This window comes from Phyllostomus hastatus, unplaced genomic scaffold (assembly GCF_019186645.2).
Source record: "Phyllostomus hastatus isolate PE091 unplaced genomic scaffold, TTU_PhHast_1.1 phas_scaffold_501, whole genome shotgun sequence".
NCBI classification, from domain to species: Eukaryota; Metazoa; Chordata; class Mammalia; order Chiroptera; family Phyllostomidae; genus Phyllostomus; species Phyllostomus hastatus.
The window spans coordinates 23,546,849-23,602,058 of record NW_025334033.1 but is presented as its reverse complement, the minus strand read 5'-3'; the positions used below and the strand labels follow the sequence as shown (position 1 = coordinate 23,602,058).

General features: G+C 37.6%; 1 protein-coding gene across 6 annotated transcripts; it reads left to right on the top strand.

Moving 5' to 3' along the window:
- The first annotated feature begins 990 nt into the window (after window positions 1-990).
- Window positions 991-48,386, top strand: SLTM (SAFB like transcription modulator). Of its 6 annotated transcripts, none has more exons than XM_045822695.1 (22): window positions 991-1,285; window positions 2,246-2,333; window positions 12,724-12,788; window positions 14,524-14,565; window positions 15,442-15,639; window positions 16,514-16,561; window positions 23,253-23,280; window positions 24,664-25,078; window positions 25,683-25,732; window positions 28,429-28,547; window positions 30,594-30,743; window positions 30,972-31,075; window positions 31,174-31,340; window positions 31,826-31,911; window positions 32,143-32,306; window positions 34,649-34,829; window positions 35,563-35,687; window positions 36,518-36,688; window positions 38,990-39,304; window positions 39,414-39,555; window positions 45,759-45,919; window positions 47,715-48,386. In XM_045822695.1, exons 1-22 carry the CDS (start codon window positions 1,124-1,126, stop codon window positions 47,821-47,823), a joined length of 3,090 nt encoding a protein of 1,029 aa, XP_045678651.1. In that variant the 5' UTR covers window positions 991-1,123; the 3' UTR covers window positions 47,824-48,386. The 6 variants fall into 6 exon arrangements, with proteins under 6 accessions (XP_045678651.1, XP_045678649.1, XP_045678654.1 ...); XM_045822693.1 differs by having other exon boundaries at window positions 24,610-25,078; XM_045822698.1 differs by having other exon boundaries at window positions 992-1,285; window positions 24,838-25,078.
- Window positions 48,387-55,210: the final 6,824 nt, after the last annotated feature.

The following is a 55,210-nucleotide window of genomic DNA, read 5'->3' as shown; positions in this document are numbered from 1 at the left end:
AATTAGTCAATCAAAAAAAAAGCACTGTAAAGTGAGACAGACCTCATCAATTTAAATTTTAAAACCAAGAAAATGCCAGTATAGTTAATTATGTGTCATACTCAGTTTATGGAATTTATAGTCTTATTTCATAAATGCTTATGCTTTGGTGATTAAATAATACTGGCTAAAGTTACAAATAGGTACTCACTTTTGCACAGGCCAGTCGCCCATAAGAAGATTGTGGTTCCCGGGGTCCCGAAGTTTGGGGGGAGGGCAAAGCAGTGTACACGGTATATAAGAATGGTAATGATGTACTTATGAAACTCCTCATTCAGCAATCATTTCATGTTGAGCCATCACGTCCACCAGAGTGGATGGCCAGTTGAGGCCAGTGCACTGGAAAGTTGTCCTGTTCTTCAGTGAGCAGGGTAGCCCTAGGATAAACTATGCCTCCTTTGGGTGGAGGCATGGTTTCCCCTGAGATAGGTAGTGGGGCACGTCCCACAGGCCAGCCCTATTAATATTTTTACAACGTTTATAGCCCTTTACACTTTTTGTATTATTGTAACAGTCCTAGGATTTCTTTCCGGCCTTCTCTATGGAACTCGGCAAACCTAGTTCATTAATGCACACCAGCCACATTTTTTAGATTATGCAGAAGAACTGATAAAGTATTTCCCTGGAAGAGGTTCCTCAGTCTGTGTTGAGTAACCCGCGAACAGTCTATGCCGTGTGTCATGCAAACACACTGCTGTTGCACAAGATTGGAGACGCTGCCAGAAAATGGCTAAAGCAGCTGAGAGGGAACGGCAACGAAGCGGACGGACGTTGGTGTGGTTGGACGAGCCAGCTTGACCTTCCAACACGCGGAAGAGGACTCACCGCCCAGGTGGCCGCCCTCTAGGCGGAGGGAGCCCAGCCCCTGCCCTGGGACCCCTGCCAGTGCGCACGCGCGCCTGTCATCCGGGTGCCGGTCAGGGTTGCAGGTTGCGCTGGGGTGGTGGAAAGGGGGCGGAGCCAGCGGCTCATTGTGCACAGCGCTGAGAGGCTCGGGCTGTCGCCCAGGCTTAGGTCGAAGCTGGCGCTGCTGCCGCCGCCCTGCAGCTCACTTGCTGCCTCGGCAGCGCGCTGCTCTTCTAAAATGGCTGCCGCTACTGGTGCTGTGGCAGCCTCGCCTGCCTCGGGTCAGGCTGAATGTAAAAAGATCACCGATCTGCGGGTTATCGATCTTAAGTCCGAGCTGAAGCGGCGGAACTTAGACATCACTGGAGTCAAGACTGTACTCATCTCCCGACTCAAGCAGGTGAGGCCGGTGAGGTCTGGGAAGGAGAGCTTAGGCCGCGCCTTGGAGCCCCACCTTGCGCCGCAGCCCCAGCAGTTCGCAGCCGCCTGGGCACACGGGACAGTCGGTGAGAAGCCTCCGGGCGGGGCCCCCGCGCTTGCGGGGTGGACGAGGACCCTCCTGCAGCGCCCCCGCCCTCGTGGGCCGGGCAGGGCCTGCGACTCGCCCGCGAGCCGCCCGGGATCGACCGGTGCAGCCGAACGCTTCCCTACCTCCTCTGGGACGTCCCCACCAGGCTGCGAGGGCTGTGGCCGGCTGGCGCGGCCTCCCAAGGGCGATTGGGCGATCGTGTAGACCCGGGAGGCGCTCGGTCCCAAGCCTTTAGAGATGGTGAGCGCGTGCATTTCTTGTCCTCGGAGGGGGCTAGTTACTTTGGTGACTTCTGCTAAGTTACCGTTTAATTGTGCCCAACCGTTTCCTCCCCATCTTGGGGAGGGATTGGTAGTGGAAGTTGATGGGTGGGTAAGAGAAAGGGTTTGTTTTCCGCTGGAATTTCAGTGTTTGCATCAGCTCAATAATCTGCTTTTTCATCCCTGATTATCTTTCTGTTTATTTGAGCGTTGGAATTGTAGTAGAGGAGAAATAAGTTTGCATTATGGAAATCAGGAAATCTCCCTTTAGTTATTTATTATCTTAGCAAGCAACTTTTTGCAATTGAGAATATTTAGACTTTTGTTCAGTATAATTGAACTATCACACCTCGGTAGAATTTAAAACTCCATGTGATTTCGATAGCTAGTATTTCCTCCTGAAAGTTTCTCTTACTCGTGTAGTTTAATTGCTGCTTTTGAAGTCGGTTTATGAAATGACTGGCAATTGTAATGTCTTGAGGCTTGAGGTTTGCTGATTTTTTTTCATTTCGTTTTTATAAAATAAGTTTAGCTAGATTGTGTAGCATATTAACTTCTCTTTCTAATGTAGGCTATTGAAGAGGAAGGAGGCGATCCAGATAATATTGAATTAACTGTTTCAACTGATACTCCAAACAAGAAACCAACCAAAGGCAAAGGTTGTTACGAGTTATAAACATATTTTAAAATATATTTTGGTTATATAACTTGCCTCTGCTCTTGTGCTACTTGCCCTGTTTATATAGTGCTACTCTTTGCTATTTCCCTCTGGCACTCTGCCTTCATGGGTCAAGGAAGAAAAGTTCCTGTTGCCAGGCTCTGGGTGACTTGTAGCCCTTAAGATTGGCTGAAGCTGACCTGAAACTGAGACCAGTTCTTTTTCGCTTCCGAAAAAATTATGTCAAGTTTCATTAATGTTTCTTCGTTCATACTGTGAAGACCTAAAGAATAAAATACAGAATTAATACATATCTACCTTGCCCCACAATTGGCAGAGTATTGAAGGAATTCCTACCAAATCTTTCACTTTGGCTCTTTGCTGTTTTCTCTAGTATATTAAAATTCTATAACCTTTATGTTTAGTATTTTGTTTGAGTTGGTGAACTTAATTTGCATTTTTGCTATTACATTATACATTCTAATTTTCAGTGAAATTTTAAAAGATCTCACCAATCACACTAACAAAGTAAGGAAAATCCACGATTAGTTAGCTTTAAAAAAACTTTTAAGTTATAGGGATATCTTAAAGATTTTTATTTTATAATTTTTCAGCTAGGCCAGAATATATTTAAAATATGGTGATTTAGTGAATAGGTAAAAGTGGTTTTAAATAAACATTTTGGGACTTAGATATTTTTAGAAGGTTCTGGTAAGTGAAATCTTTTACTTGAATACATAATTACAACTTTTTTCAGCTGTTCCATAAGGACAGTGGCAGAGAGTAACTATGATGTGGGTGCCTGCATCCTAGATCCTGGTACCTAACTTTACTGCTTTAAGTGATTCAGTTGCTACTCTGTCTGCCATAGACCTGATTGTAACTAGAGTAAAATGACTAAATGGGTTTACGTTGAAAAGAAGGGAATATTAAAATTAGATTTTAAGCAATCTGTGTAGATACTAGGTCTAGGCAGATCTTGATGCCATCTCACTATTTGGGTCTTCATAGGTCTCTAAGAGTCCCGTATTTGTGCCAAAGGAAATTGAAAAGGGCTAAGAAGCGTTTTCTGGGTGGCATGGTGGGAATGGCAGAGGTGGAAATGGAGCTTAGAGAAGTAACAAATTACCCTGAAGATCTTGGCTTTAAATGTAACACCGACTCCATATGTAACACTTTGAGGGATACACATTTCCCTGTGTTTAGAGAAGCTTGTTCTGAGGAACCTCTGCTGGCAAGCCAGAGGCTATTTCAAAATGAAGGGTAAACAATTCAGAAATAAGTGCATCAGGAATTAAGTATGTTTCTTATAGTAATTTCTTAGAGTGATTTTGACTCATCACTTATGTAGCACATTGTAATAGTTTGGCAGATACTATGTATTAATCACAGTCTCAAATTATTTGAGCTGATTTTTGATGTTAATATCTAAAATAAACATCCTTTGATATATTCATTGTCACCTACTTTTAATTTCTCTGCATAGCCCATTTCAGTACCTTACCCTTAGAATAAATTTAGCTTATAAATAAAACTAATAAAACTAATACAATAAATCTTATAAAATTTTAAGTTTTTCAGTATAGCTATAAAATCAGTATGTTAATTTTTTCTTTCATAGAAATTATAAGGATACTTGAATTTTAATTTTTCCATAACTCTGATGTTAAGGTGTTTTGTGGCCTTCAGTTAATAGTTGTAACAGTCATTTGTCTCTAGCAGGCTACTACTGTACTCAGATTCTGTACTCAGATTTCTGAGATTCATTCTGGGACACGTATAGTCTTTGTCTCCTTGAATTCATTTATCATTGTTCTGAAAATTGTACGAGTTGCAAAGAACATAATGTAAATCCCAAACTATAAACTTAGTTTGAGTTAATTTACAATTAAGATGTTTGTAAGTAAAATTATTTTCAACTTTAAGAACTTTAAAAACAATTTTTAGAAATCAAATTTGAATAGGAAAACTTCTTAAAATATCAATGTTAATGGATTTTGAAAACCAAGGACTCAAGAAATTAAATATTAATGTGATGTCAGGTTTTCAGTCTAGTTGCCAAATTACTACATTAAGTACTGGTACTTTTTGCCAAATCTTATTTCACTTAGCAGTACCTACCTTGAACATAATGTCATCTTGGTCATAGCACTTTTCCTTCAATAGGTCTGTTCTCTTTTTTGTAAAGTTGGGACATTTTACTAATTTATCTGTAAAGTTCTTTTATAGTTCTGAAATTTAATAATTATGTATAGGTAAGAGCCAGAGGAAAAGTGCTTTCTGTTCAGCTAAACTAGGTATATAAGGAAAGAACAGGAAAACTTAAACCCTCAACTAGTATAGGATAGATTATTAGAAAAGGAAAAGAGCAAAGGAAGGGATTAATGACCTGGAGTCAGTCAGGCAGACATCAGCAAGACACATGTAGTAGCTTGTCAGGAAAAGAAATCTTTTGATAGAAGTTAAATGATGTTAAGAAAACAAGAGAGAAGCTTCATGAGTTTGGAAAAATTACTTAGGTGAAATATAAAGCACATTTTCTTATAAATGCTGCTTCACTATTTCTTTTAAAAATTTGTGTTAAAATGATTATGTTTGGACAGATAAAGGAAAAGGAATTTTCATTCTTAGTATGCTGTAGACTGTTAAAAAATGCAGTTTTATAAGCAACAAACTTATAAAGTTGATAATGCTGTGGGTTATAATACTTATGATCAACATTTATAAAACCTGTTTGCATACATTTAATTTGGTGAAACAGTTTGTACCTCAGTTTGTGTCCTGCCCCTCTGCCCTTTTTTAATAAAAGTTTATTTGAGCCAGACTGACAACATATGCCAGGCAGTGAGATCTCAAATACTCTGGGGTCCTCTTCTGAGTCCTATATTCTCTTTGCTGTGAGCTTTTAATAAGTAACCCAGAAGAAAGCTTCACCAGTGAGATTTATTATCATATTATTTGGGTGTGTGTTAAGAAAGCAGTTAAACAGGTAGAGCTAACTCATTAGCTTGTTTTAGAGATTATAGATTTAAAGTTTCTTTTGGCTCACCTGACAGTGTCATATTATATTCTTTTGGATTTTCAGACTTGAGAGTCACTTCTAAACTTTAGCTGAAGTTATTTTGTGTGGTTAATCAGTACCATATTCAGAATTGTATGGGGTCCAGCAGAAGTAAGTCTTGCCTGAGTGGGGTTGGTAGGATATGTGGATGCGTTGCCCTAGATGGACAATAATTTGAACATTTCACCTAAAATGTCATATGGTGTGCTTGAGTGTGTTATTTATTACAGAATAATGTGCTTATGATCCTGTAATAAAGGATTTTGTAATAAAAAAGGAGCATTATATGTGACAGACCCTGTATGTAATTCAGTACTAACTAATGTTGACACTCACTTGTAATAATACATGCAGGCTTAAAAAAAGATTAAAATTGCTATATAAAATCTGGTTTTTCCTCTATAGAAAAAGTATAATTTAGGGTAATAGGTTTATCTAAACATCTGTCTAATTTTGTGTGAACAGTACCACAGGCAATATAATTAATTACATGTGTACTGGGTAAAGCTTTCTAAAATTTATGTCAAATAATAATATAATCAACCACATAAGATGCATTTAATATAACACATTATCATAGTATACTGTAACTCTTGCCCTTTTTTGTTTTTTTTAACTGCATTATGTTTGGATGTTAAGGAAAATTTAATCAAAATGTGACATTGAGAAGGTCTTTGGGGACAGAATTGTCGGATATTTTTGGGGTGCCCACTAGACTAGATGCTTTGACCTAGTCTTTTATTGACACTAGTCTCTGTAATGCCTACCATAGTGCTTGGCGCATAATAGGTGCTCAGAAAAATATATGTTGCATGATTACTGAGGGCCATATGGCGGGTTTCTTCACAATTGCTTTTAAAAATAACTCTATTTGGCCTTATATAATTGCATATTTCTTTGTAGAAAGCCTGTATATCAGAGATTAGTAGTGTTTACTATTTCTCAGCAGCACTAGTGACTTCTCTTTAAACTTTGTTATTTGCAAAGTATATTTACTTTTAGAACATGTAAATCATTGTACTATCTTTTTATTCCTCACCAAGTTCTTGGCTGTAGTGGAAAGACTCATAACTTTTGCTGGAATATTGTTCAGCCTCAGAGGTTGTATATGTCATTTTTTTTTTAAGATTTTATTTTTTTTATTCTTTGAGACAGAGAAAGGGAGGGAGAGGGAGAGAAACATCAAAGTGTAAGAGAAATGTTGATTGTTACCTCTCACATGCATCCCCACTGGAGATTGGGCCACAACCAAGGCATGTGTCCTGACCGGGAATTGAACCAGCAACCTTTTGCTTTGCAGGACCACATGCGACCAACTGAACTATACCAGTCAGGGCATGTATGTCATTTTCATTTTACAAAATCAGACCATTTTACCTCAGCCATTAAAACACATATTTGCCTTGTGCAGTTGTATACAGTGAATTATATTTATCATGAAGCTGTTATCATTAAGCTATTGTATGAAATATGGTGTGTGTCAAGGTAGATAAGTTTTTTTATTACTTTTTGTTTTCAGGTAAAATTTTCTAGTACTTTAAGACATTGTGGTTCTTCCAAGTCATTCCTTGTTGAGGCATTCTGAATTAGGAGTAGAGGACTTCAGATTGTATGTCAAAAAACTATAAATTGTCCAGGAATTAGAGGAAAAGAAATCATTATTAGTTGATTGCATCAGAAAGCACTTTAATGAAGAAGTTGTGCAATGGCTTAGGTTTTAATTGTGGAATTTACTAATTCATTTAATCAACTGTACTATAGTTCTCACATTCTGCAATAAGGGGAACTCAGTGTTGTGCAGTTCCAGGAGTTAGCCTTGCATTACAGTCCTGCCACCCTGGATTAGTACTTTGCATCTCGCTCTACTGTGCTGTTTTCCAGATAATAAAAAGTGAAATGTTTTCATTTAAAAAATAAGGTAATACAGAGAAGTACAAAAAATGAAAATTGCCTTAATTCCACCACCCTGAATTTGTTGTATATGTACATGTGCATGTCTTACAGGTTTATGTTTAAGGACCTTTTTTTTCCTTTTCAACAACTAAAATGGGTTCACATAATATATAGTATTTTGTTAAAGGTAGGTAGAGTTTACATTTTCTCTAGTCTGGAGAATCTGAAAACAACTTTCCTCTAATCTTCTCACTCTAGCTTCTTCAGTTATTTATGCTCACACATCGTGGTTCTCAATCTACCTTAGAGTCATTTGTGTTTTTAAAAATACATATACCAGGCTCCTGCCTCCTCCCAGAAATTTGGTTTCAGTTGCTCCATTGGGGGTCCAGGCACGAGTAGTTTCTGAAAGTTCTCCAGGGATTCTCATGCAGATAGAGTTAAGAACCCCTGACTCTAGACTTGAGCTTGAAACTCAGCATCATTTCCATTCATTTCTGCCTGTTAGTTTGCAAATTATTTCGTATGTTTTACAGTTTTCAAAAATTGTTCACATTGCTTTATTTGATTCTTAACAGCAGTGCTGTTAAGCAGGAGTATTTTCTTTTCATTGATAGAATAGAAAAGTACATTTGTGTTGCCTTTTAAAATATCCTGTGTGTGTATTCACGTGTGTGTGTGTGTGTGTGTGTGTGTTTAGGTTAGCTGTCTTTAGATGACAAAACTAGAGATTTTTTAAAGCATACTTTTGTTTTTTTTTTTTTTCAGATTTATTATATGATGAGTGTGATTTGTCTTTGTAGTAGACTCAAATATAATACAGTGACCTGTTGGGTGACTGCTGTGTATAAGACGGTGTGCAGGGCCTTTCAGAAAAATGACTTCATTAGTAAAATATTGGTTTAATAAAGAGGCTGAAGCGCATATGTAAACAATTAACACAAGGCACAGTCTGTGATTATTTTAAGATATTGCACGCAGTTGAGGAGAGGTTGTTCCTGGACACATTAAATGTTCCTCAGTTTGGCTTAAACTCTGAATCTTCCCCCCATCTCCAATAGAAATTTTATGACTAAATATTTTCTACATTTCATAGTTTATGTAACTGTTGAAGGGGGAAAGTTACTCAAGCCATGTTTTTTTGGCAAAATTCTACTCAATTAAGGGGTTTTTGTTTTGTTTTGCTTTGCTTTGGAGATATTTTTGAACTTGAAAAGGAAAATCACAAACTTTTAAGGACCAATTTGCCTTTGGAGGAGGAAACCAATTTATAATCCAGAATCCTTTTTTTAAAAACTTAAAAAAATTTGTTTTTATTTTAGGGAGGGACAGGTTGGGGGGGAGAGAGAGAAGGAGAAGTGCAACAATTTGTTGTTCCATTTACAGGAGCGCTCATTGGTTCATTCTTCTATGTGTCCTGACTGGGGATTGAACCCACAACCTTGGCATATTGTGTTGACACTCGAACCAACCAAGCCACCTCTCTGGGGCCAATCCAGAATCCTTTAAGCACAGTTATGAAATACAAAAGTTCTGGAAACGAAGTTTTTTCTTAAGTTTGGTGGCAAAATTAAGGCTATTTATATTCTTGATTTATCCCATTTGGTGTGAATCTGCATCTATTTCATTGCACAAATATTTCTGTAAATGATTGAAAGACACTTCAGAAGCCCCTTGGAAGTTGAGATTAATTAATGGTGTATATATACCATTGTACTCTTCTAAAATCTGAAAATTCTTTGTCCCAAAGCATGTCTGGCCCCAGCAGTTTCCTTAAGGATTTGTGGACCTACACAGATTTAAGTTGCGTAGATAAGGAGATGTTTCTAGTGTCATCCTCCCGTGGTTGTATACATTTTTACCTTGCCATTTTACTTTAGACCCTAAAATCATGCAGACAAACTCCAGTGTATTTTATGTAATTTCAAAATACTGATATGGTACTGCTATGATAGTAAGGTGTGATAAGTTCATTTTGCTTCCTTTTTTATTTTAAGATTTTATTTATTTACTTTTAGAGAGGAGAAAGGCAGGGAGAGAAACAGCAATATGTGGTTGCCTCTTGTATGCTCCCAACTGGGGACCTGGCCCACAACCCAGGCATGTGCCCTGACTGGGAATCAAACTGGCGATCCCTTGATGTGCAGTCTAGCACTCAATCCACTGAGCCACACCAGCCAGGGCATTTTTGTTTTTAAGAATATCTTTACCGCTCAGTTTACTTTCTAGTTTTGTTCCTCAAGTATTAAAGTAGGGTGTAACTACATGAAACTTTGTCAGCTCCCTCATCCTGGTCGTGCTACTGTCCTTTGGACCAGTTCACATTTATTGCAGCACATGACAAATTCCTGGAAGGACAAAAGATTATTTGGTTAGAGCTTTCATAGCACAAGCTTAAATGGGAGATAGGGATTAAAATGGTTACTCACTACACAAAAATGTGCCTAATGTGTTTCTTGTTGGAATTTAAGGGGGATTTGGTTTTTCTTTTTTATTTCTCATCTGTGACATAAAAGCTAGGAATCCGTAGATGTACTTTGTACCATATAAAAGTTGGGAGTTTACAGTACATACTGACAGGATAGGGAGGCACACCAAGCCAAAGAGGCACGTCACCTCTTTGTTTTATTGAGTACTGAATAGAAATCCAGACCTTGTTTACTACTAGCATCTAGCTTTGGACTTAAAACTCTTGTCAGTCAGGAAATACATAATACCTGAGTATCTGCTTGTTACACTGCATAGTACCTAGGCTGTAGGCCGGATGGCGAACATCATAGCTTTTTAAAATATGATTTATATTTTTGTGTGGGGGAAGGGTGATACTTTTTTCATAAAAGAATTATTTCAGTATAGTTTTTAATTCCAGATGTGTAAAACAAGCCCAAAGTTACAGATTATGAAAGCAGTCCAAGCTATATTGTTTAGTGTGCCTGTCAGGTTATTACTGCAGTTTCATCACTGTATATATGCAAAACCTGTCCTTATGGTTTTTATGTTTCCAAGCTGATGACACATTAAATGTCTGGTGCTTTCCTGTGGTAGAGCTGTTGAAACAGCAAGGGTAGTGATTTTGGACCTTCTTGTGTACCTCTGCCTCTTGTTGCCTGTTTGTCATGGGGCAAATTATGTAATCTCTGTCAGTCTCACATTTAAAAATTTTATAGATGTGGCTTATAGGACCTCTGTGTACAGTAAATGATAACATTTTTTAACAACTGGCCTGTTTTAGTACTTGAAGATCTAATGGTTTTGTGAGTTTTGAGGAGTAGAAATAGGCCTGGGTTTAAATCAGAGCATTGCCTTTACTAGTTTTGTAATGTGGTAACTTTTCAGCATTAGTTTCCTGTTTTTGTGAAATAGGGATATAGTTTCAGATACGAGGATAAAATAAATGCATTACTGTACATAAAGCACTTATCCTGGCACCTGGACTATGGAAGCACGTTAAGCAATGGTAGTGACTACTGCTGTTTCTTTGCTGTTTTTGTTGCTGGAGCGTAATTTGATTTTCCTTTAAAGTAAACGAAAGCAAGTGCAATTCATCATGGAGCATGCATAGTGTATAGTGTATAGTTTGTCTTGCTGAGAGCTGCCATCTCAAAGATAATATCTTTAAAATGAGTTAATTAACCACTCCTTAGTAGAATAATGTCTTTTAAGTAGGTCATAGTAAGATGTAGTGGAAAGAATTTGGGACTGGAAATGAGAAGCCTTGGCTTCCATTCTGACAGCACCACTTACTAGCTTTGGGAAAGCTATTTAACCTCTCAGTCTCCCTTCTCTTTTGTAAAGTTGTGAGTACCTGTCCCATTACCATAGGGTGCTTGGAAAAATCAATTGAGCTTTTTAAAAAGTGCTTTGCAAATTATAAAGTAGTTTGTAATAGTAAGGAGTAAATAATCTGTGGGTTAGTTGGTGGTGCCTATTGAGGTTGGAGTGGGTAGAAAGGTTCCTATATTTTTAAAAAGCTTATTTCTCCCCAAAGGTAACATTTATAAGTTTCTATATTTGGAACTCTCTCTAAATGTGAATTTTAGTGCACTCTTTTACTCCTGGTACTGTACCCCCAACCCTTGGGGAAAGAGCATCTTCATAAAAATTTTCAATAAATTAATAAACACTTTCTGATGAACAGACTTTCTTAGTCGTCACTTTTATAGTGACTTCTAATTTATATTTTCCCTAAAATATGAACACCAACATTCCAAATAGGAAGCGAATGGTGTACTAAGCTCCACACTTTCTCTTTTGATTCACACACATCCTCAGGGGCAGGGGCAGGCCCTCTTTTACCTCAGTGGGTAAAAGAAAAATCCCCACTTTTTTAATCTTGTTTTTCACATACCTGGAAGAGGCTAGAGAAAGGGAGAGATCCTGACTTTTTAACATAGTTACTGCACTGCCAAGCCCTCTACCCTGAGGTCTCCACAGCTGGAGAATAGGTATGTGGCTGTTCTTTTTAGAGGATGGGATAAATTGGTCCAGGAAAGAATATTCATGCACACTTCAAAATAAGCGAATTAAGATTTTTTTTTTTAAATAGTGAGTTTCCAGGAGCTGTGCTTTTAACAGCATTTCTAATGGATTATTAAGTAGGTTTTTGTGGACTAGTTGGAAAACAAACTTTTAGTATTGGCTCTGTGGAAATTTTGTTTGTTTTTTTTTGGTATGAAGAACATTTTTAAAGTTTCAACCGTGAATTAAAAGTTGAAGATGAGGGTTGGGTTGAGGAGGCCTACGGTCTATCTGGAAGCTGTTAACAGTTTTCATTATGAAGTAATTTCTACTTGCCTAAATCAGTTAAGTCAATCATTATGTTAGGGGCCCAGAACTATTTGTATGTAGGTATTTGGAGAAATATGAAATAACCATACAGGCAGTCACTGTACTAAATGAATTTTTTCTCTAAGTGGTGAAACAAGATATACTTAAGAATATAAGGCAATATATAATCAATTGATGGATTGTAAGGTACAGATTAAGTGTGAGTTTTATTTCAGAGAAAGCTTGTTGAAGAGAACTTAGGGTAAGGCTTTGGTGGTGGGGGATATGACTCTTGAACTTAGCTATCAGACATCTGGTTGTATCTACAGTTAGTAGAACACCATTGAAAGGTTCTGCTACTTCTGGGAGATTTGATGCTAGGGAATTTGAGTAGTGGAAAGAAAAATGTATTATATATGTCAAGTCCGTTACGATGATGGGTTCATATGTAGGATTGATTATTTGCACAGTTTATTTTAGTGAAACAGCATGACATTGTTAAAGCTTTTCTTGTTTGGGGCAGCCGTGGGCAGGTAGCTTATAAGTAGTCAGCATTGGCTTTGTCAGATGATTGGGAGTAGAGACTGGTACTACGGGATGCACTTCTGGATGTTTTTTGCTCTTAAAGTAATTAAGTATTGGTTGTTAGCCCATTTTCCTTCTTTCACAGGTAAAAAACAGGAAGCAGATGAGTTGAGTGGAGATGCTTCTGTGGAAGATGATGCTTTTGTCAAGGTAAAGTGTTAATTACCCAGGTTAAGATGTTTACTTGGAGCCTAGCGTTTTGCATGATGAACTCATGCATTTTACTTGAACGTTACTGAAGTATATAGGTAAAATATAGAGACTTATGTAATATTGTCATTCTCATTAATTTTCATAGTTGAAAAACATAGTAAATAACTTTACCTTTCTTTAATGAGACTAAAGCTAAAACTAATGTTTGTCTGGATTTTTGAGTAAAAATCTGAGATAGGGGCCAGAGTAAGAGCTACAGAACAATTGATATGTTAGTTCCTTGACAAGGTACTGCCATGAAAGGTATTGATAATTTACTTTTCATCTGCCCGTTGCAATTAGCTTGTGTATACAATACACAGAATCTAGATTAATGTGTCCTTAAAATAGAGAGAAAATTGCTGTTGTGTTGCTACTTAGTAAAGATCAAATTAACAAAATGGTTTTGCGCTTTAAAGATAAATAATTCAGGTCTTTTGGCTAAAAAAAGAATGTATTTAAAACTGAGCAGCCAGAAAAATAATGTATGTAATCTTATTTGGGGTAGTGGCAGTTTTGTATACCAAGTATTTTTTACTCGTAGTTAAGGTTTTTTTGTTTTCAGTTGACTGAAGCGTGATCAGCTACTTACTGATTATTAGGTCCTAAGTAGTGTGGCATTTGTAGGAATTATTTCATGAGCAGTGTTCCTCTTAAGTTGTGTACACAGGTACCCCTATGTGTTTTGTTCCCTGTACATAGTTAATCCATATTGTCCTAACATCTCTGGAGCCCGCATGCTCCACCACAAAAAATGCTGAGTCCATTCACCTGCCCATCTCTCCTCCCATCTAGGTCCCTATGCTCCCCATGTTACACAGAGACCATACACATCACACTTTGTACTTTGCACTTTGAGGGCAGGCACAGGAAGAAAGAATTGTTTGGTTGAGGAGTTAACCCTGAAATCAGATAATTTTAGACAATATTTTCCCAGGCATCCATTAAAATTGAAGATTGCATGCCTGAAATCAGCTTGTGTTTGATCCTTGGAGAGTTCTTCAATCTCTGTATTGTTTTCCTTGTGGTATATTTTCCTTTAGGTTTGTTCCCTTATTCTTATTTTTCTCTAGCTGTCTTTGCTAGTGAGTACATGATTAAGCAAAAAGTATCCATAATCTGGAAAAAACATTATTACTTAGTAAAAAACCTTTTAATTTATAAATGTCTAACTTTCAGTTCTTCAGTTCATAAACATAGTCATTTGAAATGTTAACAAGGAGATATATAGTCCTATTCAGCATAATAGTGCTGTCTCTACTATGTGCTGCAAAGGATGCTTTTGTGTTACTATTAAATGAACTTGGGCATACCGTCTAGAAGAGCAAGAACTTTTTTAAAGATCCTATTTAAATATATGTTCAGTTTCTTTTTTATATATTTTTTTACTTTGTGAGTATCAGCATATGCAATATATTTGATAGACATTAAGTTAATATACTTTCCTTGTCTTCCAGAGTTGGTAATTTTGAGTTTGGAATTCCTAGCAGGGGTGGGTCAGTATAACCTATTGCCTAGATGGATGAGTAATACAGGGCTTGCTTCCATTTTTTAAGTGAGGAGAATGGTCAGTGTTAGGCACTTTAGCTGAATTTCTCTTGGTGACTAAACTTGATTTTTCCTTATTTGCACCCATTCCTCTATGACATACAATCACTACGCCTCTTTCAATCCCCTGTGCTCCCTCACTCAGATGTGGTGCGGCGGGTCATCAGAGAGAGGCCCTGCTCCCCAGGTAACTCCACATTCCAAAACTATCATATTTCTTTTCTCGCACGCCCCCTTAGAAATTTCTTTTCCCTCACTGCAGTTCAGCTATGAATGATTAGTAGCCATGTCCCTGCCGTTTCCTTTTTTAACTCAGAAACCTTTTCTTAAACCTGCTAGATTTACTATAAGAAAGGAGGAAGGAATGTTCACTGCTTTCAACCCTGTTTCTGTAGTTAAAGAGGAAATCAAGCAGATTGCTGCCTTTCTTTGTTTCTACTGGAGTTACCGTGTACCTATAAACTTTGAAAGGCAAACAGACATTCCCTCAGAGATGTAATCCCAACCAATGCTCCTCTGCCTAACTGGCATTGTGGCCTAGTAATAGATTTTAAAACGAATACATTTAAGTTAATTGTTTGCACACTTTTGAAGAACAGACATTTGTATCACATTTGGGATTCCTTATTATTAATTAGAAATAAACCTTATAACATATGACCTCTAGGGTCTTTGAAGTTAAGTAAAGTATGGCACATGGAGAAATCAAGTCATTTCTTTGAAGCCGTATCTTCTAGGACAGCTCCTAGGGTGTCAATTGGTAACTATTAAATAACTGGAACTTGAGAGCATCTCTAGTAGCAGTCCAATTCATGTGTAGTTTAGTACGAGAGATTCGGTAACTCAGATATGTGGTTTAGTGACCTTGGTATTAGACTCCCTCTATTTTTAAAGGCATAGTTAATATAATATGTAAAGTAAAATGGTTGAACTTTGACTTTGGGAATAATGTCAACATATGGTAAAATTTAAAACATGTAGAGATGTAAATTACCAAAAACGTTTGGTGGCTAGCCTGCACTACTTTGCCTCTAGTTGTACCAAATTTTCTTACCATTAAAAGGACTGTGAATTGGAGAGTCAAGAGGCACATGAACAAGATGGAAATGATGAACTAAAGGACTCTGAAGAGTTTGGTGAAAATGAAGAAGAAACTGTGCATTCCAAGGAGTCACTTTCTGCAGAAGAAAACAAGAGAGCTCATGAATTAATAGAGGCAGAAGCAATAGAAGATATAGAGAAAGAGGACATCGAAAGTCAGGTCTTTAGCCAGTATTTTTAAAACATGACTCAGATAAACTAAGTATTAAATAATAAGTATTTTTTTCTAGCTCACTGTGGAAATCTCAGAATTCTTAAAAAAATATATTTTAAAGTTATAGTTGCCCAGAATCCTGTCATCTAAGATGACCTTTTTGATTTTTATTTTTCATATATATATATAACTTAGTAGTTATCATGCTATTTATTCCATGTAAAATTCTATATATTTCCATATAATAGCTTCGTAATCTGTGTTTTACACTAATATCGAACTGCTTTCTCTGTGTCTAATAGCCACTCCTTTAACTTGGAACATTTAAGTTTTAAGTTGTTTTTTTTACCCCAGTATGAATGAGTGCACCAGTTTTGCTCTGACCTTGCCACCATTACCTGGTGATAATTTTTTTTTTCTACTTTAGTAAATATAAATAATTAATTTGCATTTTCTTTAGTTATTATCACAGGTGGGGTGATTACTTTTGAGAGTACAATTTAAAACATATAATTTTAAAATTCTTTGAATGAAGTAGATGATTTGTTCCGCTTCTCTGTATGTTAGTACAATGTTCCTTAAGTAGATCGGTGGGTTACGGAGTCCCTGCTGTCAGTGCTTAGTCCAGCCTAGAAACCTCTTCCACCTTGCCTAGTAAATGAAGGGCTCGAGAAAGAGAGTTTCCTAATTCTTTATCAGTGGGACAGATTTTATGTTGGCATAGAAAATATAGTCTGAATTGTTAAGCATCAACTTAGTACCAATGGGATCATAGACACTGTATGGAACACAAGGCGAGTGGTAATTGAGTATAGCATAAAAACATTCTCATGTTACCCAGACATTTTGTAAAGCAGCTATTGTATACCCTTTTACTTAGGAAATTGAAGCTCAAGAAGGTGAAGATGATACCTTTCTAACAGCCCAAGTAAGTTTACATCTAGTACTATGAATTTGATATTGTGGGTGGAAGGGTTTGGAAGAGGAATCTTATTTTGACTTCGTAATTCTCTAATTCATAAAGCTGCCTTAAATTTAATGCTAAGGTATTTATGTGGTATATGCAAGATACTTAAAATTGGCAGCCAAAATTTCTGTTGCCACGAAGGTATTTGGAAGTTATTATAACAAGTTTTCTACCATTTTCACAATAAAAATGAAAGCAGTCCATCTTTTCTAGAAAACAACTCTGATTACCACTCTTGCAGGAAGCCCACATTCTACTTGATTTTCTTCTGTCACTTTGATATAAAATAAATCATTTAAAAATGCTAACCCCATTTAAAGCCTTATTTAAATTGTTTTTTTAAGATTTTATTTATTTTTTATTTTTAGAGAGGGAAGGGAGAGCGAAAGAGAGAGAGAGAAACGTCAATGTGTGGTTGCTGGGGGCCGTGGCCTGCAACCCAGGCATGTGCCCTGACTGGGAATTGAACCTGCGATGCTTTGGTTCACAGCCCGCGCTCAATCCACTGAGCTACAGCAGCCAGGGCTGCCTTATTTAAATTTTTGTTAATTTAACACTCCTAGGATGGGGCTGGTATAAAAATAATAAAAATCTAGAAATTTACTTGGGGTATGTATCCTGTGTTGAAAATGACCACTCTTCTGCTGTGTGTTAAAGTCTGTTTTTGGTATATGTGATATATATAATGTACATTTTAAAGCATGACCTATAGATGCTGTAAACAGACATTTATAGCTCAGTTTCCACAGTGTTTTTTAAAGTATCCTTTGTCTTTTTCCTTATTATCTGTACTCAAGAGCCCCTTGTTCATGTATGCTGTTTATTGTTTATTTTGTTGATTTTTAGAGAGAGAGGAAGGGGAGAGAAAGAAACATTAGTTTGTTGTTCCACTTATGCGTTCATTTGTTGATTCTTGTATGTGTCCTGATGAGGGATTGAACCTGCAACCTTCGCATATTGGAACAATGCTCTAACCAACTGAGCTACCTAGCCTGGATCTTATGTATCCTCTCTAAATTATATACTTTCAAGTATAGATAGAGATTTTCTCTGTTTACCAGAATTAGGAAAAATAGTGATCAGTTCTGTTTTTTTCCTCACTGTAATATTTACTAGATGTGTCTATTGTGGGGTTTATATTTATGGTGCTTATTAGCTCATTGCCTCTGGTCATGCCTTCTTTCCTGCAGCTTTCTTGCCTTTGACATGCTGGTGAGCCACCAATGCTGGTGAGGCTATATATTGGCTCTCTGTGTTTATTGCGATGGGGAGGAACTACAGCTCTGGGAGAAATGTTTCTGATAATTTAGTTACCTGGGAAGGAAATGTTAGGCCTGTGAAAGTCTATAGACTTGTTCTCCACACTGTCTCCAAATATGTGCATTTCTGAGTGATAAAGAGTAGATGAGGGAGATTAACTCTCACTAGTAATACTAGCAACCTAGATTACTAATTTGCAAAAAGGTGGAGTTGGGCTCCTCATACTTTGGCAACTAGCTTTTTAAATTTCCATCAAGGGCCTGTCCTGTAGTTGTGCAGGTTGTGAGTTGTGTGAAGGCATCATGTCTAAGGCTCCCCACTCACATAATAGTCCATATATTTATTATGTCTTAAGGAATGGATGTCTTTTTCTAACCTCACAAATTTTCATGGGTTAGAGATGGCCCTGCTCCTGTTCTATCCTGATAATGAAAAAGTTATTTCTCATCAAGGGGCAAGTTTTACTTTATTGTATCAAAAGATAGAAGTTACATCTTCAGAGAAATTCTCCTGAAGTTATATGACATTTTTCCTCTTTTTCTAAATACTCTGTAGTGAAACATCTAGAAACATAAATGTTCCAAGATCCTATAATGTTCTACTGTTTCTAAGCATGCTTAGTGAATATGTGACTATTGTCTCTCTGTGTACATTAAAGAATACTACAATAGTGTGGGACCCTCACCCAGCTTCAGCTGTTACCAATTCATGGGTGGTCTTATTTCATTAACTGCTTCATTCACTTTCCCTTTCTGCATTAGTCAAACGAGTCCTGGACATCATATTTCGCTTAAAATTTCCCACTATGTATCTCTAGAAGAGAACTCTTATTTTTTTATATTATCTTAATGTAAAATTTTAATTTCATCAAATATAGTTAGTATTCAGATGTTTAATTGTCTTTAGTGTTTTTTTTTTAAAACAGGTTTTGTTTGAATCTGGAAACAAATAAGATCCATACATTATGATTGATTGAAATAACTATTCAGGTCTCTTTTAATCTTTAGATTTTTCCTTCCATCCCCCCCATATTATTATTTTATTTTTTATATTTTTAAAGGATTTTATTTATTTATTTTAGAGGGAAGGGAGGGAGAAAGAGAGGGAGAAAAACACCAATGTGTGGTTACCTCTCACACGCCCCACACTGGAGACCTTACCTGGTTCGCAACCCAGGCATGTATCTGATAGGGAGTCAAACCAGCAACCCTTTGGTTCACAGGTCGGGGCTCAATCCACTGAGCCACACCAGTCAGGGCTGCTTTTTCTTTTTAACAAGAATGTTTTTCTTTTATTCTTACAATTTAAAATATATTCAAAATGACATTTTTACAATAGCCAAAACCTGTAACCAAAAAGTCAGAACTATAGTTTTATAAGCTTAACAAAATGGCCACATTCTAATTTAAGTATATTGATTATTAACACTGGGGGGAAAAATACTTTGGCTCCTAGGTGTTGCTTTTTAAAAAATTTAATCTGCAACTTCTTGTGAGTCTATAATTATTTCAAAATAAAAAGTTAGAAAATTTGATTCAGTTTTATAATTATTTAAATTACTTGCATGGTTCCAAAGTCAAAGCTATGAGACAAGTTATGTCTAAAAGTCCCCCTAATCCATCCTTTAATGGTGATTTTAAAAGTCATAATTTATCCTTCTATTATTTACCTTTAAAAATATAAGCAGATTGTCAGTGTATTTATGTAGAGATGTATTTATTTAAAGCCAGTCTTCAGGCTTTGACTTGAAGCTTAAATCTTTTGTCTTTAGACTTTAGCCTCTAGGCAGTTTGTCACACTAGGTAGAATTTGGTATGAATTATACTTTAATTAGTTAACTGACAAAATTGTGGTTTTGAGCAGGTTCTCTTAGTCAATTTCTATGTATATAAAATAAACATTATAATTCCTACCTGTTAGATTGATATGAGGATTAATTAGTCAGATCCTGGCACATACACAGTACACGTGTGTTTAGCGTTTATTTGTACTATTGTTTTACTACCTTTAAGACACCAGTTACTTGGGAATTTTCTGGAAATTTTTCTCAAAAATATTTATATTTGCTAATGCTTTAATTCTCAAAAACTTCCTCTAGTCTCAGTCTCTTCCGTCTTCTATGATCACACCATGAATGTTCTTTTCTCTGTTTGCCTTTGCCCCTAATGTTTTACTAACTGGAAGGGCCTTTCCTTTTTTTTGAGAAGTCTATATGTTTCTCAAAGCCAGATTTATCTCCATCTCCTCCATAAACCTTACTCTATTATCTCTCTTATGTAATGTTTTACCTTTTACAAAGAACTTTTTACGTCCATTATCTTATTTCATTCTATATTTCCCATTTAGGTCATATGGTATCTCTGTTTTATATGTGAACTTCACCTAGATAGATGACAATAGCACAGAGTAAAACTGTTGCAGTGGTAAAGACAGAATAAATACCTAGGTCTCATATGGCTCCTCTGGCATTTTTTCCACTAACTCACCGCACACTAGTAAATGTGGCTTCGTGAGCGCTGTCGTACACCACCTCTGTAGTGCTGCAGTCAGGCTCTCCACATGTGCAGCAGTGAGCGGTTAGTTCCATCCCTTCACTTCAAAATAGTGGTATCCCCACTACATTTATTCAGTACATTTATTCAACGACTGTTTATTGAGTGCTTATTATGTGCCAGATATTGTGTTTCCCATGATCGTTAGCAGATTGCCATATAGATACGGTTATTTTGAAGGTTTGTTTTAAATTAGCCAGGCTGACTGCAGTGTTTACAGACAAATCCAGGGAAGCCCTCCAGAAGTGGTCTTCTTACTTAGCATATAGAACGCACATGCATCACAAGGTTAACCTGGGGGAAGGTAATGGAGTGGGTACATAGCAAACACTTTGTTAACTGAAAAATAAGTCTTAGCCTTGCCTTCATCTCTTAGTAATCACTGCTTCTCCCAGGACAAATAAAAAGATATAGAGAAGCTTTGGGTTTGTGTCATGTCTGTGCACATATATCATTTAGACAGGAAACTGTTCCCACTTTCTTACTTGTGTTTCTTGCTTTGTTTTCTTATTGCAAGGGTTTTTTAGAGTTATTTTTGACTCATGGCTTACCCTTGGTAGCGCTATGTTTACTGCATGTAACTGCACAGTAAAATAAATGTGCAGTGATAGCTGGCTCATCTTTTCTGCTAGGCCTAGTTGTTTTTGCTTCACCCCTGTGGTAATTGATTTTATGTTCTAGGAGCTGGGTAAGAGTCTTCTCCTAGGGACATTTAAGTACATGCAATACAGCACTGTTTTTGAGAAACTAAAGTTATGAAATCCTTCAGAAAACATGTTGAATAATTAGAATATCTAAAATCCCTTCAGCCAAGTAAGGCAAACCTTACAAGTTAGTTTAGCAGCTAGAAATAATTGGTAGGCACTATAGCAGAAAGGGGTTTTTTAACCCCACATTATTTAAACTTTATTTTATAGAACAGCAAATAATTTGGCCATTTTTTTCCTTGAACCTCTCAGTATTTCATCTTTAAAAGATTAACTTGGAAGTGTGCTGATGGCATCACAGGCAGGCAAAGGAGAGGCAAGTCACATTCCCGAAGTCCATTTGTTCCCCTTTTATGTAGAAGTTAAGGAATTGCAGTTTATCCCTTCAATATCAATCTCTAAAGTCAAGGTGAACTTGTAAGAAAAAGATTTACCAATAATTGCAGCATAGCTCATCCTGCCAATCACTCCGCCCAAGTTAGGCATTTTTCTTTCCTTTCCAAGTATTGCAGATTAGAAATACAATGATTACAACTAAATTCAGTGCACTTCGTTTAAATAAAATAATATAGTACAACAATTGAGATTATTAGAACACAATATAATAGACTTATGTAATAAAATAGGATTTGCATTGCTATCAATAATCAACTTATTTTGGGCTATTTTACTTTCTAAGCGTGTGGCTGTGTGGGTTCATTGTTTGTGGCTTCCGTAATGTTACTTTAGTTTGTGAAACAAGTGGTCATTCCTTAATTGGGGCACTTGTGGGTTAACTTAAAGTTAAAAACGTCATTAAAATGATTTCTTAGAAATACAGTAGTTATCCAAATGTAATTTTGAGCATATGATAAAATATTTGCTATTTTAAGGAATACATGCTTTTATATGAATCTAAAATTGTGTTATAAGATAAATATGCCATTTAAAGTTGTATATATGGTTAAATGTTGCTGTAAGTCTTCTTTCACTGCTAGGCTGTCACTCTACAAGCCTGTGAGTAGTTCTTAAATTGTAGTCCCCGGACCAGCGGCATCAGCATCCTGTGAAAACTTGATAGAGGTGCAAATTCTCAAACCCCACTCCTAGCCTGAATCAGAAACTCTGGGGTTGGTGCTCAGCAACCTGTGCTTTAACAAGCCCTTCCAGGGATACTGATACAGACAGACTCAGAGTTTGAGAACCACTACCCTGAGGCTTTGTATGTGGTAAATGCACACCACCCTGACTGAAAATGACCTACTTCTACACAGGTTTTATTTTTAAAGTTGTAAATTAAAACATCCTTAATTTTTTTCAGTACTGGGATTATAATGCATATTACTTTGCTTATTCAATATGATCTTTAATTTGGTTCTATCTTTGTGTGATTCTATTAGGGATTCTGCAGTATTTGCTTGGTGTAAATAATATTTTTCCCTTTGTGGTATTCCTGTTCAAGCTAGCACATGTTTAATTTTAGATCAGGTGAAGATCACACATTTTAAAATCAGTCATTTAAAAAGACTTTTACTTATTTTGATTACCTGTATAGCACAAACACCCTGTTTTAAGTGGCTGGACACCAGTGTCTGTGACAACTGTGAACTCATTTTTAATAGCTAAGAAGGACAAATTTGAAACTAACTGCATTTGTAGTCTTTCTTCTTCTGAGATACCTAAAAGGGGAGTGTGGGTTTTTTTTGTTGTTTATTTTATATTAATATACATTTAAGCTCATGAAAGTGTATGTCTTCAGGTTTTATTTTCTGATACTAAGATTTTGAATAATATGCCTTAAGAGTGAGCTGAGTTACATAAAATAATCAGGTCATTCTTTTTATTGGCAGCTCTTAATATGAGTAATATTTGTGTTATATAAACCAGCTTTGAATACTGAAAAGAAATAATCCAGTACGTTGTTGAACTCATTTTTGATGGATTTGCCTGTTTTCTTGTCTAAAATCACATATATTAGGCATTTCTCTAAATGGGCTGTGGTTTTTATTGGAATATTCTACATGTGTTAGTGATTGGTATCTCTAATTAATATTGCTAAATTATATACTAATTTAAGATGACTGATTTTATACTACTACTAAAATCCAATTTTAAGTGAAATCATTTTACATTGGATTATTCTTTGACTTTCAGGATGGTGAGGAAGAAGAAAGTGAGAAAGGTATGTGTGACGCTGAGTAGAGTTTAAAATTGCTGACATTTAGAGAAACAGCACATTGTGTGAGAATAAGGCATACCTTATTTGAAGTCTTATTTTTGAAATAAGTTTATTGTCAAATTCATCAGTTTAGTGAATTAAGTTAGAATCTTGGTTTATTTTTCAATTGGCTTTAATTTTCTTTTCATATTTAAGATACATTCTAACTTATCAGTACATATCAGTTACTGAAGTGGACAATGCCATTTTTTATTTAACCAATTTTAATTAAAAAAAATGACTTTCAGGATACGGTAAGTTGATTATATCGTAAGACTGGCACTACAGTAACTCATACGTGCTTATTGGAGTTGTAGAATATATGCGGATAGTTAATTTGGCAACTCTTCCTAAAAATGGTGGGTAACCAGGAGACTGACTTTTTGTTTGTTGCTTACACAAACTTACATACAATCTTCTGACAGTTTTAGTACTTTAGGAGAGCTGTGGCATCCAATAATACAATTACAGGGCCATTGTAGCAATACATGTGGTCAGTACAAGATTATGGGAGCGTTCTTGGATCCTCCTTTGGACTAGAAAGGACCTGGAGCAGGGTTCTAAGCAGGAGAGAGTAAAAAAGCCTAGAGGCAATGATGAAGGAAAGCTACTGACTGAAAATCTCACAGACCTGAAATGAAGCCTTTCCATTTTGGGGGAATGCGAGACACCTTTGAAAACGATAACCATGGGACTGACCGGACAGGATGAAGACTGGAAATAACCGATTTCCTGAACATAATGGAGCAGGCCATCTTCGGAGCCTTTTGTAGCAGTTTTCCATATGATTCTGGACTACCCAAGAACTGAATAAGAAGAATGTAAAATATGGGGCCCTGAAATACTTCGAAGACTGACCGATATCCTCAGGCTGTGACCTTTCAAGACGTCACCATGGGAGTTGTGAAGGTCAGCAGGACTAAATCCCAAGATGATTTGAACACTGAATAACAAATCTTCACGTTTATCACTGTCTCATGGAGGAAAAAAATCTTCCATATGCCATTAACTTACAACCAGAAATGAAGAGCTGGTATCCTCAGGATGGAACCCTTTTCTCATTTTTGTTGTTTAGTATCTGTATGTAGAGATCATTTTTTTTTCCATGAAGAATAAGTGATCCTGGGTAAAGGATTGTTTATATTAGTTAATACCCTTGTGTTTTTTTTTTCCCTAACCTTCCATCAGTGCTAATAACTGGCTTTATATTTTCTAGGTCCTATTCTAGCTTATGAATATGAAATTGTTTAAACTTCTTGTTTTGCCATATTTATTCCTGTTAAATCCTCTTAGATATAGCAGGTTCTGGTGATGGTACACAAGAAGTATCTAAACCTCTTCCTTCAGAAGGGAACCTATCTGAGGCTGATCACACAGCTCATGAAGCGATGGAAGCTAATGCGACAGTGAAAGAAGCTGAGGATGACAACATCTCGGTCACAATCCAGGCTGAAGATGCCATCACTCTGGATTTTGATGGTGATGACCTCCTAGAAACAGGTAAAAATGTGAAAATTACAGATTCTGAAGCAAGTAAGCCAAAAGATGGGCAGGACGCCATTGCACAGAGCCCGGAGAAGGAAAGCAAGGATTATGAGATGAATGCGAACCGTAAAGATGGTAAGAAGGAAGACTGCGTGAAGGGTGATCCTGTCGAGAAGGAAGCCAGAGAAAGTTCTAAGAAAGCAGAATCTGGAGACAAAGAAAAGGATACTTTGAAGAAAGGGCCCTCGTCTACTGGGGCCTCTGGTCAAGCAAAGAGGTTTGTTTTTCTATGTCAGTTCTTTACGATACTGAATTCCAGCATTCAATAAGATCACTCTACATTAAGGGGGTGGCTTCAAGACCATGTGCAGTAATTAGTACTTATGATCCTGCCTATAATATTTTTGACCGTCATAAGTTACTTTAAAAAAATTTCAAGATCTTCATAATATGCAGTGTGTTCTACTGATTGCATTGTCGAATTGTCAGCATATATTTGTTTTTTTTGTTGTTTTTTGTTTTTTTTTCAAATTGACAATTTTTTTGTGTTTTATTTTTAAAAATCCTTGTGATGATGGTTAATGAACAACTATCAGTCCTAACAACACAAAATGAAGTCAAGTCCCAGTTCTGAAATCTGGAGAAGATGGCCATATATCCACTGAATAGAATTGTCAGAAAATCTAGATCTTCAGGCATCTTGGGGAAAATCAGTGCAAGAATCCTAAGGGAATCATTTGTTCAAATAACCTAATCTAGGCCTTTGGAATTGTTAACTTGTATGAATAGTACCAGTTTGAAATATAGTCAATATCAAGCTGTTCGATTTTTGTTTCTTTGTTTTTTGTTTTCAATTTTCTTCTGGTGATTTGCTTCTTTAGCTCTTCAAAGGAATCTAAAGACAGCAAGACATCATCCAAAGATGACAAAGGTAATGGATTCTTTTCCTACTTATTTCAGTGGTAAATGCATAATTTTATTAAAAAATTAATAATTGCATATGGTTTTCTTTAACATTTAGTCCTTAAAATTGACATGCTAAAAATTTTGGATGGCCTTTGTGTAAAACATGTTCGACTACAATGTACCCTTGGTGTGATTAAAAAGCATTACTCTTTGGTTAATTGTAAACTGGTTTGAGTATGCTAAAAGCCCATTTGGATGTGTTTTTAACCCTGTTTTCAAGCAAGTGTATTGGATATTAGTGTAATAGATATTTCATTTTCTTATTTCTGAAATTAAAAATTAAATTATAGTTTCAGAAGTATTTTCAGTTGTAGTTATTTGTAACCCCTATGCACTACCACAGCCTTTCCCCTGTTCTTTCTAGTAGGAAATGTGCTATGAATTATACTTGTGTATGCTTGTGGAGTATAATATTTAAAAGAAAATCAGTCTTTAACTTTTGGTTTTATGTTTTTCATTCTTCAAATCAGGGCACACTTCTAGAAACATAGTATGTAGTATGTTTTAATTCTTCAGAATTCACTTCCTAATTTGACTTACTGTGTGTTGATGGAAATCTTACAAGGAAAATAGTTTTATTTAAAATTCTTGTAAGTTTAAAGGTGCAATATTTGATTGGTTTTTGTTGCTTGTTGGGAAGTCTCTGGTTATCTAATGGCCATGCACTGTAGTTTCATCTTGCATGAAACTATCTGCTGTCTACATGAAAAATATTTCTTGTTTCCTAAAAAAGCATTTTTAGAGATATAATACCATTCAGGTAATACACTGTCCTAAACTGCCTCTTCAGTGGCCCCCAAGAGGAGTGTTATATGTCCTGTATAGTTCATTTAGTGTATTTTCTTGGCATATTTTAATTGTTGGAAATTTTAAAATTGATTTATTAAATTATAATTAATTGCAATACAAGCTGTCCCTTACAGCTTTGGTCAATAGGTAAGATATAATAAATTTATTAAGTGTTATCCTTTAAATTCAGAAGCAACAGTCTTGGTTAAATGTTAATTTTTTCTTATTAAAAATTTTTAAATCTGTAATCAGAGAAGTATGTGGGCCCACATGTTACTGGTAACATAAAAAAGATACATGGCGGGGTGGGCTGGGATGGGATGGTAGTAAAAGACAGAAAACTGTACTTGAACAACAATTAAAATAAAAAATAAAATAAATAAAAATAAAATAAATTTTAAAAAAGATACACAAACTTCTGGTTAACATTTCATAACATAAAACAGATCCTTTTGATAAATGTGTTCCTTAAGAATAGAAATGCAGCAACCATTAATATTTAAAATACTGAAGTCAGGTGTATGTTGTCTTTTCATAAGTCTACAATTGACTAAATTTTTTAAAGTATTTTTTAAAAATATTTTATTCATTTTTAGAGAGGGGGGAGAGGAGAGAGAGGGAGAGAAATATCAATGTGTGGTTATCTCTCATGTGCCCCATACTGGGGACCTGGCCTGCAACCCAGGCATGTGCCCTGACTAGGAATTGAACTGGTGACCCTTTGGTTCACAGCCTGTGCTCAATCCACTGAGCTACACCAGCCAGCACTAAAGTTTTAATTTATTGATTCTAGAGAGAGGGAGATGGGGTGAGACAGAGAAAGAGAAACAATGATTTTGTTATTTCACTTATTTATGAATTCATTGGTTGGTTGATTCTTGTGTGTGCCCTAGCCAGGTATCAAACCCACAGCCTTGGTGTACCAGGATGATGCTGTAACCAACTGAGCTAGCTACCTGGCCAGGGCCTACAGTGACTAATTTTTCAACTAAAACTTGTGGCATGTAGCTTTTAAAAATATTGAAAATTTTATTCTTTCTACATATATTAACTTGAAGTTATTAAAATTATTACTTTTAATTGCTTATATATTGTTTCTCTTAAAGTTGGTAATGATTAATTTCCAAATAAAGTCACATGAATGAAATTCCCCTTTTATAACAGCACATTTGAAGAAAAGCACTGAAAGGTGACTAACTAGACCTGTGTTCTAAGAAATGGCATCTATATATGTGAAACTGTAATTTGTGTATGGAAATAATACAGAAGTGATTCATATTACCATTTGTCTATTCTAAAAGAATGTTAAAGTTTCTGTTCTTACTCCTGTAATTTGTTTTATAAGATTGTGTTGTATTAAATCCAACATTATCCAACTGTATATAATTCCCACTTTCTCTTTCTCTAATAGAGAATGAAGGTGAGCTGGTTGGTTAGTCTTTGTTATTAAACATTTAAATTATTGAAAACAGTTTATCCCTTGCTTTGACTTTTCCCTCTTGCGCTCCCAATTTTTCCCATAACAAACACGGGTAATTAAACAGTCTTATATTCCTAGATGACTGTTTCCTGGTTGCCTGTATTTTCTTAGTTCAGTGGTAGAGTATAATTTATTAACACTTAACAGCAAAAGTCCAAGACATGTAGTTGATTTTTTTACCCACTTAAAACTCATGTAGTAGGAAGTATGCAGTGTTCAGACTTGATTCCTTACTGTAGTTGTATTGCCTATTATTGTGGTTGGTTTTGATATAGTAAGGTTATATTGTCACAGTTAAAAGAGAGGTTTTTATAAGTTTGAAAGACTTGTTCTAATAATTTTGTTTTTAAAACTCCAGTTGAGATACTTAAATGTCTGATATTAAATCCTAGGAAGTACAAGCAGTACTAGTGGTAGCAGTGGAGGCTCAACTAAAAATATCTGGGTTAGTGGACTTTCTTCTAATACCAAAGCTGCTGATTTGAAGAACCTCTTCGGCAAATATGGCAAGGTACATTCTTTTTACCTTTTTACCCATCTTTAGTATCTCCATTTGAAACGGGTTTATTCAAGACAGTATTATACAGAATCTTCTAATTTCTTGTTTCTCTTAGGACTGTTATAAGCATAATTATTGAGTTCTTTGGTAATGGTGAGTTTTATTATATCATGTCACTCTGAGCCCTAAGGATCTTTGTATTAAAAGCTCAAATTTGAGCCCACTTAAGTGAAGGACTGAGTTTGATTCATCACATTCGTCATGACTTTCCTAGGCCCTAGAACTGCTGAAGTTGATCTGGTCACCTGGAAGATATAGGCAGACTAGTATTAGGCAGTGTGATGTAGAATTGGACAAAACAAAAATGGCATAGTTCCTATTATCATAATTTCCAGTACAGTTCTGGAGAAAAATGTAAAACTGGTAAGAACGTACTTAATCGGGGTGATATGTACTATGACAAAAGACCACCGGGTACTATGAGAGCAACAGGAAAGGCTTTACTGTGGTTAGGAAAAGTTTCTCTGACATACAAGGAAGAACTAACAGAAGAGGAAAATAGTCAATAAGGAACTGAACATTTAATTAATAGTTGTTGGACAGAATTACAATTAACCTGTAACCCTTAGGGCACTCACTACTTCCTACCTGATATTTAAACATGCATCCTATGTTAACCTTCTCCAGGGTGAGCTCCTTGGTTACAGGGACCTTATCTGCTATGTGTGCGGATGGTAGGCTTTCCAGTATTTATTAAAGCAATATTGGTAAATACCCATTTATGAATATTATAAAAATCTATTCTGTTAATTTTAGGAGTTGACCGGGTTTTGTTTGTTTTCTAATTTAATTCAAAAGATCATACAGATACAGAACACTGAGAATTATCCCATTATCAGCCATGATACACTTTTTGTTTTATTTTCAGTGATTTATTATTAGAGATATAAAAACATCATTATGAGGTTGATGTTTTTGAGGACTAAAACTATTTAAGAATACCATACACTTGATAAAATTGCTGTTGGGGCAAGTTGGGTCTTTGACAGAGTTGAAGATAAAAAAGCTGAGTTTCCAGCTACCTACACCATACAGCCTACTAAATCCCGTTTACCTCTTTCTGGAATTATGTCTGTGTTCCTCTTTTTTGCACACTAGATTGTTCTCTCTTACCTTTTTTCTCACTCCCCCATCTCTGCCTTATATCTCCTAACTATTCATTTTATAGAAATGAAATTATTTGTTACTTTTATATTGGTATACATGGACAAATGGAAAATGTGCCTTTTTAAAGTATAATCTTCAGGATGTATTTTTAAGTTATTTTTTAAAAGATTTTATTTATTTTTAGACAGAGTGGAAGACAGGGAGACAGGAAGAGAAACATCAATGTGTGTTTGACTCTCACACGCCCCCTGCTGGTGATCTAGCCTGCAACCCACACATGTGCCCTGACTGGGAATCAAACCAACCACCTTTTGGTTCACAGACCAGCAGTCTGTCCTCTGAGCCACACTAGCCAGGGCTTAGGATGTATTTTTAAGACTGCTTTTTTACATGTGGCTGATTATTTTTGAAAGCTTCTTATAAACTCTTAGAACAGTGTTAAAACTCATTTAGAAACTTTTTAGACACTTACCCTTTTTTCCGCGCCCCCCCAAGAGACTCTCAGAGGGAGATGGCTATAACGGAACTTTTGGCCCAACTCTAATTGAAAATACTGTTTACTTTCATTAAGTGTACCATTACTTCATCGATGTGACTAATTGTATTTTGGCTACGTTTTTGAAAGAAATAAAAAGAAAAATTAAAAGTAGGTTAAATTGCTTTCCGATGCTTTAAATCATTCCTTTCAATATTTACTATGTATTTATAGGTAAGGTACATGGTGATCATAGAATGTGAAGTATATATACTAAATGTATCCTTTATCATGAATGTATGTATCCTGAATAGATTCTTTAACTTGAATAGTCTCAGTTCTGAAATTTTATCTGTTTAGAAATGTGTGTAGTTGTGAAGTTGTAAAGTTTTCTAAAGTGTAATCTTATTTTACAGGTTCTAAGTGCAAAAGTAGTTACAAATGCTCGAAGTCCTGGGGCCAAGTGCTATGGCATAGTAACTATGTCTTCTAGCACAGAGGTATCCAGGTGTATTGCACATCTTCATCGTACCGAGCTGCATGGACAACTGATTTCTGTTGAAAAAGTAAGCTTGCCTGACCGTTTATAAAAGGGAGGATACTTTGAGGACTAGTAATTCTCAATCTAAAGATGTTATACTGGTAGGGAGTAGAATTAGGAATGATTTCTATTTGTAGGCACTCATTCTTTTTACTTTTATGTTTTTCAAATTTTCTACCATCAACATACTTTTTATAAACATAAAAATGTAACTTTAAAACATAAAGTTTTTTTTTCTGTTTAAACCTTTCAGGTTAAAGGTGACCCTTCTAAGAAAGAATTAAAGAAAGAAAATGATGAAAAGAGTAGTTCAAGAAGTTCTGGGGACAAAAAAAATATGAGTGATAGAAGTAGCAAGTAAGGATTTATTTTTTTGATAAGTATGTGGACTTTTTTGGTACATTGATGAAGTCGTTCTCATTCTGTTGTTTTTCTGTGTGGGGTGGGATGGTCAGGACACAAGCCTCTGTCAAAAAAGAAGAGAAAAGGTCATCTGAGAAATCTGAAAAAAAAGAAAGCAAGGATACTAAGAAAATAGAAGGTAAAGATGAGAAGAATGATAATGGATCAAGTGGGCCGACTTCAGAATTGATTAAAAAAAGTGAAGAAAAGAAACGAATAAGTATGCTATGTATCCCTCTTCTCAATCTCTTTCTAATATATTCTACAACTTAATTTTTACAGTGGAAGGGAAAACTGGAAACTACAAACCAGATAGATATTTAAGCTTCATTGTTAGTTGTTACAGTTGTAGAAAAGGAGGGCTAAAAGGACTAATTGTCTGCTTTTCTACTCTCAGAAAACAAATGTGTTCTTCCCACTAAGCCTCTTTACAATTAAATCTGAGCTGACTGAGAATGGTCATTGATTTATGGCTGTGTAGTTGAGTTGGGATCTTTTCTTATCACTGAAAATACTTGGCATTAGCAGATTGAGCTACTTCTAAAAACTTTGCATTTATGTTCTCATAAAATAAGTAGTTTTTTAAACAATTCTATGTATTGGTTTGTGAATATCTGGTTGTCAAAGAATTCAGCATTTTCACATTATGTTTTCTAAATGAAATTTTTTATAGACATTTGCTTATCTAATTTGTTTTCCTCTTAGGCTCAAAGAGTCCTGGACACATGGTAATACTAGACCAGACTAAAGGAGATCATTGTAGGCCATCAAGAAGAGGAAGATATGAGAAAGTAAGTCTCTGAAAAGGAGATTGTATGCAATTCCACCTGTTTACAAAAAAAGATAATTCAGTATCTCTGTATCCTTCCTCTGTAATTACCTCTGTAATAATTCCATGCTACAAAATCTCAGAAAAAGGGAATGTCATTACTTACTTAAGCTTTTTAAATGACCTGCTGAATGTGAAAAACAAAACCCCAAATTATTTTAACATCTAGTCTCATTATAATTTTTCTCTATAGATTCACGGAAGAAGCAAGGAAAAGGAGAGAGCTAGCCTAGATAAAAAAAGGGACAAAGACTACAGAAGGAAAGACATCTTGCCTTTTGAAAAGATGAAGGAACAAAGACTGAGAGAACATTTAGTTCGTTTTGAAAGATTGCGACATGCAATGGAACTTCGAAGGTAGAAACAGTCTGTTTTATACCTGTCTTTAACTATTGGTACATATTTAATACTGCTGGAAATTGTATTCCCACAAACAGCTATTTTCCACTTTTAAGAATTACAGTAAAACCTAATTATTTCTCAAGTTTGCATGGCATTTTACAGTTTACAAAGTACCTTTCCATCTGTTGTCTCTGTCTCAACAGCCCTGTGTGGTTAGTTAAGCCAATTGCATAATTGAAAAACAGGGAGGCCCAGAGAGGCTGAATGACTCTTCCAATGCCACATGGCTAATGAGTGGCAGAGTCGGGACTCAGACCCAAGTCTTCTGACTCCAAGTCCAATGCTCTTTCCTCTCCAAAGTTGCTGCCATAAAAACACATGACCTTGAAAGGAAAAATTGATTTTTAAGATAAGATAGTCTCAATGTAAGCTATAGTGTTCAAATAAAATATTGACATTTTAGGAAAAATTTATTCCATTTTGAATTAGAGCCCAAGTGAAGGAAGATTTGCTCTGTAGACCGTACTTTGTTCAAGCTCTATCTCCAACCTGAATTCTCTCTCAAAGAAACTGAGGACAAAAAACAAAACTTCTGTTTTTAGTGGCAGTGTCTTAGCTGCTCACCATGAGTGCCAGTTTGCTTTCGTATGTCAGTTTTTGGTTGCCACTTAAAATATTCTTGTGAAAGTGTTTTATAATATAAATTTCCAAATATTAACCTGTCTAACTGAGAGGTAACTTCGAGAATTTGATCTATTCATCCACAAGAGTGTTAGGAGCGACCAGAGACACTTTCATCAAGTTAAATAATATGTGATGGCCACACACTTTACTAAAAGGAAATAATCCTTGCATTACTCAGAACCCATTTTCCTTTTTTTTTTTTTTTGGTGAAGTCCCAGTATACTGAGCTCCCTAATTAGATGACAAGTTGAGAAGATTGAGAGTAGTAGCTACTGTAGCAGCAATTCCAAAACTATCAGACCCATATACTTTTAATATATTTTAAAAAGTCATGGTATCCTGTTAACCATTCTGAAATAAAATTGATATATAATGTACCTACCTACCTACACAAATAAATTCCAAAAATCGGTATTATGCCTTAATGCTAACATTAGGAGAAATAAAAGTAATTTATAATGAAAGTAATTCATGTTACGATGGAAATGTATTCCAGATGTGAATGTTTAGGCTTGACTCTCCAGAAGACTAATGAAGTAGGCAGATGTTTGCTCCCCTCTTTAGATTCAATGAGAATGTGACAGCTACAAATACAGACTGATAATGGTGTGTCGTATTGGTGAGTCAAAGACCAGGAGTCATCGTATTGATGTTAAGACACGATTTCTGGAGTGCTGAACAACTTTTGATGAAGTTCTTAAGGAAGTATAATTTTCCCTTTTTTTGCAGGGAGCTGCATTCCTGGAAATTGTAGTGTGTATAAAACTTTGCCAGGCAAACAAGCCAACCTATCATTTATTAAAAATGAACTACACTCTAGGCTCAGGTTTTTGAAAGGTGATTTTGTTTTAATGACATAAATGTCCATTATGTCATTTGAAAGAAATTAGGAGTGTTGGACAGTTTTTCCAGTTTTTTTGTTGCGGTGTCATTCAGTAAATGTAGTAGCTAAAAATGCCCCTCACATTTCCATGGGGGTAGTACTGACAACCCACTGACATCCACTAGGTTGCTGAAGGAGGACATTGAGAGACAAAGTCCACTGAGTTCCTTAGAGGGAGGAAATGACTAAAACTACTAAAAGTCGAATAAAATAAGTTAATTCAGTTCAGCAAACATTTGAGCTACCTCCTGACTGAGTAATGCATATTACCCAGAGCCTTCTATTACAGGCCAACGAGTACTCTGAAAAAGCCCTTAAGGGCCGCTGTTTTTTTATACATAGCATTTGCTAGCTAATTCATGTTGATGAGTATGATCCCAAGTTATCAAAATAAGGTATACCTTATTTAAGGAGATAGAATATATATTAGATACTGGAAATTTTTCTATCAAAAACAATAGAAGTTGTAGTTTTGCAATTTTGTATATGTAGAATATCTCTTTTTTTAAATGTAAGTTGATTAATGGGCTATTATAGTGGGATTTTTATTTAAACAGGAATCATCTGATAGGCAACTACTCTATAAAATTCAGCTGCTCAGTTGACAGTCTTAAATAAGTGACAGTGTTGGGGTCTGTTTACAGTTTTGAGTTTTCTTTCCAATTATATTAAAATTATTTAGATTGAGTTGAAGTTTAAAATTGCCAACCTCAAGAAAAAATTCAAAAGCTATTCTCTTTCACACAGTGCTAGCATAATTTAAGTATTTCTAAATACTGATTTTTGTTAGACGAAGAGAGATTGCAGAAAGAGAGCGTCGAGAGCGGGAACGCATTAGAATAATTCGTGAACGGGAAGAACGGGAACGCTTACAGAGAGAGAGAGAGCGCCTAGAAATTGAAAGGCAAAAACTAGAGAGAGAGAGAATGGAACGCGAACGCTTGGAAAGGGAACGCATTCGTATTGAACAGGTGCAGTCAGAAAATCTTTTCATCTTAAATAACTGACCTTTTCCAAACCCTGTGATTTTTGCCCTGAAATTTGCTTTACTTTTGTAAAGCTTCTGTAGAATGAGTTTAGTTGAGAGCATTTATTGTGTCCCTGAAAGATAACAATGAATTAGGTACTCTTTAAAAAATACATTTAGTAACTTTGTTCTGGCCAATTGGTAGTAACTCAAGCTCTGCAATATCATGGCAGCCTAATAGTCTGAGCATAGGACTGTGAGTCCAGAGTAGTTGTAATCCAGGCTCTGTCACTATCCCAACCTTAGAAAATAATAACTGTTTCCTTACATGTTACAGTGGGAATGATTTCCCAAGGCTGGAAGGAAATAATGCCTCTCTCTGCAGAATTGCATCCAGGGTTTTAAGGCACTTAGTGTCCATACATATTAAGAACTCTATTTTTAATTCCCTGTAGGTGCTTTTGTTTCAGTCGAATGATTAAACTAAATTTGACCTTCCCAATTACTTGTCAGCTTTCACCCCCCAATCTCTGTTATTTGTAATGTTGATGAACAATAGCCTAGCCTAGATTACTGATTCCTGGAGTCATATTTGCTTATTATATTTGTCCCAAATGTTTTGCCCGATGCTTGCCCATGATGGTTTCTTAATGACAGGATTAAAACAAGGTTGCATATATACTTACCTTATGTTTTCATTTTGCATCGGTCGGTTCTTCCTTCTGTGTTGTCTGAAGGAACGACGTAAAGAAGCTGAACGAATTGCTCGAGAACGAGAGGAACTAAGAAGGCAACAGCAGCAGCTTCGTTATGAACAAGAAAAAAGGAATTCTTTGAAACGCCCACGTGATGTAGATCATAGGTAGTTGCTTGCTTGCTTCTTTTTCATTTACACTTGCTGTCTTACTCTTTTCAAGCCAAAATTAACTGGAGAACTAGCAAGCACAAGTAATCATCACTGGAATAAGACACGATTGACAGGGATGGGAATGATTATAGTAATGGACTTGACCTAGTGTGTTGTCAAGTAGGAAGATCTGCTCTTCTTTGTCCTTTCTAATGCCAGCTGTTTTCCATTATGATTGGAAATAATGGTCATAGTAGGCTTCACTGGTGGTTCTCAAACTCGTGCCCATTTTCAAAATCCTTACAGGGTAGCGCAGATAGTACAAAAAGGGAAGTCATATATTGGGGAGACTAAAAATACGGATTCTGTTGTGTGTGTTCATGATTTGCACTGGATTTCAAAAATATAGTCATTTTAATTTTCTTACTGTAAATTCTGTGAGATTTAGTTGATTGTGCTGAGAAATAGGTGTAATGAATGAATTCTGCTTGGGACTTATCTCTGACCTTTCCAAAGTGAAGCATAACTGAAGAGATTGTATGCTGCTACTTAGAATTTTACTATTAAGTGGTATATATCAAGTATTTTATCTTCCTTGTTTTTTTATCTCATAATTTTAAAACAGTTTTCAACTATTTTCTGTCCTGTGAAATCTCTCTAACACTGTATAACATATTGTAGTAAGTTCTGGCTAGCTCGTTCTTATAACAGAGGGTTTTGCATTCTGAATTTATTGCCCTCTGTCTCCACAGCTCCTAGGGTGTGTAGTGTGTGTGACTCCGAGTAAGTGTTGTTTGGTTGTCGTAATACTAATTTATATAAATGAGCAAATATTTCTCTTCAAGGCGAGATGATCCTTATTGGAGCGAGAATAAAAAGTTGTCTCTAGACACAGATGCACGATTCAGCCATGGATCTGACTATTCTCGCCAACAGAACAGATTTAATGACTTTGACCACCGAGAGAGGGGCAGGTTTCCTGAGGGTTCAACAGTACAGTCTTCATCTTTTGAAAGGTAAATTGATTATGTTGAAAATGGATATATTTAGTGTATGAGTCTTGCTAGTGATAAGTTTGGTTCTCTATTAAAATCTTAATGAAGTACAGGTCAGAGCTGAGTGTTCAAAACAAATGGTGTTTTTTTAATTCAGTGACATTGGTTAATAAAATCACACAGGTTTCAAGTGTACACTTCTATGATATATGATCTGTATATTGCATTGCGTATCTACCACTCAATATTTTTTCCAAATGAAATAAGTTGTGTATTTTTTTTTTCTGTAAATTGCCTTCATTCTGTGCACTTTTTTGGTACATTTTAGTATAAAAAAATCTCAAAATATTACAATTCAAGACTTGAGATGACCCACTCAGGAGGCTGTAAGAATTGGTTTGAATAACTAGAACTGTGAAGTTGAGCTAGTTTAAAATATGAAACAGCTCTAAGCAGCAAGCTTAGGAGCCAACACAGTGACAGGTGCAAATTTGCTGAGCCTATATTCCAGGGGCGACACTTCTGTTGGCCAGCAGGTCCCAGACTCATACCCATAAGGGTTAAATCTTTCCCTTTTCTTTTCTCTCATGTGAAAAATCCTCAGAAATGACCGTGAAAAACATATAAATTATTGAAATTTATCCTGTGGACCTAAAGAGTTAAGAGTCACAACTCTGGGATGATTAAATAAGTGTTTAGGTGGTGACTTTCTATACTTCAAGAAACAGTCAAAGATGAAACTGCTTATTTCAGAACCTATACGTCCTGGCAGCTTTCTCTTTTTAGAGTAAGAAGACAATTTACAGCTGCACAGGGGGTTAACCACAGCTAACTTGTCCACAATCAAGATTTCCTGTAATGGACGATTCAACCGGCCCACCTATGTCCATGCTTGCTTTTTTACAATGATGTTAGACCCACTGTTTTTTTTTGTTATTTTGTTGTGTGTGTGTTTTTTTAATAAAGAAGCTCTAGGCTTCAAAAAATGTAATAGTTGATCCTTTGGCTGCTATCAGTGAGTGGAGAAGACTTCCCTCCAAATGATGAGTCATCTAACTTGCTTAGGAGTTACTCCAATGAAAAGTAATCACCCCATTGCAAACCTTTGTTTTCCTTTACTGTAAAAAAAACTATCCAAATATGCCTATGAATGTCAGCAGCTTCCTTCAGTCATTTGCATTTATCATGTGCTTATAATACAGAATTTACAGGGGACAGCTAAAGAGGATTGTAATATGAAGAAAAACAAGGAAGCAACAAAAATTAAGATAATAACCTAGATTTAAACAAAGAATGTTTAAATGTATCTTGGATAACATGATCAAACTTCCCATCTAACATCAATATCAGTTTATATTAGATGATTTCCTAGTATATGAGTGAATATCCTAGATTTATTTTTTCTACCTTTGATTTAAAAATTATTTCTTCCATCGGTTTTCTTTCCCCTAGTGCTGGCATTTAAAGCTGAGTAACAGTATTTAGCACTCATTAATTGAGAAAATATAAAAAGGTTTTAGGAAAAGACAGTGGATTCATTTTCATATACCAGTTGTTGGGGTGAAGTGTACTTTTGGGGATACTGGTGCACAGAACATTTTTTTCTTGTCTGAGTTACTGCTTTCTGGTCTTCTCACAGGCAGATAACTCCCAAATCTCACATAGGCCCAGATTATCTTGACAAAGCACTCCAGCTCCTGGCATATGGCACAGTAATTTCATCTGTTCCTTTTTTTTTTTTTTTTTTGCATTTTTTTAAGTCCTCACATGAGGATATGTTTATTGATTTTAGAAAGAGTGGGACCTTGATCAGTTGCCTCCTGTACGTGCCCTGACCAGGAATCTAACCCACAACCTTTCGGTACATGGGACGATGGTCCAACTAACTGTGCAGCCACCTGGCCAGGGCGCGTGTTTGGTTTTTGTTAATAGAAATATGATTTAATATTCAAAATTAGTTTAATCATCCACCATGACAAGGTTAAGTAGGTTGGCTTTATCTCTCAGCCTTTCATACGCAGGGGGAATGCGGGCAGTTTTGGGTGCCTCAGCGGTTAAAAGCAGTAAAATCTCAGGTTGGTAGTGGTTTGAGTGTTTGATGGAGTCCATCCTGGATGCTGAGGAAACCAACTGTCATGCCACGCATTTACCTCAATTTAAAAGATTATGAGTTGTTATAATTGTGGATTTTTTGTGGCTTTGCCTTAAGGTAATTTTTTACAGGAGGTGTAATTATAGTAGTTTATGCAGATAAAGTTAAGGAGAATAAGGCCAAGTGAGTACTTACAAGAATCTGTGTTCTTTGTTTTGGATAACTAATAGGCGAGAACGCTTTGTTGGTCAAAGTGAAGGGAAAAAAACACGTCCGACTGCACGAAGAGAAGATCCAGGTTTTGAAAGGTATCCCAAAAATTTCAGTGATTCCAGAAGAAATGAGCCTCCACCATCAAGAAATGAACTTGGAGAAACAGACAGGCTCGAAGTACGAGGGGAACGAGATGAGAGGAGAACCGTGATCATTCACGACAGGCCTGATATCGCTCACCCTAGACATCCTCGAGAAGCAGGGCCCAACCCATCCAGACCGTCCACCTGGAAAGGTGAAGGAGGCATGTCCAGTGACAAACGGGAAACAAGGTATTCGTGTAGTTTCTAATGCCTGGTTGGTGGTATACAATGTATTTGGGTTTTTAGAAAAGTTAAAATAGAATTTTGGTCATATATGTTTTGGGGTCTTGTTTAACAGGGTCGAAAGGCCAGAACGATCTGGGAGAGAAGTGCCGGGACACAGCGTAAGAGGGGCTCCCCATGGGAGTCGCAGTAACGCTTCCAGCTATGGGAACAGAGAGGGAGACAGAGTCATCACAGACCGAGGAAGTGGAGCACAGGTAAATGCTTACAAAGTTTTATTCTCTCTTTTTATAAAACTGTTTTCGGAGAGAAAGGAAGGGAGGAAAGAGAAACATCAGCTGGTTCCACGTATTCATGCATTCATTGGTTGTTTCTTATATGTGCCTGACTGGGGACTAAACCCACAACCTTGGCATATTGGGATGGTGCTCTAACCAACTGAGCTACCTAGTCGGGGCTTAATGTTTATTCTCAACTCTTGAAATTTAGAGGACTTACCATTTTCTTGTGAGATGCATTCATCTATTAGAATAATTGGGAAACTGTAAAAGATGTTAATACTTTTCATATTTTACTGTCAGTAGTTGAACTTCAGTAGTCCAAAGAAGTAGGATACTAGTCCTGAAATTCTTGTTAATTTTTTAAATTAAACTTCCTGCAGAAACTTGAGAAAAATTACATTTGGTAGATGAGCCTTCCTGAGGACTTTGGTTTAGTTCTTTTTTTTTTATTATTATATTTTATTGATTATGCTATTACAGTTGTCCAGGTTTTCCCCCCTTTGCCTCCCGCCACTCAGCAACCCCCGCTCCCCCCACTCTTTCAGGCAATCCCCACACCATTGTTCATGTCCATCCATGGTCAGGTGTGTAAGTTCTTTTGCTACTCTATTTCCTATGTTGTATTTTACATCCCCATGGCTATTCTGCAACTACCTATTTGTACTTCTTAGTCCCCTCACCTCTTCACCCATTCTTCCCCTCCCCCCTTCCATTTGGCAACCTTCAGGTAACTAACTTCTATTCTCTTGCTTTTAAGAATCTCTATCTTTAACCTTTGGCCTTTTAATAATGATGTGTCTTGGAGTGGGCCCCTATGCATTCATCATAATTGGGACTCTCTGTGGTTCCTGAATTTGCATGTCTATTTCTTCACCAGAACTTTTATTATTTTTTCAGATATATTTCCAGTTTTTGCTCTTTCTCTTCTCCTTCTGGCACCTCTATGAGGTGAATATTGGACCTTTTAATGTTTCCCCAGAGACTGTTTATACTATCCTCGTTTTTTTTTTTTTAATTCTTTTTTCTTCTTGTTCTTATTGGTTGTTTTTTGGTTTCTTATATGTTCCAAATCATTGATTTGATTCTCGGCTTCATCTACCCTACTGCTGTTTTCCTGTAAATTGTTCTTTATTTCAATTAGTGCATCCTTCATTTCTGACTGGGTGTTTTTTGTGCTGCTGAGGTCCTCACTAAGTTCCTCGAGCATCCTTATAACCAGTGTTTTGAACTCTGCATCTGAGAGATTGCTTGTCTCCATTTTGTTTAGCTCTTTTTCTGGAGCTTTGATCTGTTCTTTCATTTGGGCCATGCTGCTGCTTCTTCTTCTTTTTTTTTTTTTTTACATTTTTATTTATTTATTTTGAGAGAGGGGAAGGGAGGGAGAAAGAGAGGGAGAAAAACATCAATGTGTGGTTACCTCTTGCACACCCGTACTGGGGATCTACCACAATCCAGGCATGTACCCTGACTAGGAATCAAAACAGCAACCCTTTGGTTTGCAGTGCAGCACTCAGTCCACTGAGCCACGTTAGCCATGGCTGGGGCATATTTCTTTGACTCCTCATTTTGGCAGCCTCCCTGTACTTGTTTGTATGTATTAGGTAGAGCTGCTATGATTCCCTCTCTTCGTGGTATGGCCTAATGTAGTGGGTGTCCTGTAGCGGCTAGTGGCACAGCCTCCCCTCTCATCCAAGTGGGGTACTCTTGTTGTATCCTTCATGTGGGCTGAATACACCATTCTCTTGTAGTTGAGCCTTGATTACTGTTGGCAGATCAGTGGGAGGGATTTACCCAGGCCAGTCACCTGCGTCCACTGACCACCAACCCTTGCCCTGCCCGGAAACTTGAGGGGTAGGGTGGTGGTGCTCCAGCGTGATCTGTAGCTGTCCACTGGGTACACAGGCTCTGGGGTTTCCTCGGTGGTTCAGCCCAAGGTCAGCTTTGACCTGTGTTTTGCCCCAGGGCCACCCTGCCTGAGCTATAAAGCAGTATGAGGTGGCTGCTTCTTGTGATGGGCTTGGAGGTTCCCAGGCAAAGCCAAGCTTGAACCTAGGCTGGCTGCTGCTAGTGCCAGGCCTTTGACCACTTAGCAAGAGGTACAGGGGTCTTGGGGCTCACTGAGGCCCACTGGTGCTTGTTTGAGAGGATTTAGGAAGTTGTGCAGCTTGAGCCAAGACCAGCCATTATATTGGAAAGCCTCTGTTAACAGCTTGGGTGGGCCCATAAGTTGGGTGTGACAGAGTCTTGGGGGATCTCCAGTTCTAGCCAGGTTGATGAGTCTCAGATATGGCACCCACCTGCTGGCTCAGTGACTCTGTAGGCGGAGGGTTCGGATAAGGGACAATGGCCTCTGCTTGCCTTTCCGTCTGGGAGAAAGCTGTCCTTGCAGCTCTCACCTTGATGCTGGACAATTCAGTTCTTCCACATATGCCACTGGTGCCTTTCAAGTTGCTATCCTGGGCTGGAGGTCAGAGGAAGTGAATCTGAGTCCGTGAGTCCATGTGTGGGTTCTTTAAGAGGAACTGCTTGAGACTCTAGAAATTTATTCCACCAACTCAGTCCCCGCTGGTTTTTGCAGCCACAGGTTGCAGGTTTTTGTAGGTTATGGGACTTCTCTTCCTGGCACTGGAACCCTAGGCTCAGGGGGCCTGGTGTGGGGCTGGGACTGTGCACTCCCGAGATACCCCTCCTGAATTTTTATCTAGCACATGTGGGTATGTGACCAGCTTGTTTTGCATCTCCACCCCTCTTACCTATGGATGGATGTGGTTTTTTTAGTTCTGAAGTTGCCAGACTTCCAATCAACTCTATTTCTGATGGTTCTGAATGACACATTCTATAGTTTAGTTGTAGTTGTGCAAGGAGGCCAGCCATGTTCACCTATGCCTCCATCTTGACTAGAAGTCAGCCATTAAGTAGCTTTAACTGTAGAACTGCAATAAAATTTTTGTGGTTCTAAATTGTTTTTGACTCTTGTTTTACTTTGTTGACTAGAATGTTTTTGAGTTAATGAACCTGGACCGAGGAAAGTGTCATCACCCAAGCAACTATATTGAGCAAAAACTTTTAACTACCATATTTTTTGGACTATAAGACACCCCCCCCCCAACACACACACACACACAAACACACACACACACACCAATTTGGGAGGAATAATGATTGTTAATGCTGCTGTTGAGTTCTGTTTACATTTACATTGGTGAAATATTATTTTATTTATGTTATTAAATATCTTACTGCATTTTTTGCTTCAAATTTTTTTTCCTATTTTCCTTCTCTTAAAACCTAGGTCTGTCTATGGCCTGAAAAATACGGTAATTTAAAAGCATTCTATTGATGATACACTGATAAATGGGTTGAAGTAATATATACAGAATACCATCTCAAGTTTATACATAAAAAAAATCCTGAAGTGTGTGTGTATCCATTTTCAATCTGCATTATACTCTGATGCTGTTTTATATTTAAATAGAAGTATTAGTTTTTTTCAGGACCTCTCTTTTTTACCAGAAAAATTTTTAATCCCTTGGCATTTTAGCTAATAGCACTGTATATTTTCCAGTTCATCTAGAGCAATTATGAAACAGATTTGGGCCTGATGGCATTATAAGCTATACTGCCTCTAATAAGTGAAACATCCAGTAGATCACTTCATCGAGGTGTTTACACTAAACAGAACTTTAAGCCTGGGTATATAATCAGATATTCTGCTTTGTTTTTTTTTTTTCCTTTTTTTTTAATTTGTTGATTATGCTATTACATTTGTCCCATTTCCCCCCTTCCCTCCCCTCCACCCTGTACCCCCTCTCCCACCCACATTCCCCCCCTTTAGTTCACTTCCATGTGCCATTCTTATGAGTTCTTTAGCTTCTACCTTTCCCGTATTATTCTTGCCCTCCCCCTATCTATTTTCAACCTACATTCTATGCTACTTATTCTCTATACCTTTCCCCCCTCTCTCCTCCTCCCACCCCCCTGCTGCTAGCCCTCCATGTGCCCTCCATTTCTGTGGTTCTGTTCCTGTTCTAGTTGTTTACTTAGTTTCTTTTGGTTTTGCTTTAGGTGTGGTTGTTAATAATTGTGAGTTTGCTGTCCTTTTACTATACATGTCTCTTCTTTATCTTCTTTTCTTAGATAAGTCCCTTTAGCATTTCATAAAATAAGGGCTTGGTGATGATGAACTCCTTTAATTTGACCTTATCTGAAAAGCACTTTATCTTCCCTTCCATTCTAAATGAGAGCTTTGCTGGATAGAGCAATCTGGGATGTAGGTCCTTGTCTTTCATGACTTGGAATATTTCTTTCCAGCCCCTTCTTGCCTGTAAGGTCTCTTTGGAGAAATCAGCTGACAGTCTGATGGGAACTCCTTTGTAGGTTACTGTCCCCTTATCTCTTGCTGCTTCTAGGATTCTCTCCTTCGTTTTTACCTTGGCTAATGTAATTATGATGTGCCTTGGTGTGTTTCTTCTTGGGTCCAACTTCTTTGGGGGCTCTCTGAGCTTCTTGGATTTCTTGGGAGACTGTTTCCTTTGCCAGATTGGGGAAGTTCTCCTTTATTATTTGTTCAAATAACTTTTCCACTTGTTGCTCCTCCCCTTCTGGTACCCCTATAATTCGAATGTTGGAACGTTTAAAGGTGTCCTGGATGCTCCCAAGGCTCTCCTCGATTTTTTGAATTCTTATTTCATCATGCTTTCCTGCTTGGTTGATTCTATATTCCTTCTGGTCCACTGTATTGTTTTGAGACTCAGATTCCTTCCTTTCTCTATTGGCTCTCCTCCGCGTATCTTCCTGCATCTCTTTTATGGTAACCTGCATCCTTTCATCTAAATTGTGCCCAAAATCAACCAATTCCGTCAGCTTTCTAATCACCAGCGTTTTGAACTGTGCATCTGATAGATTGGCTATTTCTTGGTCGCTCAAAAGGATGAGTCCTGGGGGACTGATCTGCTCTGTTGCACACATGTCTTATGTCTTTCCCTGTCTCTCCTTCGGTCTGGTCGCTCTTGTTACGGTGGGGGGCGGAGCCTTAGGTGTTCACCGGGGCTGGGCGCCCCAGTCGCTAGATTGTGACGTTATACGTGGGGGCGGGGGCGAATCAATGGCGGCAGTTCAGTTCTCCTGGGCCCAGACCTTTCCCCGGGCTCCTGGGCTGCGAGCTCTGCCCTGGTCCACAATCGCTGCCCCACTGGGTCTGGCAGCCGCAGCTTGCGTACTCAGGGTCCACCGCTGCGTTCCTGCGCCCTGGATGGCTGTCGCACCGTTTCCGCGCCAAATTTCCCCCGACCTCCGTGCGCTGCTGACCCGCGCCAGCCCCGCGCCCGCTCGGCTCGTTGTCTCCTACCGGTCTGGATGTACGGGTCTACTTCAACTTCTTGGCTGTCCGACTTCCATTCAGATGAATCCCCTGTCGGTTCTGGGTGTTATGCTGACCGTATTTTATTGTTGTTCTAATCTTGGTTGTGCGAGGAGGTACGGTGCGTCCACCTATTCCTCCATCTTGCCGGAAGTCCCAGATATCCTGCTTTGTTTAGAGTAAAACTTAAGGCAGTCTCATAGACAAAGCCCTCTGCATTCGGAAGTTCTTTTAGGAAAGGTGTTCTCTCTAAGGCACCTTTAGCTTTGTGGTTTTGTAGGCTAAGTATCATAACTATGACTCATCCTTCCTCAGAGTGTTAGTTCTAAGGCCTTTGTTTCTTTATGTTCAGTATGCTGTTTTTCATTGTCATGGATGGAAGACCTTGTCCAAGCCATAGCACCAATAAATAGTACTCTCTAAGATAAGATAACAGCTCCTGTTTTATGTGTTTGCATGTTGATCTTATATCTAAATTTGTCTTAAGGTTACGACCTCTTACTATGCCTTCTTACATGTAAATATATAGATCCAGGCATCATACAGAGATCAAGAAATACTAAAGGGTCAAAAAGTACATGGGTGCTAGAAGGTACAGAGGTAGCAATTACAGTGCTGTACCATTTCCCTCATTTCTTACCCTGGGTAGCTTCTCAGTGCCAAGTGGTTGGAAACCCTTTATATGTGCTGTTGTATTATTAAGTCTTTTATCTTCCCAAACATCTTACTAACTTGTTTCTGCATTAAAAGCACACTAACATAAGTAAATTGGTGTGCGGCTGAGGTGTCGTGACTTTTCTGTTAATACTCTCTTCACTAGCACTATCCTGAAGAGCGACACGTGGTTGAACGCCATGGACGGGATGCCAGTGGACCAAGGAAAGAGTGGCACGGACCCCCTTCTCAAGGGCCTGGCTATCATGACACAAGGCGCATGGGTGATGGCCGGACAGGGGCAGGCATGATAAGCCAACATGCAAGGTAAACAGCTAACTCGTTGAGAATTTTCTGCCAGTGTACAACCAAACCCTTCTTCTCTCCTTAAAGGTCATTACAGCTTCTGAGAGACTGAGTAGTGACAACCCTAGATCTGCCCAAATATTTCCCCATATTAACCACATCTCTGGTAGATTTCATGCAGGGCAGCTGGTGTGGATTTTTGCCAGTTTATATTCCCCAGCATAAGTTAGTTGATTGGCATTCTGGCATGTTGATCTAGATAGAGGTATGTATGTAGGTAAGTCAGAATCCAGTAGTTAATGAGCATTGACTTCAGGTTGGCGCCATCTTTTTGTTCACTACCTACCATTCCTAAAATTCCTAGAAAGGAAGAAGAAAACTCAAAGTATGTTTTGCTTCCTCCCTTTTCAAATATTGTAACTCCTGCAAAACTTTTGGACATTTAACTCAAGGACATTTAATCTCTTCACACCAACACCCACCGCGGCCCCTGTGCAGGCAGGTCTTTGCCTCTCCCTCTGTGGCATGCCCTTCTTTCTTTCCCATGGCCCCGTCTTAGAGGAAATATGGGCTTGGCTTAGTAACCCACGTTACTTTTCTATTGGCTGCATCTACCATCAAATGTGTTTATTTATACTTGTGCCTGCACAGCCTCATCACTCATTCTGCCTTTGGTTTTTATAGGTCACCGATGCCTTTGTTTCCCGATAAATATAGATTCCTTTGATAAATGTAGATTCCTTTATTTTAGTTCTTAGGTTCCTCGGTGGATAAGCACTATTTCCCACCATTGCTTTTCCCTCTTTTGAAACACTTCTCTGCTTCTAATGCAGATCATAATTTTCTTTCTACCTTTTTGACTTCTTTTGCCAGCTCCTTCAAATGGAGCTCTATATTGTGATCTGTGTGTAAAAGCCCTGCTGTCTCCATAAATTCAAGGTCAACAGGTAAACTCATTCTTCCTGTTTCAAACCTTCATGTCCCAGTTATTGCCTACAGCTTCTTTTAATTTGCCAGGGCCACCACGCATCTCATTCCCCCAGACTCCAAAATCATGGGCCTCATTTGTATCTTTCTTCATTCTGAGTGTGAATTTGTAAGTTTTAAAAAAAATTGTAATAGCTAATGCTTTCTTCCTCATACCAGCTTCTATTCGATCTTCCCGTCTTTTTTGTGCTCCATTATTCACACTATTTCTAAATTTAACAATTGCTGCTATTGTATTATACCATTTACTTACTTTAAAAACACAAGCAGCTTTTCTAGGTCACAGAAACTAATCCAGATTCCTCAACCTGGCATTCAGGCCTTTCCATAAACTGGTTTCATTCTACTTACACCATTTCACTGTGGGTTTTCTCTCCCAAAATTGTTGTAGGGCTTTTTGGTGGATCTTTTTCTTGTATCACTCATTAGTACTTACTGTGTTGAATTATGCATAAAAAATTCCAAAAACATGTCTTGAATGATGACGTTCTCTAGGTCAGAGGTTCATCCTCCCCAGTTGATGGGGACCACACTTTGAGAACCACTGCTCCAGCCCATTCATGTGCATACCATACATGGCCTACTCTGAGGCAGATTCAACTGCTGAAGTTCAAATTCTTCCTCCACCATTTATTATTAGCTCTGTGATCTTGTACCTCCACATCTCAGTTCCTTCATAAGTAAAGTGAGACTGTTGAGAACAGTGAATTCCTTGGTATGGCTAAAGTACAAAGAATAGTGGCTGGTAAATTATAAGCAGTTTGTAGTTATTAACTGTAATTATTTGTTCTTTTTTTCTCTGACGTTTTTTCTTTTACACCTTTTTCAGTAATGCCTCCCCAATTAATAGAATTGTACAGATCGGTGGCAATTCCATGCCAAGAGGAAGTGGCTCTGGATTTAAGCCATTTAAAGGTGGACCTCCACGACGATTCTGAAAATTAGCTCTCTGCCATGGATTCAGGATAATTTATTGAAATCTCCAGTAAACTTTACTTGACTACTCACAAAAAGGACCTCTGACTTGCTTGAGACTTTTCTTTATTTCTCCTTTTTTAAAATTTAACATGATTGCTTTTCTCAATTTTGGAGAAGATGTTTAAATAGTTCTGTTGTAACTTCTAATAGTTTTGTGTATCATTCAACTTTTTTTCCTGTAGCACCAAGACACATTTGAAAGGATTGGAGTCAAAACCATTTTGCTGAACGCAGTGTGGATAGAGAGTAGTTTGCAGCTGTGTGGTAGAAGTTTCATTTGCAGCACTCGCTCCGTGGTACCAGGCTGTAGAGTAACTTGTCACCAAGCATTCTCAGCCTTCATTTTGAAGGCTGTCTAAGTTTAAAAAGTCTGCTGTCCAATTTTTAGAGAATAAGATTGTTCCTTGCATTTCTGAGTATTATTTAACCTATTTTTGCAGAAGGTACTGTTACATTAAATGCATCTGTGTATCCTGGTTTTAAAAATGTACTCTTTTTGAAATAAACCTTCATATTCTATATAGTTGCTAAAGCGTTGAGAACCTTTTTAATTGTAAAATGAGAACCGATCTTCAGTTTAATACAGCAGCTTACTTGTTCCGGTTTGCATGGTATGAGACCAAATAAATTAATGAAACCTTGGCCATAAGGTTTGTATCACTGAGATTCTTAGACTGAATTGTGCAGGTAAGTGCACTTTTAGGTAATCTGTACCGTTTGATGGATAAATTCCAACTTTGGGAATTATGTGGGTATTACTGTTTCCATATTCCCAACTATGTTGAGAAGTGGAAAAGACCCCAGGCTCTAGACTGGTGAATCAGATGGGTTTTGTAAATACTTGTATGTGGGAAGGCATTGTTGTCTCTTTGTGAAATAAAATCCACACTTAGAACTCCATGTGTCTTTGTTTCCAGCTTTTTAGGTGTTAGTCCTCCAGCCCTTTCTGGAGTTAAACCCAAAGAAATCAACGAGGTTTAGAGCTATGAAGGCAGTCTTGGCTTGGTTCCTAGGAAATAAACCTGACTTTGACTCTTCACCCCAATAGCTGGGCAACATACTCTTCTGAAGTGTTAGAGACTTATCCACTAATCTTAGGGCTTTTTTTTTTATGGCATCTTTTCTAAGAAAATCCTTCAAGGTAAATTCTGAAGAAGCATCTCTTAAAGCTTCCCATACCCCTTCATACAGATTAGTGATTTATAATCCAAATGTTCTAGATTCTTGGTAAATCAAGCAGTTTCTGTGTTCATACAAAAGTAAAAAATGGCAGCAAGTTCAGCCACCCAAGTTCAAATCATTCCTCCACCATTTATTAGCTCTGTGATCTTGCACAAGTTACTGCTTCATCTCTAGATCTCAGGTCTAAGGTCACCTTTTGATTTGAGAAGGAGGAGTTTTTCTAGAAGTTCTTGTAAACGTCCCCGCGAGGGATGGTCATGCCGTGAGACGGCTCAGACTGCTGAGGGCTGTGGGCAGCCACGGTACCCTGGTCCTCGGTCCTTTAGGGGACTGGTACTTTTTGTATTGCTGTGGATTTTATATAGCTTTTTCTGCTCTTCCCAGGCCTACCACTGTGGGAGTAAGTGGGGTGTATGTGTGTGGGGGTGTTTACTTCATTTCCTGATCCCCACACTTTGTCAAATGGCACACAGAAATGGCACATTAGTTCACTCAGTATAGGAGTGAACTAATTTTAGGTCTGCCTTTCTTTGTGATTGTGGGTCCCTTATATTGCTTCTCGTCTGTTTGCTCATTGGTAGAGTGGAACTGTCACAGGGGATTATGTAGTCGCTACCATCCACTGCGCACTTTATGTGCTGGGCAGTGTGCTAAGCATTTTAAGTGCATTTGCTTGCCTAATCCTCAGAAGAATCCTGCTGGCCAGAGGTAATAGTTACTGCCTTATACCCATTTTTCAGATGGGTATCTGAGAAATGAACTTCTCTCGAAAAAGCTATACCTATGGCAACCTGAGGAAAGAAATAATTACCTACACTGTCTGTGGATGGCAGTAGCTTTTAGTGTAAATGTAGAAAAATTGGAACAAGTCAACAATCTAATTTTTCAAATTGAGAAATTCTGACAAAGCCACCTCTGAAATGCTGGTGTTGGTGTTGGGAGTGGCCCTCCCAGCACGGGTTATAGAGGTCTAGCTGGCCAAGGGTCAGTTGTGAAAACCAAATTTAGAGATTTTATAAAGAAAGCAGGGTTCCTGAGAACCGGAGAAAGGAAGAAATTTGCTCTTCTCCCTACACTGGATGAGCAATCCAAAAATGTCACCATACAGTAGAAAGTTTCAGTGATTTGGGAGCAACCATTTGCTTACAGTGGCTCAGGAAAGAGCCAGTAAACTTGGGCAAGGCACTGAAGTCAGACTGCACACACCAGAATTGTAAGAGAAAAATAAAAGCTTCAGGAGTGTGAGAGAACTTTCCAAACTCTTTATTACATGAAATAAAGAAAAATTAAAGACCTTTCTGCCTATATTTTTATCCCTTGCTAGATCGCCACCTAACTCCACTCCTCCATACTCAGGCCAGTTCCAACAATTAAATACCTGCTGATCCGTATGGGAAAACGTTACTTTCGCATTCTTCCTAAAGAACCACATCTCATTCCCATTTCTTACTTAAAGATGAATCTTTCCTAATACGTGCAACAAATGCTTAGTTACCATTCCTCTCAAGCACTTTTAACATGTTCAGTTACCCTCCACAACTAATTCTCACAAATACATAGGTGCTACCTTCAAGTCAATTAAGGCGGCCATACATAAAAATTCTTTCCTACATTGCTTAGGATGCATTGGTCAACAAATGTTGCTTATTTTTACCTGAGACATTGTTTTCTGCAATCCTAAAGTGCTTGCTACAAGATAAACTGCTTTCTCTTTCTGATATACTTAGCCATTGAACCAGGCCTAAGGGTCAGGTTTCATATTGTTAATTTTCACCTTAATATTCTGTAATGATCACCTTTATCTTAGATCTACTCCACCAGACTTATATATATATATTTCTCTGCTTTAAACCCTCCCCCTCTCTCAGAATAAATCCAAAGTCTTTCAAGTGCTGTACTTCTCTTACCTCCTTTCCTACTACTCTCTGTGCTCAGTTTCACTCGCCCGCCCTCTTTCTGTTTCCTGAATACAACATCCCATCTCCAGCCTTTGCACTCGATGATTCCTTGATCTGGAATGCTCTTCCCCCAGATGCCCACATATCTTCGGGTCTTGCTGAAATGTTTTCTTGGTGATGCCTTCCTTGACGTTTAAAATTGGTAGACTCTTAACCCCACCCTCACTATTACCCACTCTGCTGTCCCATCTGATACTTATTATCTGTCTCTTTCTGTTCAGCTGTAAGCTCCAAGGGGACAGACTCTGTTGTCTAATTGTTTCCCACTGCCATACCCCCAGTGGCACTACCTGGCACTTAGTAGCCACTCCAGTATTTTTTTTTTTAATTAATAACCATGTGGAGAGTCCAGGATTTTTATTGTCGGGGTTTAAGGGGCAGCAGTCTGGTTGGAATAATTGGCAGGAGGAGTGGCTGGGTTTTTTTTGTCTTGAAATTGCATTGGTGTAACACTGTTGTAAGATTGAGAGTGTCTGGGAAAAATTACGGTGAGGACCGGATGGCCAAAAGCCTCTCCCAAGCCCCTCCCTGGGCCTGGAGAGGGACAGGGTGCCTTGACCATCAGACAGACCTACGCCTGGGGCTCTCATCCCCGAGGCGGCTGGCACCTCCTCGGGTGTGAACATTAGCCATGAAGTCATCTTTGCTCCAGTTCTGCGCTCAATCGCATTTTGCTTCTGACTTGGATTTGCCAGCAGGGTTGGGAAACAAAAGAATATGAAATCTGCTCAATAGTTCAGTTTTTCATTGGTTTATTAGAGATTGGCTAAGCCTGTCAAAAGCTCATCCAATAGCCAGTCATTTGAATGGAGACTGGTTTCTTTTAGTAAGTTCTAATGATATCCATCAATATATATTAATTCATTAATTTATTCATCATACTCTGCCAAGCATCTGTGATGTGGAGTGGGGGAGTGGGGAACAGATCAGCATACTCTGACAAGATATGGTGCATCCCTCAAGTAGATGATGAAACTAAATATTCTAACTCTGTAAAATAACAGCCCTTCAAAATATTCTAGTTTTCCTAAAATTGTCACGTACCTATTAGTTTATTTAATGACGTTTACTGTATTCCCCAACTGATCTGCAGTCGTTGGTCCTGGTTTCTAGCTCTCTGGTTTCGGGAAAGGCAGTTTGAGTGGGTCTGCTTCCCTTGTGCGCACCTCCTCAGCACCACTGACCTACTCTGCACCCAGACGCAGTGACCTTGTACTACAGGGAAGGCCCTCACCTCTGGGGCAACTTGCAGGGTGGTGCAGTCTAAAGATCGTAGGCTTAGGAATATGTAGGAACCTACTAGATATACACAATTATGGGTAATTTAGGTGTAGCTCCAGGATGTTAGGATCAACTTGGCTTACCTAACAGGATTACTGTAAGGATTTAAGTGGGAAAATATGTATGGGATACTGAAAAGATTCTATTCATTATTTCTTGTGTTGTGTTATGTGCTCTGATTTTAAGACAAAAGAGAAAACTTCATTGGTGAAGGTTGCTGGTTAAATGGAGAATTAATGAACTGGTACCACTCCTGACTGGACAAGAAATCTGAGGTCAACTGGGTAAGATAATCCAGTGGTTCTCAAGCCTGGGTCCTCACCCCAAACATTCATGAGTGGGGCCTAGGCATATTTTTCTGCCAGAGTTCCCCCAGAGGGTGCGTATGTGTAGCCAGGATTGAGAATCACTATGGAGATACAGCTCAGGGTTGGAAGGACCAACTGTTCTTTGAAGAGCAGCTGGCACTTTTATGGGTAGTGAGAGTATAACTCATTACTGCTCCAACACATGTCATTTTAGTTTTAGAAATCCCATCTTTTGCAAAGGGAATGAAATGTTCTGATTTACATAATTTTCTAGTTAACTGATTAGTAATAACTTGGTATAGTTGAACCACTCAGGGTGGGGACAGGCAGCTTCTGTAACAGGCTCAGGAACTTTTGCCCAGAGCTTTCAGAACTGCCCTGGTTGTGCTGTGAAATATTAATAGTATGTGTTATTTGGATCAGCAGTACTTTGTTTTCATCCTATTAACTAGAGAATCACCAATGAAAAGGGTTTTAAAAAGTTAGAGTCAGCCCTGGCTGGTGTGGCTCAGTAGATTGAGCACTGGACTACAAACCAAAGTGTCGCTGGTTTGATTCCCACTCAGAGCACATGCCTGCATTGTAGGCCAGTAGCGGGTGTGTGAGAAGCAACCACACATTCATGTATCTATCCCTCTCTTTCTCCCTCCCTTCTCTTCTCTAAAAATAAATAAAACCTTCAAAAAAAGAGTCGGATACCAAGACTAATGATGAGATCAAGAGTCAGAAGGCCTGGAGTCTGGGTCTGATCCTACTAGCTTAATCACAAACATAATTTAACATTATAGACCCCACTTTCTTTATCCACGGATTTATGACCTTTATGATTCCTACTGTCTAATATCTATTATAATAAACATTTAAAATACAGGCAATTGATCATTTTAACCAAAGTGGAGAAAAATCTTGTCACACGATAAGGTAACTAATATTTCAGACTTACTGTGTGTCAGGCTCCTTAAATATGAGTAAAGTTGTCATCATACGTTACTATTGAGAATTTACTCTGGACTAGGGAGGCATTGTACTGCGTGATTTACATGCATTAACTTATTTAATTCCTACAACAAGATTATGGTTTAGGGGTGGATATGTTACTATTCCCATTTTGTATGTGTGTAAACTAATGAAATAGTTTCCCAAGATCATAAAGATAGCAGGTGGTGGAGCCAAGATTCAAACACAGGCACACACTTAGAAGAATGTCACTTCAAATCATTTCATCTAGTGGGGGGCAGCTGAGATTAGTGGAATATAGAATGTATTTGATATCAGAAAGTAGCTCTGGCTGGTGTAGCTCAGTGGATTGAGCGTGGGCTGCGAACCAAAGAGCATCACAGGTTCAATTCCCAGTTAGGGCACATGCCTGGGTTGCTAGGCCAGGTCCTCAGTGGGGGCCATGGGAGAGGCAACCACACATTGATGTTTCTCTCTCTTTCTCCCTCCTTTCCCCTCTCTAAAAATAAAATCTTTTTAAAAAAGGCAAAATTTTTAATGGTGTTTTTTTTTATTACTTTTTAAAAAAGATTTTATTTATTTATTTTTAGAGAGGGAAGGGAGGGAGAAAGAGAGAAACATCAATGTGCAGTTGCTGGGGGCCGTGGCCTGCAACCCAAGCATGTGCCCTGACTGGGGATCGAACCTGCGATGCTTTGGTTAGCAGCCCGCATTCAATCCACTGAGCTACGCCAGCCAGGGCTTGGCAAATTTTTTAAAATGTATTCTTTTCTATATGACAAAACTATCTTCTGTATAAGCATTTCCCTTACTCAGTTTTAAAATAATTTTCAATTTGAAATATATAATTAAGTAAAATTTTTAAAAATCGTATTTATTGACTTGAGAGAAAGAGAGGAAGGGGGAGAGAGTTCTGGAATTGTGGTTCCACTTATTTATGCACTCATTGGTTGCTTCTTGTGTATGCCCTGACCAGGGATCGAACTAAACCTTGGCGTCTCAGGATGACACTCTAACCAACTGAGCTGCCAGGCCAGAGCCCAATAAAATATTTTTGCATCAACTAAAATTTGCATTTACCAAGTAAAAATAGTACACTTTCTAGTTCTTACTCAGTTTTAACTATTTTGAACTTTAAACATAAAAACTCCAAGTAGGTACACATGATGACAGAAATGAAGTAATTGAAGTTCTAGTTTTCAGTGTATATATAGGTTTTAAAATTTTGTTAAATTTTTATCTAGTATGTTGTTTGATATTATAAATGGAATTTTAAAAATTTCAGGTTTCAATGGTTTGCTGTTAATACACAGAAATATGATTAAATTTTTTGAAGTAAAATTTACAAGTGATATCATAGACACATTTTAAGTGTGCAATTTAATGAGTACACTCAAGTGACCACTACCATGATTGAGATGCAAAACATGTCCATCTCTAAAAGTTTTTTTGTGCCCTTTCCCTGTCATCGCAATTCGCATCTCTGGCCCCAGGCAACCACTCATCTTTCTATTGCTACAGATTTTTATGTTTCCTGGAGTTCCATATAAACAGAATCATACAATAATGTCTTTTGTACCTGGCTTCTGTTGTTCAGCATAATAGTTTTGCAATTCAGCTTTGCATTGTATCGTTTCTTTTTGTTGCTAGGTAGTATTCCA

Excerpts from the sequence above, each read along its gene's own strand:
- SLTM (XM_045822693.1), top strand. The coding sequence starts at position 1,124 with ATGGCTGCCGCTACTGGTGCTGTGGCAGCCTCGCCTGCCTCGGGTCAG. Across the intron at positions 12,789-14,523 it reads AAGATGATGCTTTTGTCAAG|ATGTGGTGCGGCGGGTCATC; the intron begins GTAAAGTGTTAA and ends TCCCTCACTCAG. Across the intron at positions 16,562-23,252 it reads ATACCTTTCTAACAGCCCAA|GATGGTGAGGAAGAAGAAAG; the intron begins GTAAGTTTACAT and ends TTTGACTTTCAG.